Here is a 72,089-nt window from a genome sequence, read left to right as displayed (position 1 = left end):
ACTTCAACAGAAGAGCTGCAGAAATCCCAGAAACACATTGTAAGCACCACTTACACTGTTTGTCAGGGATTCCGCAGCTCTTCCATTGTAAATCCACCCCTTTACAATTACATTTAAAATCTGCTTACTTTTATATATTACTTATACACACACATCTTTTATTTGTACCAGTTACTGATACAAAAGTCTATAGATTTGTGACTAAAGCACCAATCACTTTCCAATTAATGTACCTTTTTAATTATGTTCTTGATCATATTTGTAGATGGTGTCATATTACATAATGATAATATTTAAATATTTCTTTGTCACTCATATACTGTATAACCTTTATTACATTATTGTAGAGTAAAGATTCAACACCCACTATGTTAGATTAAGCTTCAAATTTAATGTGGCCAGGGTCCTTTTAAGGATCCCGGCTTAAAACGCGCCATGAATGACGTCACCAGACTCGCTCCATTTCATTGGGCCGGGTAACGCGCTGGACGGGGCTTAATAGGCCCCATTAAGGTAAGTTCATTTTCTACAGTGGGATGGAGCCAGCAGTGGGGTCGCGACCCGCCACGGACACCGCCCGCACCAGACCCGCCCAGGTAAGGAAAATTCCGGCCTTTATCTCTTTAGCGCCTAAAGTATTCAGCCAAAATCGCTCCCTGAAAGTCTACAGCCAGTGTTGCAAGGCTGTAGCAAAAGCAGATAGAGCATTGGGCTGTATAGGACAATTAAAATCAAAACTAGAAGTACAATTCTTGCCATGTACAAGGCCCTGATGCAGCCACATCTAGAATACTGTGCCCAGTTTCGTTTTCCTCACATGGCAGGGCACATCGAAGCCCTGGAAAAAATCCAGAGGAAGGCCACTCAAATTATATCTAGTTTAAGAGCCCTTAGTTATCAGGAGAGGCTTAGGGAACTGTGGGTTTTTATTCTGAGAAAGAGTAGACTTTGAGGGGATATGATTTAACTTTAAAACAATGAATTGCAAGAGGATTTGAGTACAGGAGCAAGGATGTCTTACTACAGTTGTACAGGGCCTTGGTGAGACCACAGCTAGAGTACTGTGTACAGTTTTGGTCTCCTTACCTAAGAAAGGATATACTTGCCATAGAGGGAGTGCAGCGAAGGTTCACCAGACTGATTCCTGGGAGGGCAGGACTGTCGTATGAGGAGAGATTGGGTCGACTAGGCCTGTATTCACTAGAGTTTAGAAGAATGAGAGAGGATCTCATTGAAATATATAAAATTCTGACAGGGCTAGACAGGCTGGATGCAGGGAGGATGTTTCCCCTGGCTGCGGGGTCTAGAACAAGGGGTCAGTGTCTCAGGATACGGGGTAGGACATTTAGGACTGAGATGAGACATTTCTTCACTCAGAGGGTGGTGAACCTGTGGAATACTCTACCACAGAAGGCTGTGGAGGCCAAGTCACTGAATATATTTAAGAAGGAGATAGATAGTTTTCTAGACACAAAAGGCATCAAAGGGTATGGAGAGAGAGCGGGAATATGGTATTGAGATAGAGGATCAGCCATGATCATATTGAATGGAGGAGCAGGCTCGAAGGGCCGAATGGCCTACTCCTGCTCCTATTCTTTTTCTAATGAAGGAAATTAATTCTGTCCAACTGGACAGGTTATTTGAGCTGGATAGGCAGGGCAGGAGTAGAGGGCATCAGTATAAGTTATGAAAGCATAGAGTTAGGTTAAATGTCAAGCAGTAATTCTTTTCACATAGTTGTCAACCTCTGCAATAGGCTGCTAGCATATGCAGTGAGTTTGAATTTGCTACTTTTCTATATAGGTAGCATTACATAATGACAATATGGCTAACACAAGGATCATGGGTAAGTGAAATTAGCTTGAGTTAGTACATGCAGACAGTCACGTAGTTTAGTAGACTTCTGTTGATGTAAAACCAGCTAGAAGGGGAAAACATGTTTTTGAGCAAGTCAGCCAGAACAGGAAAGATAAGGTTAAGAATGAAGAAGCAGATGGGTAATAGAAAATACTGGACAAAGAAAGGAATGAATTCAGTCTGCAACCCTGAGAAAGCTCAGATAAGAATGAGGCCTTTGCAGTAGCTATGAGTGTACTTTCATGATGTGAAGAGGAGTCTGTTTGCCACAGCTGGCTGAAGGTAAAAAGAAGAATGAGTGTATAAAGTCGAGGGAGTAGATTAGTTATCTGGCACTTCGAGAGAATAGGACCTAGCTTCTAACCCAGACAAGGTGTCCCAAGTTGTGAGTACATACTTACTTATGGCTTGTAATTGAATAGATATCATAGCTTTCAGATCTATCTATGAATGCAATCCTTAGTTACATTCGGGTGGACTTTGGGATTAATAAAGTATACCACAAGCTAAGTGTCTTGTAAGTTTCTTGCATCAACTGGTGCGCTCAACAAAGAAGTAGTTCTTTTTACAGAAAGTTGTCAACCTTTGCAATAGGTTGCTGGTATATGCAGTAAGTATGAATTCACTACAGGCCTTCAAAGGTAGCTGGATGAGTTTCTGCAAGGGGAAAGCACTCAAGTTGTGGAAGGTAGGTAAGTGAATTGTACTAGTGATATCAATCACTGCAGATTCCTGGAGTTTGCTTGATTGCCTTTGGGAGTCAGAGAGGAATTTCCCAAGTCCTTCACAAAATTGGTCTACAGTGTTTTTCTCTTTATTGTGCCTCTCCCGGGAGATTGTATGACTGGGGGTGAGGGCTGGGGTGGGGTGCTAGGGTGGGATTGGTGGCACATGTGAAGATGGGACGGATCTGATGGACTGTTTGGTATTTTCCTGCCCTCTTTCATACGTTCGTACATAGTGCCTCATGTGTTTCTCAGCAACACCCTCCAGTACTTCACATCCAATGAAATACTTTGAAGTTCAGTGACCATTGCAATGCAGACAATTGTGGCAGCCATTTTGTAAACAGCAATAAACCAACAAACAGCAAAGAGGTGAACGAGCAGTTAGTCTGTTTCTGATCATGTTGATTGATTGAAGGAGGAATATTGGGTAGAACACCAAAGGAACTCTGTGCTCTTCTTTAAACAGTGCCATTAGGATCTTTTAACATCCACCTGATCCTGGAGGAACAGATAGATTGGGCCTTAATTTAACATCTCATCTGAAGGATGATACTTTTAACAATGCAATACTCTCTCGGCTCTCACTAGAATGCCAGTATAGATAATCAGCTCAATACTTGGAATCGGGTTTGAACCCAGGACCTCCTGATTCAAAGGTAAGAGACAGAAAAGTGTGAGTAGGTAGAATGAGGAGGGACAATACATGCTAAATGGTGCAATTTTAAAGGGGATGCAAGAAGAGTGCGACTTGGGGGTGCTTGAGCACAAAACTTTGAAGGTGGCAGGACAGGTTAACAAAGCAGTTAATAAAACATATGGGGGGAGAAATTCAGTATCGCCCCGTTTGGGGCGCGATTATCGGCCAGGCACAAAGTTTAGCTCCTGGCGCTAATTATCGCCTCCGACGGCAAACTTGGCTTTTATCGCCCCTGGAGGTGATTGGAGCGCTAAATCAGGCGCTTCACACCTGTCTTAAGGCGCAAAGGCCGAGGAATGAGGCGCTAACTCAGAGCGCGGGCACAGCGCAGGTGATGTCAGTTAGCGATGGAACACAGACACACTGGCGCCGGACAGTTCTTAAAGGGGAGGGTCGATCTTGCTCACCAGCCACACCCTGCTCATTGGAGCCTTAAATCTTTGCCTGGAGAGACCTGTGACTACATTTTCCAGCCAAGGATTATGGAGAGGGTGAGAGAACAAGCTCAGCACTTCAGTAAGTGGGCCTTGGAGGCTCTGGTTGGTGCGGTGGAGCGCAGAAGATCTATACTCTACCCTGAGAGTGGCAGGAGGCCTTTGCCGCGCGGCTACAGAAGAGTGTGGAGGGAGCTGGCTCAGCAAGTCTCCTCCAGGAGCACGGTGACCAGGACCCATACTCAATGTCACAACAAGCTCAACGACCTCACTCAGGTCGTCAGGGTGAGTGGCTTTTTTTCAATACCTCTCCATCCCTCCATCTCAAGGGGTTTTCTCTCTGAGATCGCAGAGGTTTCTCTCGCCAGAGGCCTCTCTCCCTTTTGCACAGTGAAACCTTGAGTGGTTCGACCCACTCGCCCCTTAGGTTCTAGACACTGGACTTAGGTGCAGGAACTACAATGCAGAGAATACTCTCATAGACCAAGTTTAATGAAACGAAATGATATTTTATTGCATAAGGAAAAACAAATCAAATGCAAGCAAATGAGGGGGTACATGGGAGGTAAAAACAAATCATAACAATACAGTACTAGCTAAAATAGATACAGGCATATTATACCTTACAACAGTCATCACGAAATGGGGAAACACACGGAACATCGAGGGACAACAACTCATGTAATTATACCCAAAATGACCACTCCCTTTAACCTATCTAGATCCGATTATGAAGAGCCAGAAACATGCTCACCAATCCAACTAGGAATTGCAAGGTTTTGAAACAGGTCTGCGTTTTGATCCTTTCAGGCGTCCTGTATCCTCGTGGTCGTTGGGCTGTGGGAGCAGCGGCTGCTCAGGCTGATGGTTCCTCTACTTCAGCAAGACGAGCGGACCCTCATCTTGTTCACAGCTCATTTTTTTCTGTGCTCCGGCCCACGATGCGGTGGGGTGTTTCGCCCTTCTTCTCCTGGACTTTCTCCTCGTTTTGCAGCGGCCCCGGGGTTTTTGGTCGATGATCTCCCGACGAATACCCCGGAGGCCGAACGCAAACTTGAACCACCTTCTCGACTCGGGAATGGCCGAGGCGTTCCCGCTACCGACCTCTCTCTGGCTACGAGGTTTTAGCATGCTTGTCTTCCAGAAGCATCTACAAGCTTCCTCCTAGATTCTCGATGGATCCCCAATGTCATCGGCTATCTGGGCACTCAATTCTTCAACCAGCAGCCCTGTCTTTTCCCGGGGTCCCCAATTATACTTCTCAATCGAGTCCTTATCTCCCGCCTAATCAAGGTTGGTCTTTGTTAAACTTTTGGCGGGCTTATGGCACAGCGGGGTAGTTATTATATTTAAACTGCTTTTGGGGTGGCCGGTGATGGCCATCTCTGGTCTGGGATGACCTGGTAATGTTTTAATGTTTTCTTGATGTCCTTAATGGGTCCTTGATGCGTTCTTTATGAATATGGAACTGTTCCCCTTTGTCTGGGCAAACATCTAGATGGCCTTTACCTACAGGCCGATCTGACTGGATCTGCAATAAATCTATCTTATGTATGTGTATGTGTCTGGTTTCGTTCTCTCAGAAACGGCTTCCAGAACTTACTGTGGGTTGAATCCACAAAGGCTGTCTGGGGACTGCAGGAACCATTTTAAAGTGTTCAATAAGTCAGTCACGGGGTCTGGCGGCCATTTTGTGTGTCCCTTTTCTGGGCTTCTTTTAAAACAGTCTTTTTTTAAATCTAGGCATCTTCTGCCAGAGGACCCTTATAGTACAATATTAATTTTGCGAATTCTACACTCTATGGCCAGAGGGTCTTAAAACCCCAATGCCCAACACTCATCCAACACCTATGGCCCTCTCATGAAACACACACCCACATTCCACACTTTGCATACAGTAAGGACTATTGAACTATGGGAGGCACATCAGGCAAGACCATGGTTGCAGACAGTAAGGGCTATTCAACTATGGGAGGCACATCAGGCAAGACCATGGCTGTATATTTACTCAGATGCCATCCTTTGTCTTGCAGGCCAAGCTATCTCATAATAGGAGACAGCAGCAACGGACGGGTGGAGGGCGGCCTCAGCTGCAACCCCTCAGCGATCTTGAGGCGCACGTCCACAGGATTGTGGCAAGCCAGGTGATCGGTCCTGTCGCCCCTGGAGATGCCGACCCCGTTCGGGACAGCAATGGTAAGGTCATCACCTTTTTCTCCTCTCTCATTCCACTTGTCCCTCACAACACCAGCCTTTGACACTTTCAATCCAACTTACTAAATCACTGCACTCCTTCCTCCCTTACTGCCCCCCTGTCCTCACGCTAAAGCCACTCTTGTACCTCCGTGCTTTCAGATGGTGATTCACCAGCTGAGGAGACGGGCCCTGAAGCTGGTAGTGGGAGCGAAGCTGCAGGCGAGGAGGAAGAGGAAGCCTCCCTCCCCCTCTCCCCTCCCCCTCTCCCCTCCCTCCCCTCTCCTCTCCCTCCCCCTCTCCTCTCCCTCCCCCTCCTCCTCTCCTCTCCCTCCCCCTCCCCCTGTCCTCTCCCTCCCCCTGTCCTCTCCCTCCACCTGTCTCTCGCTGATTTCCTCTCTCTCCCTCCCTCCCCCTCTCTCTCTCCCTCCTGCCCCCTCTCTCTCTCCTTCCCTCCCCCTCTCTCTCTCCCTTTCCTCCGAGCCTGGACGCGGTGAGCCGAAGCCCCCGTGTGCGGATCAGCGCCTCAGGGCCGGCCGGCGCGCGGCCGAGCGCGTGAGGCCCGGCCCGACTCTCAGGTCCCGCTCCGGGCCGCCGCCGATGTTCACGCGCTCGCTGTCTCCCGCCCCGCCAACCTTTACCAAGATGGCGGCGATGGCTGCGCTCGGCTCAGTCCTGCCGCGCCAGCCTTTACCAAGATGGCGGCGAGCATGGGCCGCTGGTTTGGAATCGGGCCCAGCGGGACGGGCGGTGCCTAGCTCGGGCGTGGCTGGCGAGGAGAGGCCGAGGCTTCGAGGCCTGAGGCCTGCAGGCAGCTGGTCCACCGCCGAGGGGGGGGAAAGCCTGAGTCCCCTTTGCAAAAGGATTTTTATTTCTTTTAAAACCAACTTTTTTTTTGCTGGAAATCTATATTTCAAAATAAACACACAGAAAGTGGGAAAAAAAATTAATAGTTAGGAATCAAGATGGCGGCCACTCACCTCAGCTCAGAAGGATTAGGCCCGCCCACACACACAATGGAATGCCCCCCGTGACGCACCGATTGGTCAACCATCAGGTTAATCCCCTGTATGATTGGTCAACCATCACGTCACTCAGTGCTAATGAGTGGAATTTTGCCGTTTTTTGAACCTTTTTTGTATACTGTCCGAACAATTTTTGTCTGACCAAAAAGTAAATATGCCTATTAGACTCCCCTAATGATAAGCTTTCTTTTGATACAACATATGGGTAGGTACGCTCTGTAACTTTTGATTGTATAGCTGGACAGACAGACAGACAAACAGACAGACAAACTCTTTTATATATATATAGATAACTTTTTTGTTGGGGTGGGAGGGAGTTGGATGGGCAGGGGGAAGGTGAGGCAACTCACATTTCCACATTGATTGCATTGAATCCCCATTGAAACACATCACCAATTCTAGCCCTGGTTAGAACAGTCCAACTTGATTGTTGCATCCGCTCTGAACTATGTATTTACATCCAGTGCCAAACACATTCAAGAGAATCAAAAGGCAGATTAACCAGAGCATGTTGACGTTGACTATCCGTGCGCCACCTATCTCGCTCTCAATTTTCAGAAACTTTTATTCTGCTCTTCTTTCCAGTGGTTTATAAATTAAAGCAATTAGATATGGCATTTTATTTTAATCATGGTTGACAGGCTGGTGGAGAAAGGCGATAATAATTTGTGACAGGCGAACCTTTAATTGTACTGGCTTTTTTCTTCGGTTTTCTGTGAAATGCAACACACTCGAGCAGCATAACAAAGTGCTGCTTTATTTGAAAGCTGGCACTAGCGGTACAAAGGTCTAAGGAGAGCAGCAATACTCAGCAATTTTGGAGAGAAGGGGTTGTGTAATTTAACTAACCTTTGAGTTTAAGCAGAGTTCAGCCGCTGCCATTAAACCAAAAGGTATTCACTGTGGTTTTGTGTTTGGCCCAGGATTTATTCCAATAGCGTGATAAAAGTTTGTTCGGTACAAAAAGTCTTTATGAATTATTTTTAAAAACTATGCTTTAATATCAATCAATGCTGAAGAAAGAGGTAGGAGGGAGGCAAGTCTTAAATGCTAGAACGATTTAGACTTAACAATTTAGACTTTGTATTCAAAAACGCAATTTCAAAATTTGCAGATGACACCTAATTGGGGGGGCATAGTCAATACTGAGGAGGAGTGCAACAAATTACAGGAGGACATTAATAAACTTGCAGAATGGGCAAATAATTGGCAAATAAAGATCAACACAGATAAATGTGAGGTATTACATTTTGGTAGGAAGAACAGGGAGGTCACATTACTTGGAGGGTGCGAGTCTATGTGGGGTAGAGGAACAAAGGGATCTCGGAGTACAAATACACAAATCACTAAAAGTTGCGACACAGGTTAGCAAGGCCATAAAAAGAGCAAACCAAGCACTAGGGTTTATTTCTAGAGGGATAGAATTGAAAAGTAGGGAAGTTATGCTAAACCTGTATCGAACCTTGGTTAGACCACACTTAGAGTACTGCATACAGTTCTCGTCACCATATTATCAAAAGGATATAGAGGCACTGGAGAGGGTGCAGAGAAGATTTACAAGGATGATACCAGAAATGCGAGGGTATACATATCAGGAAAGGATGAACAGGCTGGGTCCCTTTTCTCTTGAAAAAAGAAGGCTGAGGGGTGACCTAATAGAGGTCTTTAAAATTACGAAAGGTTTTGATAGAGTGGATACAGAGAGAATGTTTCCACTTGTGGGGAAGAGCATAACTAGAGGCCATCAATATAAGATAGTCACCAAGAAATCCAATAGGGAATTCAGAAGAAACTTCTTTACCTAGAGAGTGGTGAGAATGTGAAACTCACTACCACAGGGAGTGGTTGAAGCGAATAGTATAGATGCATTTAAGGGGAGGCTAGACAAGCATATGGGGGAGAAGGGAATAGAGGGTTATGCTGATAGATTTAGATGAGGAAAGACGGGAGGAGGCTCGAGTGGAGCATAAACGCCGGCATGGACTGGTTGGGCTGAATGGCCTGTTTCTGTGCTGTATATCCTATGTCATGGGTTCCCAACCTTTTCCTTTATGCGGACCACTACATCGTCATCAAAAGCTTTTGCGGACCACAACGTGTATCGAATATGATACATACGAGGTACACGTGATTATATTATTACATTATCATAATTTTTTTTTTTTCACGGACCACCTGCAGTACCCTCGCAGACCACTGGTGGTCCGCGGACCACAGGTTGTGAACCACTGTCCTATGTAATCCAATGTAGAACACAGGAGCATTACAGAAAAACCGAACGTCCCACAGTGCTGCAAGGGCGCACGCACTAACAGTGCATGCTGCACTCGCTGCTTGTGTCTTGCCAGCGTGCAGTCCCTGGTGAACACCTCCCTCCTGCTCTCCATCTTACTGCTCTGGCCCGGGGATCTGCCAGTCTGTCAAACATCTTCTATCACACATACAAAAAGAAAATACTGCAGATGCTGGAAATCTGAAATAAAAACAGAAAATGCTGGAGATACTCAGCAGGTCAGGCAGCATCTGTGAAGAGAGAAACAGAGTTAATGTTTCAGGTCGATGACCTTTCGTCAGAACTGGAAAAAAGCAGGAAATGGAACAGATTTTTAAGCAAGTGAAGAGGCTGGGAAATGGGGGAGGGGATGAAAGAACAAAAGGGAAGGTCTGTGATAGGCTAGAAGGCGGAAGAGGTTAAGAGACAGTAAGAGATATTCAATGTAAAAGGAGATGGTAATGGGACACGTTAAGAAACAAAGGATGGCTCTAGATGAAGTGTAAATTGTGCTGGCTTCTATCACACAATGGGACGCACGCTGCTCCTACCAGCCCACAGACCGAGAGCGGTTTAGGCACGGGGAATTCATCCAGCCCCCGCCCCCCCTCACCTGCTATTGGCTGATCCTCAGGACTCACCCCCTTGCTATTGGTTAGAGGCGCGCCAGTCACAGAAGGCTGGGTGTTGTTTGGCAGAGCGGGCTGTCGGTCAGGGTAGGTGAGCTCCGCCCCCTCTCCCTGATCGGATCCTTTTCTTGGCCGGGGCTGTTTTGCTGTGTTATTAAAGCCCTCGCTGTGAGCCTGAGCAGTGTGCGTGGACGGTTTCTGTTACTGCGCGGCACAGTGAAGCTTGCTGCGCGGCTGTGCATGCACAGCTTAGAGGGAACATAGGTGAGGTGCAAGGTATGTTGGTGTGAGTAAGGATGTGCAGGAGTCGGGTTGGGAAGGCAGAGTGATGGGGATGTGATGAGAGGCACAGCAGGATGAAGGTGAGTGTGGCTTTGGACTCACCTTTCCTGATTTAACAAGATCATTGAAGCATTTGCGGCACTGCACCCAGGTCCTCCTGATCACATCCCTGCTATTCACCTCCTCTGCTATTTGGAGCCAGGCTCCTTTGCTCTGCTGGGGAGGTCTCTTCCTCCCATCAGCAGGGAAGAACACCTCCCTGCGCTTACTACAGTTGTACAGGGCTTTGGTGAGACCACACCTGGAGTACTGTGTGCAGTTTTGGTCTCCTTATCTAAGAAAGGATATACTTGCCATAGAGGGAGTGCAGCGAAGGTTCACCAGACTGATTCCTGGGATGGCAGGACTGTTGTATGAGGAGAGATTGGGTCGACTAGGCCTGTATTCACTAGAGTTTAGAAGAATGAGGGGATCTCATTGAAACGTATAAAATTCTGACAGGGCTAGTCAGACTGGATGCAAGGCGGATGTTTCCCCTGGCTGAGGGGTCTAGAATGAGGGGTCACAGTCTCAGGATACGGGGTAGGACATTTAGGACTGAGATCTGGAGAAATTTCTTCACTCAGAGGGTGGTGAACCTGTGGAATACTCTACCACAGAAGGCTGTGGAGGCCAAGTCACTGAATATATTTAAGAAGGAGATAGATAGATTTCTGGACACAAAAGGCATCAAGGGATATGGGGAGAGAGCAGGAATATGGTATTGAGATAGAGGATCAGCCATGATCATATTGAATGGCGGAGCAGGCTTGAAGGGCCGAATGGCCTACTGCTCCTATTTTTCTATGTTTCTATGTTTCTATGCGTGCTCTGACTCTCTCCACAAGCATATGGAGGGAGTCATCGGAGAACCTGGGTGCAGCCCTCTGCCTCTGTGCAGTCATCTCTGGTGGTGTGTGCAGCAGTGGAATAGTGAACTGCACTGACTGCACACTCCGAGATGAACCTTCAGCCTTTAAATATCCTGGCTGAAAATGTGTCATCGATGACGCCACCAGACCCGCACCTTTTTAATTGGGCCGGGTAACGCGCAGGGCGGGCTTAATAGGCCCCATTAACGTGGAGCAGGATGGAGCCAGCAACGGGCTCGTGACCCGCCATGGCGACCACTCGCACCGGACCTGCCCAGGTAAAAAAAACTCCGGCCAATATCTCCAGTTCTTTGGTAGCTTTAGTCTAAATTTTACCAAAACTGTGCAGTGAAACTTGACTATTGTAACTCATGGTGCAACCCAAACGTTAAGAACATCTGCCAAATAAACTGTAATGTTCCTTTTAATCATCAAAGATTTTCTAATAAGTTCACAACGGGATCTGCATAATATGTTCATTCATTTAGAATCTCCTGTTTGGCTGGAGCTCAAACAGTGCATTATAATAATGTTCTATTTTTTGCACATTCAGGAACTCGTGGTTTACATCATTAAATATGAAACAATGGCCCAGAAATTCGGGTCTCCACGGGTGAGTACGCACGGGGTACTCACCCATAGGCCCAATGGAAGTGCTGGTTTCCCGCATGCACTGCGCATGCGCGGGAAACCGACACTTCCGTTTCCCTGAACGAAGGGGTTCAGAGGTTGAACGCGTGCGCGGGAGAGGCTGCGCATGCGCATCAAACTTAGTTTTTTTTTACAGGTTTTCCTGGGAGGGTAAGTCTGCAGAATTTACATATATAAAAAGCAGGCGTAAGGCCTGCTTTTTACAAGGTAAGTGGTGAATTAAAACATTTTTTCCACAGGTTTATTATTTTTAAATACTTTAAAGCAAGGTAAGTTTATTTTTAGCCCCGTTAGAAAATAAAACTATTTTTTTCAAAAATTTAAATTATTGTTTAAAATAGTTATTTCATGTAATTTATAGTTTATTTAAAAAATGTGATTTAAAAAAAAAATTATTTGAAGATTTAGTGATATTTTGGGGCCCGTAGTATTTATAAGTTTTGACAGCTCTTCCTGTCAATCTTATGAATTCACAGAATTCACAGAAACCCCACAGTGCAGATAGAGGCCATTTCGGCCCATCGAGCCTGCACCGACACATATCCCACCCTATCCCCGTAACCCCACGTATTTAATCCCCCTAGCACTAAGGGTCAATTTTATCATAGCCAATCAACCTAACCCGCACATCTTTGGACTGTGGGAGGAAACTGGAGCACCCGGAGGAAACCCACGCAAACACGGGGAGAATGTGCAAACTCCACACAGACAGTCACCCGAGGCCGGATTCGAACCCGGGTCCCTGGCGCTGTGAGGCAACAGAGCATTCCCTGATCCCAGGGGACGCATCGAACTAACTGCGCCCCTGGGATACGCAAGCACTGCGCGCCGGCAGCTGGACCAGGCCCCGGATCGGAATTCCACGGGGGCCCACAGCACAACAGCCGGCGCGCTAGGTAAGTGCAGGTCGAGGACTCACACCCACGGGAAGCCCTCGACCCGAATTTCTGGGCCAATAGTTTTTGGTTGTAGTTCTATATCTGAAAGCTATGTGAAGCAGGAAGCAGTGAATTATTTTAATATCAGCAGATCGTTTTGTTAAATGTTCTGTGTTTCTCCTGCCAATATTAACAATTGCTTCTTTCCTATTAATAATTGGATTTGAGGAGGAAGCGGCTCACTGGCAGGGGCTATTTGGCATGAAAATGGGAGACTGGGATAAGGAATGCAGAGAGGTTAAAAAGAGGAATTTTGTGTGCTATCCAAAATTCTAAGAACTGAGCAGTTCACTGAAAACTGGGAGCTAGAAATTTATTATCGCCCAGGAATGGGCAGTAACTTTAGAAAAGTTTGAGAATTAGCGCCAGGTGCTAATGCTTTAGAATGCACGCAAAATTCATTCTCACTGCTCAAAGAAATGATTGGGGCGCTAAATCAAGTCTTAAAGGCCTAGCTCAGTGGCATTACACTGAAAGGGTGGACCAATATTGAGTGCAGTCTAATCTCAACTCATCATTGCCACTGGCTTTTCCCAGTACTTAAAGAGGAGGTTCATCGATACTGCAGCACCTCATTCACAGCAATGCTGGCTGCACAGTTGCCTCAGCAAAGAGAAGCACAACAAGGAGAAGGAGCCGGAGGACTGAAGCAGGTGTGCTCATGGCAGATCCACCTCAGTCAGGTGGTCAGGGTGATTGAATGCTTCAACAAATGCTACATCCCACCATCTGTACCACAAGCTTCACACACTGCCCAAAGCACCACACCCCCAGCGCTCAGCCACCAACTATCTCTACCTACCAACACGCACACCCACATCTCATGCCTTGCACACAATGACAACTATTCAACTATGGTAGGTACAAGGGTCATTAGTTATTAGCATGAATGTGATATGTGTAATATGTTTATGTTGTGGCGACACGCCACCATTTGACATAATCCGCTCACGGCGGCACGGACAGTTTACGCAGGCGCACTGCCGGCAGCAGCCGCCCCCAGCCGGGGGCCCTTTCCTCCGGCAACTTGGTTCCCGCAGGGACAGGCTGCCGGGAGCACTTCCTGTCTGGGGAGTATTTAAGTGGTTGCGCGGGCTTTTCAAGCTCTCTCTTTGCCATGATGTGAATTAAAGCAGTTGTGTTCCACCAACTCTGGTCTCGACTCCCACGTTTGCCGTGGTATCTCAACACTGGTGACCCCGACGCTCAGGACGAATCCTAAGCTAGCATGGCGGATACAAACGCAGTCACGGTTAAACTACCGGACTTTTGGGAGAACCTGGCCGAGGCCTGGTTCGTTCAAGCCGAGTCCAGATTCCGGCTGAGAAGCATTACAGTCGACGCCACGAAGTACGACTACCTTGTCGCCTCTCTCACCTACGCCACAGTCCCCAAGGTTTGGGCAGCGCTGCAGGATCCACCAGTGGAAGGCAAGTACGAACATCTGAAGGCCACGCTTCTTAAAAAATTTCAGGCGTCCTCTTACCAGCGCAACTGCCAACTCCTCGACCTCCCAGGCCTTGGTGACGCTTCACCGTCGGACCTGCTTTCCCACATGCTGTCCCTCTCGGACGACAAAAACCCCGGCGCCCTCTTTCGCACGCTTTTCATTCGGCAGCTCCCCGCCAGCATCCGCCCGCTCATTGTGGAGTCTGGCTCCACGGACCTGAATGAGATAGCCGAAAAGGCCGACCGGCTGCTCTCCGCACAGACCGCCCGCGACGTCGCGCCCGACCTCACGGCAACGACCACGCGGTCTCCCCGGCCCACTAGGCCCGACCGCCCTTCCACTCCGGGTCACTGCTACTACCACACCCGTTTTGGCACTAGGGCCCAACGCTGCACGCCACCGTGCACTTTCAAACCCCTCCCCGCACCGGCCCCCACGATGGCCGCGGGGCAAAAGGGGCCCCTACTGTACATCACCGACGACAGCACCAACCGCCGATTCCTGTGCGACACAGGAGCCCAGCACAGCACCACCCCAGCCTCCGCCCTCGAAATCCAACGCGGCGCACGGGGTATCACGCTGGCCGCAGCCAATGGCTCTGACATCCGCACATACGGCACCCGCATGGTCACGCTCGACCTCGCAGGCTGCCGCTACCGCTGGGAGTTCCTCACAGCCAAGGTCCTCTGCCCACTCATCGGCGCCGACTTCCTACGCGCCCACAGCCTCCTTGTCGACATTCCGAGGCACCGCCTCGTCAACATCAACATTGTGGCCCCCATCCCTGGCGCATTCACCCCGGCCCGTTCGGCCGGCCTGATGACCTACTGCCTCGCCAGAGCCACGGACGACTACTCGGCACTTCTTGCCGAGTTTCCCGCCCTCACTAACCCGACCTTTTCGGCCAAAGCCGCCAAACACGGTGTGGAGCACTATATCCCCACCACCGGCCCCCCGGTCTCTGCCCACGCCCGCAGACTCAACCCGGCCAAGCTGGAAATCGCGCGGGCCGAGTTCACCACCATGGAGCAACTCGGCATCATCCACCGCTCCAGCAGCCCTTGGGCCTCGCCCCTCCACATCGCCCCTCAGCCGCTTTCGACGCCACCAAAAACGCGCTCGCCGACGCCACCCTGCTCGCGCACCTGCGGGCCGATGCCCGGGTCGCGCTCACCACCGACTCCTCCGACCATGCGGTCGGAGCCGTGTTCGAGCAGTGGGTCAATGGCGCGTGGCAGCCACTTGCCTTCTACAGCCGCCAACTGCGCCCCCCGGAGGTCAAATACTCTACTTTCGACCGCGAGCTCCTCGCGCTCCACCTGTCGGTCCGCCATTTCAGGTTCCTCCTGGAGGGCCACCCCTTTACCGTGTACGTGGACCACAAGCCGCTCACATACGCGATGGCCAAGCACACTGAACCCTGGTCCGCTAGGCAGCAACGCCAGCTCGCGGCCGTGTCCGAGTCTACCACGGACATCCAGCACGTCTCCGGTAGAGACTGCCTTTCCCATCCTGCCATCTGCGCGAATCACCTAGCGGTCGACTACGCGCAACTAGCAGCGGCCCAGCTCACGGACCCAGACCTCCTCTTGGCGGCTACCAGCCTGCCAGGGCTACGCCTAGCCAAGGTCGCGCATGGGCCCGAAGCCACGGCAGTCACTTGCGACGTCTCACTCGGCCAACCCAGGCCGGTCGTCCCTGTAACCTGGCGCCGCCACATCTTCGACGCGCTCCACGGGCTCTCCCATCCGGGTTCCCGCGCATCCGTCAAACTCCTCTCCCGGCGCTTCGTCTGGCGCGGCCTCAGCAAAGATGTTCGGACTTGGGCCACCTCCTGCCTCGCCTGCCAATGGGCTAAGGTACAGCTGCACACAAAAGCACCCCTGGGAGACTTTGAGGTACCCAGCCGCCGCTTCGACCACGTACACGTCGACATCGTCGGTCCTCTGCCGCCATCGCAAGGCCAAACTTATCTCCTCACGATGGTCGACCGCTACACACGCTGGCCTGAGGCAGTGCCGCTGACCTCCACCACCACAGCCGACATCGCCAGGGTGTTCATTAACACCTGGGTCGCGAGGTTCGGCGTACCGGCCGACATAACCTCCGACAGAGGCGCCCAGTTCACCTCCGAACTCTGGACGGCCACAGCACGCAACCTTGGGATGACGCTCCACCGAACCACGGCATACCACCCGCAGGCCAACGGGCTGTGTGAACGCTTCCACAGGTCACTCAAGGCCTCACTCCGCGCCGGCCTGCAGGACAGTACCTGGACTGACCGCCTACCGTGGGTGCTACTAGGCCTACGCACCGCGGTCAAGGAAGACCTCCAGTCCTCAGCAGCGGAGTTAGTCTACGGACAACCGCTGCGCGTACCAGGCGAATTCCTCCCGGAGGCTACCACGCCTTGGTCGGCCGAACAGCAGCAGCTCAACTCTTTCTCTTCCGCTCAACAGTTCGCCCCACTTCCGGTCAACCGACACGGCGAACTCGCACCTCATGTCCCACCAAACTTATAGCAGGCACGCTTCGTCTTCGTGCGACACGACGCGCACGGCGGACCCCTGCGACCCCCGTACGACGGACCGTACGAGGTACTACAAACCGGGGACAAGGTCTTCAAGCTGCGACTCGGCGACAGGGTCGAAACAGTCTCCATCGACCGACTCAAACCAGCACACACAGAACCAGGGGAACAGGTCCCCGTGGCCCGACCTCCAACTGGAGGCCGTCCCGCCAGCAAGCCAGCACAGCCGGCGGCGAACCGCCCGGCCCCACCAACTAGACCGGCGACCACTCAGAGCCGCTCCGGCAGAACCATTAGACCACCGTCACGACTCGTCCACTCCTCCTAAGCGGATTCTGGGGGGAGCTCTGTGGCGACACGCCACCATTGGACATAATCCGCTCACGGCGGCACGGACAGTTTACACAGGCGCACTGCCAGCAGCAGCCGCCCCCAGCCGGGGGCCCTTTCCTCCGGCAACTTGTTTCCCGCAGGGACAGGCTGCCGGGAGCACTTCCTGTCTGGGGAGTATTTAAGTGGTTGCGCGGGCTTTTCAAGCTCTCTCTTTGCCATGATGTGAATTAAAGCAGTTGTGTTCCACCAACTCTGGTCTCGACTCCCACGCTTGCCGCGGTATCTCAACAATGTATAAATTTATTAATGGGGTTTGCAATATTTTGTGGTCTCCCTCATTTCACCTTTATACCCAGGAGGACACTGTGATATGCCATGACACAGGGATGGTATGATGGGCATATGGTGATCAAAAGGGATCTGGGGTTTAAGTCATCCTGGTGTGAGGCTGGAGGTCTGTTTGGAGGAGGTGCAGAGTTCTGTGACCACCACCTTGGTGATGCGGAGCCATCTAATACACTGCTCCTCACTTAATTGAAGGTAGGAGTTGTGCTGTCGGAATACCCTGATGTCCCTCCTCATCCCTCTGGCCACATGGTCCCGTATTTCTCGCTGTCTATGCTCCCTCCTCCATAGATCCTGGAGGCCGAGGTAGCATTCTAGTACAGCTCCCATTAATGTTGCCAAGTGTAGCAGTTTGAATCTTTGAGCAATAAATGTAGCTACTTAGCACTTGCCAGAAGACTGCTGATACAAAAGAAGCTTGAAATTACTCATACAAACTGTTCCACTGGGTGAAACTGACAAGAAACCACTGAAACTAACCTACCCTGACAGCTGCGAGGATTAATACTGATTCCTTTAAATAACATTGCTGGAGCCAGCTCCCTGCATCTGCACACCAGCTCTCCCTGTCGTTGTCTGGTTGAGGCTCTAAGGTAAACGGTGACAATGAATTGTCCAGATCAGGCGCCACGCTCACTGACGTCACAATCTGCCTGGTGTTGAAGTCCCCGGCGGTACCTCGTACCGGCGACGCAATGGGGGGGGGGCGGATTTGCCGTGCGGTGCTGGATTTGCCTGTATCAGCGCCCCATTACTGCCATCTGCAGGTGCTAAAGGGAGGTGCTAAGCTACTGAATTCTTCCCTGTGTGTCTTGTATTGCTACATCTCCATAAGAGGCAACTCTGGCAAAATTGTGTGAATTTGGTACTAGAGAAAGAAAGAAAGACTTGCATTTCTATAGAGCCTTTCGTGATCACCGGACTTCCCAAAGCACTTTACAGCCAATGAAGTACTTTTTGAAGTATAGTCACTATTGTAATGTAGGAAACACAGCAGCCAATTTGCTCCCACAAACAGCAATGTGATAATGACCAGATAATCTGTTTTTTAGTGATGTTGATTGAGGGATAAATATTGGCCAGGACACTGGGGAGAACTCCCCTGCTCTTCTTCAAAATAGTGCCATGGGATCTTTTAGGTCCACCTGAGAGAGCAGACAGGGCCTCAGTTTAACATCTCATCCAAAAGACGGCACCTCCGACAGTGCAGCGCTCCCTCAGCACTGCTAGTAAGCATGACAGAATTTACTTGTACTTCTCGCAATCTAGTATACTGTATTCGCTGCTCATGATGCGGTCTCTTCTACATTGGGGAGACCAAACGCAGATTGGGTGACCGCTTTGCGGAACACCTCCGTTCAGTCCGTAAGGGTGACCCCGAGGTTCCGGTCGCCTGTCATTTTAATTCACCGCTCCATTCCCACTCGGACCTCACCATCCTTGGCCTCTTGTATTGTTCCACGGAAGCTCAACGTAAACTCGAGGAACAGCACCTCATCTTCTGATTAGGCACTTTACAGCCTTCCGGACTCAATATCGAGTTTAACAATTTCAGATCATAACCTCGGCCCCTATCACTTTTTTACTTGTAATTTTTCCACTCCTTTCCCCCCCCCCCCCTTTTGTTTCACTCTCCCACCTGGCAGCTATCTCTTGCCCTGCCAGTACACTTCACACCTAATCTCAGCCTATTACCATCTCGTCTGGCTTCGTTTACCTTTTATTGTCTCTTCTACTTCTTTTGTCTCTTTCACTTCTTTTGTCCGATCGCAGCCCTGCCTTCGATCTATTTTCTTTTCTTTCCAGTTTTGAAGAAGGGTTCAACCTGAAACGTCAATTCAAATTTCTCTCCACGGATGTTGCCTGACCTGCTAAGTTTTTCCAGCATTTTCTGTTGTTATTTCGGATTTCCAACATCTGCAGTATTTTGCTATCATGACAGAACAGAGAGTATGTGCCATTGGAGATGTGACAGAGAACATTGTGTGAGGGGGCAACTACTTTTATTGTTGCAAGATATGAGTTTGCAAGAATTTATAAATTTGCAATCTTTTACATAGGGTTATATTATATAGGATATACGGCACAGAAACAGGCCATTCGGCCCAACCAGTCCATGCTGGCATTTATGCTCCACACGAGCCTCCTCCCGTCTTTCCTTATCTAACTCTATCAGCATAACCCTCTATTCCCTTCTCCCTCATAGGCTTGTCTAGCCTCCCCTTAAATGCATCTATACTATTTGCTTCAACCACTCCCTGTGGCAGCGAGTTCCACATTCTCACCACTCTTTGGGTAAAGAAGTTTCTTCTGAATTCACTATTGGATTTTTTGGTGACTATCTTATATTGATGGCCTCTAGTTATGCTCTTCCCCACAAGTGGAAATGCTCTCTCTGTATCCACTCTATCAAAATGTTTCATAATTTTCAAGACCTCTATTAGGTCACCCCTCAGCCTTCTTTTTTCAAGAGAAAAGAGACCCAGCCTGTTCATCCTTTCCGGATATGTATACCCTCGCATTTCTGGTAATTTCCTTGTAAATCATCCCTGTACCCTCTCCAGTGTAACTTTGTAACTGAAAATACGTTGCAGTTATTAATTCATAACAGAGAGGAATTGCAATTGTGTGCTGCAACTTAGCAACACAGCTTGAAAAACCTGCACATTAATATTTGAGTTGAGTTTTATTTAATTAGTTACTCACTGGTACGGACAGTTAATGATTATAGGAGCATTAAAATTCCACATTTAGTACAAGAAGTGACAGACATAGAATCATGATTTCAGTTGCAATTTGGGGTTTTAACTCCTGCCTCTTGTTCCTGCATTAGGAAGCAGCTGCTCTACTCTCAGGTTTATCCCTAAAGAAAAGAAAACTCCAAGCATATTCCCTGCATTCCACAGTTCCAATTAAATATTTCATTTTATGTAGATGCATAGGAATTCCTATTTGAAACTCATGATTTTCCACATCATGAAGTGCAGGGGCTTCTCAAAGTCTTGTGCATTGAAACCTTGAAGTATTTATGAACATGTATTAATCCAAAAGCTTATCAAGCTCCATTTTGTTATTGCTTTGTGAGATAGAAATTGAACTAAACTATAGGGACATCAAACACTTCAAAAAGTGTCTGTGAAGCAATTCGGAACATTTTGAAGTCACAAAAGGTGCTATACAAATGCAAGTTTGTCTTTCTTTCTTACAGTTAAAACAGTAATTGGGCTCAGAAAATATAGATATCGGAAACTTCTGGTTTACCAAAAATAACCTCTCCTGTCCCAGCTGCCGTTAGTCAACATAACAACAGTTATGCAGCTGGCATTATTGTGTAGTTTATTTTGCTATGTGCTGATCTGAGTTGCAGGTTCTTCCAAACCGATGATCATGGGTGGCCATCAGATCCGCAATGGTGTGATCATAGCCATTTAACTTCAGTAACCTCTGTAGTACTTCAGCCTGTACAGTTTGTGTATCTTCAGTGCTGACCCTTGCTGGAATTTTTCAACATGTTTCTTCTTATTCAAAGTAAGAAGGTGACAAATGAAGTTAAAGAAACTGTTACTCATTTAGTAGAAAGTGTGGATTGTGTTTTCATTAATTAACACTGTGACAGTTTCTGGACTCACATAACTGGTATGCATTCAAAATAATCAGCACGTTTTACAGTGAAAAACTCTGAGGAGGTAAAGCAATTTGAGAAAAACTTTACACACAAAGAAAAATATGCATCCGGGGTCTAAAATTCTGATCAACTTTTGAATTAAACGGTGGAATATAAATCAAGGGATATAGTTCACACACGGTTGTGCTAGTATTTTTGGGGGGGAAAAAAACATAGTTCAGTATAGAAAAGCAAAATAAAGATTACAATTATTAAATATGAAATGGTTCATAATTCTGATGCAATACATGACCTAACCTAAATGAATTTGAACAGAGCTTGTGTTACTCTTAAACCCAAGACAGTAGACAAAGAAAAGGTGGAAGTGGCTCTAAATAGCAGAAAATGCATTAATTGTTCTTGCTGTTTGTGTAATTATTTTAATGACAATTTACACAAGATGGCGCCATAAACAAGTGTTTTTGAAGTGCATAACAGTGCTGAGACCAACAGCAGTATGTTCAGCCTGTATCCTTTAAAAAAAGGCGACAGTCGATTCTCCATGGTGTTGTCCTTGACTCGACAAGGACCTTTAGTGTAGCTTACCACAGTCCTGCTGCAGCCTAAATGGAACAGTGACCTGCCTCTTATTGTCATGCAACAAGTTGGCTGAAGCAATATGTCAAATGACTGACAAGATATAATACTACTTACAGTACCTTACTGATGCTGAGACATAGTGATCATAGATAAAATATCCCTGAAATTCCTCGACTTGGGAGGGTACTTCTGTGCCATACATCAAGCAGGGGAGCTGGAATTTGGGACAGGACCCATAGTGAAATTCTGACAGGCGTGCGGTCACTTCTTATGTCCAAGCTCGCCCGTGCTTATGTAAGAAAAGGAAGTGGGACTGGTACCGACCAGAAATCCCGCCAGATGCACCTCCTTTGCCCTCAGTGCAGTCACACGCTGGCGCAGAACGACTGACCACCTTTAGGAGAGTGACAAGTGCAAATAGGATGGTTTCCCTAAGAGAAATATGCTCTTCTGATAGTTTGGACAGAAAGACCCATTCCACCCCCCCCCCACCCACGGTGAAGCAGCAAGGTGGCATTCAATAATTCCAAGCCCCCACAGGCCAAACACCTAGGCAGCACCATGACTGATGGGGCATCTGCCCTCTCTGTGCTAATGGCCCCAGGATTTGAGAAGAGAGCCACGCGAGGGCCAATCGGCAGGCGGAAGATCTGCTACACTGCAGTGTGGTGGCTCAGCAGGCCGCTATGAATTTACAATATTACTTACCCACGACTTCACGAAAACTGCTTAAGATCTCAGTAACTTTATCCTTTCCTACCCAAAACCACTTATTCTCAGATATATTTATATTATACATTTTTTTTTGCTGCATCTTCCATGGTGAATTAGGCCGATACATAATTTCTTTCTTTATTCTTCCCTCTCTCCCCGCTGACCCAATACCGTTTTTCTTTTTCTCAGTCACAGATCTAAACCACAGTACTGCCTGCCCCCTTCATATTACATTCCATAGCTGGCTTGCAAACTGACACAGGAGTTTTTCCTCTTCTTGTTTTGGCCACTGTGCAGGGAGAATGTATTTTTAAAAAGTGGGATAAAAGGATCTTTTCTGGATGTCTCAATTGGTTAAGGTAATGTGCAACTGAACCTGGAGAATCTCAGCCATTAAAAAGAAAGACTTACATTTATATAGCACCTTTCACGACCATCGGACATCTCAAAGCACTTTACAGCCAATTAAGTACTTTTTTTTGAAGTGGAGCCACTGTTGTAATGTGTGAAACGCAGCAGCCAATTTGCATACACAGCAAGCTCCCACAAACAGCAATGTGATAATGACCAGATAATCTGTTTTTGTTATGTTGGTTGAGGGAGAAATATTGGCCAGGACACCAGGGATAACTCCCCTGCTCTTCTTCGAAATAGTGCCATGGGATCTTTTACGTCCACCTGAGAGAGTAAACGGGGCCTCGGTTTAACATCTCATCCGAAAGATGGCACCTCTGACAGTGCAGGACTCCCTCAGCACGGCACTGGAGAGTCAGCCTAGCTTTATGTGCACAAGTCCCTGGAGTGGCACTTAGAACCCACACCTTCTGACTCAGAGGCAAGTGTGCTACCGACTGAGCCACAGCTGACACTGGGGTGACACTGCATCAGGAAGATATTTCTCCTCTTTTTAATTGCCAATCAGGATGACTGTCATCAATCGAAATCAAATTAACAAAAGTGCCTCCTTTTGAAAGGGGCACAAACAATAAACTCCAAATTATGAATAAAAAAACAAAGGAAACTTATCAAATTAAATCATAATATTAGTTACAGTGTCGACAATGCCCTCCAGTCCCTGCGGTGCCCATCGGTCGCGGAAGGCCTCGAGCATGCCGGCAGACAATGCGTGCTCCTTCTCCAGGGCCACCCGGGCGCGAACGTGGCTGCGGAGGAGACGCGGGCAGCCAGAGTGAACAACCAGGCAAGCAGCTGTCGGCAGAAAAGTAAAGGTGAAAATTCCAGCTTTGAGACTGAAGCTGAACTCAAACCTCAGGGAAGGATAGTTTTGTGCAGAGAAAACGTCTTGCGGGCATTTCTGACAATAAAGTGACTCATTTTGTGGGTTGGTTTCAGATTTTTCCAGAATCTTGTAATTTATTTAACATGTTTGTCATTGTTATGTATTCCTATATACACTAACCTAAGGCTGAAATGGTTTGAAAACATTCTTTGATTAGTTTGTTTTGTGGTAATTATTGAATTGCTTGGCTTGAAAAAACAGATAGCTTTGATTGACTGGCTTTGTGGTGCTTGCTCATTGCTGATTGGTAGCTTTTTTCTCTGTCTTGTAAATGTGCTTTTTCATTGCTTTATATTTCTTCAATAGATTTTCAACCATTTAGTATCATTAACTTAACAGGTGGTTATTTCAGCCAGTCATGATTTCTTTTCTAATGGACAATATTGAGATATGACACCCTACGGATGTGTCCCATTATCCAAGGCTTTAATTCTTTCTGTGGAATCTGCACCTGTATTGTAATAACTGCTACCATCTACCAGATTCAAACTAATAATATAAAGAAATGCTGGTATTAGTCTCTTGAGTCTTTCATTTGAAGAGGAAATCACAATTAGCTTGCAACCATCCAGTCAGGATTTATATCCTAGGAAATGCCACTGGCGATCATTGCCGCTGTTTCTTTTCTGAACTGTGAAGGAGTTGTAACTAATTGAAACAGTGCAAATAATCCATTGTTGAGGTAATACAGAACCCTTCATTTTCGCAATTATTAGGTGTTAAAAATTATTACGTAGGATTACATATGCAGCACAGAAACAGGCCATTTGGCCCAGCTAGTCTGTGCTGCTGTTTATACTCCACATGAGTCTCCTTCCAATCTATCTGCCTCGTCTCAGTCTTTCACCAAATCTTTCTATTCCCTTTTCTCTCATGTACTCGTCTAGTTTTGAAAGCATCTAAGCTATTTGCCTCAGTCACTTCCTGTGGTAGCGAGTTCCACATTCTAACCCCTCTCCGAGTAAAGAAATTTCTCCTTATTTCCCGATTGGATTTATTAATAACTATCTTGTATTTATAGCCCCTAATTTTGGATTGTCCCACAAGTGGAAACATTCTCTCCACATCTACCCCGTCCAACCCATTCAGAATTTTAAAAACCTCTATCAGTTCACCTCTAAATCTTCCCTTTTCTAAAGGAAAAAGCCCCAACCTGGTCAATCTTTCCTGATGGCTATAATCTCTCAGTTCTGGTACCACCTTGGTAAATCTTTTCTGCACTTTCTCCAGTGTTTCTATGTATGGAGACCAGAACTGTGCACAGTACTGTGAGTGAGTTTCAAGCAAGCGAGAAAGAAAGAGCTTCCTCAGGACATACCAAAGTGCTTCACAACTAATCGATTACTTTTGAAGTGCAGTCAATGCTATTACGCAAGTAAATATGGCAATTTGCCACAGCAAGGTCCCATAAATAGTAAATGAAATGAATGACCAGTTAAATTGTTTTTGGTGGTATTGGTTGAGGGAGGAATGTTGGTCAAGAGACCAGGAGAATTCCCTATTCTTCTTTGAATAGTGACACATGATCTTTTGTGTCCCCTAAACCATCTGAATCAGTTTATTGTCCCTCCTGCAAGATGGCAACTCCCACAATGCAACATCTCCTCAGTACTGCACTTGAGTGTCAGCCTAGATTATTGCCCTGAATTTCCTCAGGGCTTCTCACGCTCCTCTACTGTAACTCTGGTAGGAATTTCACTTACATACAAAAACAGGATTTCCACCAAACCTATGATGGCAGAGCGGAAGAAGCCCCAAGGAAATTCCTACCGCGTGTGCTCAAGGCTTGAACCCACAACTGAGCCCAGCTGGTGCCCTAATAATATTTGAAAACTTAATTTCATTGCATTGTTGAACTTGTCTCCATCAAAATGAAGGCCAAAAATTTTTCGTATAAACTTGTCAAGTTGTGATAGGCAAACATCCAGATATCATGGTTTCAAGGTTTGTTTCACAGGTACAGGAACAGCTGCAAATCCACCAATTGCCTGCAGATGGTATTGTGAACTTGTAACAGTCAACATTCTCAGCACTGCCAGTCACTACAAGAGGGTACTTCAACCCTGGGGTTTTTTCTGTTTAAATTTTCTAGAATTTGCAGGTAAAAATACATGATTTCTAGTGCCATTGTGCACTGACTACATGAGGCTGGCAGGTAAGGGTCTTGATACAATATGTCTGTTGGCATGGCAGTATATATGCTGAGGAAATGCATAATTAAAAGTTAAAGCGACTTTATTTTATTTGTTCATGGGATGTGGGTGTCACTGGCAAGGCCAGCATTTATTGCCCATCCCTAATTGCCCTTGAGAAGGTGGTGGTGAGCCGCCTTCTTGAACTGCTGCAGTCCGTGTGGTGAAGGTACTCCCACAGTGCTGTTAGGGAGGGAGTTCCAGGATTTTGACCCAGCGACGATGAAGGAACGGCGATATACTTCCAAGTCAGGATGGTGTGTGACTTGGAGGAGAACTTGGAGGTGGTGGTGTTCCCATGCGCCTGCTGCCCTTGTCCTTCTAGGTGGAAGAGGTCGCAGGTTTGGGAGGTGTTGCTGAAGAATCCTTGGTGAGTTGCTGCAGTGCATCTTGTAGATGGTACACACTGCAGCTACGGTACGCTGGTGGTGGAGGGAGTGAATGTTTAAGGTGGTGGATGGGGTGCCAATCAAGCGGGCTGCTTTGTCTTGGATGGTGTCGAGCTTCTTGAGTGTTGTTGGAGCTGCACTCATCCAGGCAAGTGGAGAGTATTCCATCACACTCCTGACTTGTGCCTTGTAGATGGTAGAAAGGCTTAGGGGAGTCAAGAGGTGAGACACTCGCTACAGAATACCAAGCCTCTGACCTGCTCTTGTTGCCACAGTATTTATGTGGCTGGTCCAGTTAAGTTTCTGGTCAATGGTGACCCCCAAGGATATTGATGGTGGGGGATTCAGTAATGCCATTGAATGTCAAGGGGCGGTGGTTAGAGGCTCACTTGTTGGAGACTGTCATTGTCTGGCACTTGTGTGGCATGAATTTTACCTGCCACTTATCAGCCCAAGCCTGAATGTTCTGGACTTATGGACCATTTTATGTGCAGATAGCACCCTCTGGTGGTGGTTATGTGTTAGCAGTGTTTGTGTGGGAGGAGAGGTCATTTGACCTTTCTACCTTTCTTCCTGTGTGAGAGGTCATTTGACCTTTCTATCTTTCTTCCTGTGTGACCCAGGAAGTAGAATCCCAGGAAGTAGAATTTCAGGAAGAACCTAGCTTGAGTAATGGAGAATTCCATGAGGGATTCGCAATCCAATGTAATCTGATCTTCTCTGTTAGGCCAGGCGCAATATCTGTGAGTATCTTTGTCTATTAGCATGATAGCAACTTTGTCAGTGTAGTATTTTGATAACACTATGTTTATAAAAGGTTAATATTTGATAGTTACAGAAGTTAGTCCAAATGTTAGTTAGTTATACAATTAGTCTATTCTACTGTTGTAAATATGTTTATATCTTATGTAATATCGAATGTATAGTACTCAGTTTATGTACAAAACATACTTTGTCTTTGTTTACAGTTTCACAAATTTGTTCAAGTAAAGCTTCAAAACAGCAAACGGCTTCATGAGGAATTATTTTGAATAAGTATTTAACTTGCTGGATAACTAGATAGGAGCACGTCTAGCGAGGCCAGTACAGTGAAAAGATAGCAATACGGCTAGCTGTGAAGAGCGGAGCAGGAGTAACCCAGTGTAAGCCTTAACCTCGTAGAGCACACCTAACGCACATCAACATGTCAGAAGATAATAACGAAAATGCTTTGCAGTGAGGAGAAGACCTTAAATGGGCAGATGCAACTGTAGAAGGTGACAATCGGTCTATAAGCTCCGGTTACGTCAGATCGCAAGCTGGTTCATGGTCATCAGGTGGTTCTAGAGTAAGCGTGACCATCGCCAGAGCACGGGCTAAGCTAGTGGCAGCTCAAGCCAGAGCTGCGCATGCGAACAGTGAAATAGAAATAAAAGTAAGACAGGCCCGTCTCCAAGCTGAATCCCAAGCCGAACAGGCCCGACTCCAAGCCGAACAGGCCCGACTCCAAGGTGAGTTCCAAGCCGAACAGGCCCATCACCAAGTTGAACGCCAGGCTGAACAGGCCCGTCACCAAGTTGAACGCCAGGCAGAACAGGCCCGTCTCCAAGCCACATTAGACGCTCTGCAGCAACACAAAGAGATAGATGCTGCATTAGCCGAGACACAAGTATTCGAGGCAATTTTGGAGGGAGCTGATCCCGAGACAGCTTACAAACCTTTAATTCCAGTTTCGTGGCAGAGTCCACGACAGCGCACCATAGATTACGTGAGCGACCATGCTGACATACAGTTTACAGGAGAAAGGGATGAAGGCCCGCACATCTCTACAGATGCAAGCACTTCGTATAACATGCCCCAAGTTGCCAACCAAGGTCAAAGTAGACAGCGTGCCTCAAGCCGCAGAGTCTCTCCCAGCAGAACGGAAGACACGGTGCAGAGGAATAGAACGCTGAATAGAGAAAGCCAGCAGCAAATCCCCTCTCGTTTCCTTGAGACCCCCAACAGAGCCCCTAGCCAAGGCAACCCTGGCACAGGTCCCAGCACCTACGGCCTTGCCAAATACCTTGCACGCACCCAGCTGGTGACTACAGGGTTAACTAAGTTCGATGACAGGCCGGAGAATTATCGGGCTTGGAAGTCCTGCTTCCATGATGCCATATCGGGCTTAGACCTGTCAGCAGGAGAAGAGCTCGGCCTCCTTATCAAATGGCTCAGCCCAGAGTCCGCCGGACAGGCCTGCAGGATAAAAGCGGCCAATGTGGGACAGCTGCCAGAGAGGTTGAAGATGGCTTGGGCGAGGCTGGAAGAAAGCTACGGCTCACCTGAAGCCATTGAAAGGGCTCTCTTTGACAGGTTGGAGAACTTTCCGAGGTTGACGAGTAAGGAACCCCAGAAGCTCCGCGACCTTGGAGATCTGCTGTCGGAACTCGAAGCCGCAAAGCAGGACGGCTACCTACCCGGTCTATCGTACTTAGACACTTCCAGAGGGGTAAGTTCCATCATTGAGAAGCTTCCATTTAACCTGCAGGAGAAGTGGATAACGTTTGGATCAAAGTTCAAGCTAAAGCACAACATGGCGTTCCCACCATTCTCTGCGTTTGTCAAATTCATCCGTAAAGAAGCCAAAGCCAGGAACGACCCCAGCTTCAACCTCTTCTCCTCCCACACAGCACTTGCCAGAAGAGACAAGTTCGACAGACATGGAAAGACACCAATATCTGTCAACAAAATGCAAGTGTCTTCAACTGAGAACACAAAGGTTCAGAAGAAACCTGAGGATATGAGCAAACAATGCCCTATCCACAACAAGCCCCATCCATTAAAGAAGTGCAGAGGCTTCAGGGAGATGTCCCTGGAAGATCGGAAACAATATCTTAAAGAGAACTCTGTTTCAAGTGCTGCTCGTCCACGAGCCATCTCGCCAAGAACTGCAAGGTAGATGCAAAATGCACTGAATGTGAAAGTGATCGGCACGTTTCAGCACTACACCCAGGCCCAGCTCCTTGGAAGTCAGAGACGCCTCCTCCCGCTTCAGAGCACGGCGGGGAGAGAGAGGGAGCTGCTGGTCCGGAGATTACATCCAGGTGCACCGAGGTGTGTGGAGAAGGAGTGAGCGCAAGAGCATGCTCCAATATATGCCTCGTTAATGTGTACCCTGTAGGACGTCGCCAGGAATCTGAAAAGATGAAAGCACACTTCCTAGAATTTGTCAAGAAAATGCTTGTCAACGATTATGCAAAGATAGTTCCTCCACTCCAGGAAGGCCAAGAGTGTTGGTACCTCCCTTCCTTCGGAGTCTATCACCCCAAAAAGCCGGAACAGATCCGCGTGGTGTTTGACTCCAGTGCACCATATCAGGGAATCTCTCTCAATGACATACTCCTCACTGGGCCCGATCTTAACAACAGCCTCTTGGGAGTACTCATGAGATTCAGGAAAGAGCCCGTCGTCATCACTGCCGATATCCAGCACATGTTTCATTGCTTTGTGGTGAGAGAAGACCACAGAGACTTCCTCCGCTTCCTGTGGTATCGGGACAATGACCTAAATAGAGACATTGTGGACTACAGAATGCGTGACCATGTCTTCGGGAATAGCCCGTCCCCTGCTGTCGCCATATACGGACTGAGGAGGGCTGCCAAGGAAGAAGACGACGACTTTGGCAGTGATGTGAGAAGGTTCATTGAACGAGAGTTCTATGTCGACGACGCACTGAAGTCATTTCCGACCAAAGCAGAGGCCATCAGTACCCTCGGACGAGCTCAGGAACTACTTGCACTATCCAACCTCAGGCTGCACAAGATAGCCTCTAACAGACCAGCAGTGATGGAGGCATTCCCCCCTGAAGATCGTGCTAAGGACGTCAAGGACCTAGACCTCTTCACTGATGACCTCCCCCTACAGCGTAGCCTAGGAGTGTCTTGGAACATAGCAACAGACACGTTCACGTTCCAAGTCTTAGATGCCAGGAAACCCTTCACACGTAGAGGAGTGCTCTCTACAGTCAACAGCCTATACGACACTCTCGGCTTCTTAGCCCCTGTCACCATACAAGGCAGGCTGCTCCTCAGGGAACTCTCCACATGCGCTGAAGAGTGGGATTCACCTCTCCCCGAAAAGATGGAAGCAGAGTGTGACAGATGGAGAGACTCACTCCAAGACTTACAGGAGATCCAAATACCTCACTGCTATTCGTCTTTCTCTCCCTTAAATGCCCAATTCAAAGAGTTTTGCGTCTTTGCAGACGCATCCGCTAAGGCCATTGTAAGTGTGGCTTATCTGAAAGTCACCACTCAAGAAGGACAAAGCAAAATCGGCTTCGTCTTTGATAGAGGCAAGTTGGTGCCCCAGCCAGACCTCACCATACCCAGATTGGAACTGTGCGTAGCAAAACGCAACCTACCCCCTCACAGCAGTCTAATGAAGCTACATCCTATCATCAACACCGACGGACCATCTCCAAGGTGGTTCTTCTTTTGTCGCCAGAGGACTCCAGTGACGAGTAGAGTTCGGACTATGTGGAGTCATTAACGACCCCAGACGGGGAGTGTTCTGGACTTATGGACCATTTTATGTGCAGATAGCACTCTCTGGTGGTGGTTATGTGTTAGCAGTGTTTGTGTGGGAGGAGAGGTCATTTGACCTTTCTACCTTTCTTCCTGTGTGAGAGGTCATTTGACCTTTCTTCCTGTGTGACCCAGGAAGTAGAATCCCAGGAAGTAGAATTTCAGGAAGAACCTGGCTTGAGTAATGGAGAATTCCATGAGGGATTCGCAATCCAATGTAATCTGATCTTCTATATTAGGCCAGGCGCAATATCTGTGAGTATCTTTGTCTATTAGCATGATAGCAACTTTGTCAGTGTAGTATTTTGATAACACTATGTTTATAAAAGGTTAATATTTGATAGTTACAGAAGTTAGTCCAAATGTTAGTTAGTTATACAATTAGTCTATTCTACTGTTGTAAATATGTTTATATCTTATGTAATATCGAATGTATAGTACTCAGTTTATGTACAAAACATACTTTGTCTTTGTTTACAGTTTCACAAATTTGTTCAAGTAAAGCTTCAAAACAGCAAACGGCTTCACGAGGAATTATTTTGAATAAGTATTTAACTTGCTGGATAACTAGATAGGAGCACGTCTAGCGAGGCCAGTACACTGAATGTCATCCAGGTCTTGCTGCATGCAGGCATGGACTGCTTCATTATCTGAGGAGTTGCGAATGACACTGAACACTGTGCGGTCATCAGCGAACATCCCCATTTTTGCCCTTAAGATGCAGGGAAGGTCATTGATGAAGCAGCTGAAGATGGTTGGGCCTAGGACACTGCCCTGAGGAACTCCTGCAATGATGTCCTGGGGCTGTGATGCTTGACCTTCAACCACCACAACCATCTTCCTTTGTGCTAGGTATGACTCCAGCCAGTGGAGAGATTTCCCCTGGATTCCCATTGACTTCAGTTTTACTAGGGTTCCTTGATGCCACACTCGGTCAAATGCTGCCTTGATGTCAAGGGCAGTCACTCTCACCTCACCTCTGGAATTCAGCTCTTTTGTCCTTGTTTAGACCAAGGCTGTAATGAGGTCTGGAGCTGAGTGGTCCTGGCGGAATCCAAACTGGGCATCAGTGAGCAGGTTATTGGTGAGTAAGTGCTGCATGATAGCACTGTCAACGACACCTTTCATCACTCTGCTGTTTGGTCTTCATCTCCTGAATTCAATCGAAGTGGGGGAAGATAGAGGTTCCGCCTGCACTAATTATTGCTCCTGCTGATTAGGGTCCCTGTCCTTGCCTGGCCTCAGCTGCTGTTGTTGGCTTATTTTCCATCTTGCACTGGTCTATGGTCTCCTCTTGAGAGATGGTGTGAGTTTTGAGATACTGTATTGAGTTAGCGTTTAGGAAGTGCTCCAGACTAGCATTTAGTGAATTCTAGGTAGAGACTGAGCATTACTTGTTCCAGTTAAGATATACAATCAACGTGTGGTTTATTGTCCTATGGGACATATTCCCATTGGGGTCATGTCCTATCTCCACCTTAAACCCTGATACTAAACCACTGTGCATTTTAACAGTATTTTGCTTCAAAAATATTATACTTATGATCTGAAGCTTTACTCAGTTGTGGCCAGTTTGGGTCTGAATGATTAGATTGAGGCAGCCATGGATCTCTGACCCTGGCTTTGATGGCAAGACAGTCTACCAACATGAATGTCTACAACAGCTGAAAACAAATGGCTCATTGACCAACGCTGACTCAAATATTTCCTAATCACTAACACTTTAATTGAGGCCTTCATATTACACGCAATTGTTGAAACCTCAAAGCAATAAAAAAGGTCAATTCTGATGAAGGATTTACACCTGAAATATTGATCTGTTTTTTTTCTCTTTCAGATGCTGAATGTGCATTTCCAAGACCTTTGCAACTTCCAGGATTCACGGTTTTCACTTTACCTTCACAAAGCTAGTTTGCACTTGTTAGCACTCTAAAACAAAGTAAGCCTTGATTAAAGTTGAATGTATCATTGCAATCATCTCTAGTAGGTATCTACCCACAGAATCCTTTCATGCCATTGAATACTACTTTCATTTATGGTCAGTCAGACTGAGATTTAATGTGGTTAAATGTTCTCTGTATAATTAAATATAATAGAAGTAACTTTTAAAAACTTAATTCTGGGGATTTGGGCGTCGCTGGCAAGACTGGCATTTATTGCCCATCCCTAGTTGCCCTTTGAAAAGGTGGTACAGTTTGATACAACTGAGTCACTTGCTAGGCCACTTCAGAGGGCAGTTAAGAGTCAACCACATTGGTGTGGAACTGGAATCACATATCGGCCAGAGCGGGTAAAGACGGTGGGGGAAAAATTCAGTTGTTTGCACCTCCCGTTAGCGCCTTAAGAGGGCACTAATGAGGCGCAAAGCAACTAGCGCCCGGGCGCGGCGATGTTTGCGCCGCTCGCAAAATTAACTAGACACTTTGCGGCGGCGCTAAACACTGCCGCCACGATCTCTTGCGCCGGCAGATCGTGACATCAGTCGAGTGCGCAACGCCCCGGTAGCACTCTGGACAGGATATTGAGTGGCGCCCCCTGCCTTACCGCCTGCCGCTAGCAACGACAGGTTGAGAGGAGCGTTTTGCAGTCAGGAAGGGACTGGGGGAGCGCTATTTAAAGGCGACCGCTTCTTGCCTTTTTTTGTTGGTGACATTTGTGCACCACGCATTCTGAGAGAGAGAGACTTCTGGAGAGATTCAACGCTGTGTGAATGAGTTTTGGGTACTGAGCAGCACTTTGCAGGTTCATTTTGATTTGCCCTTCCTTGCTTCGCCAGCGTTCTGAGGTAGTGCCTTGCTCCTCGGACTTTGCGCCTTAAGACAGGTGTGAAGTGCCTGAATTAGCGCTCCAATCACCTCCAGGGGCGATAAAAGCCAAGTTTGCCGTCGGAGGCGATAATTAGCGCCAGGCGCTAAACTTTGCGCACGGCCGATAACTGCGCCCCAAACGGGGCGATACTGAATTTTTTCCCCGGTAGGTTTCCTTTCCTAAAGTGTGAGGTCACCTCATGGAGGTAGTCTTGCCCGACTTATAATTTCATCCACGCAGTGGTCAAGTACAGGCTTTTTTCTAAGCTTTATTATTGTTAGAAACTGACGCTGCTGCCAGCTCTTCACCAACATTAAACATTTTATTGGCATTTGAACATTGCTGAGTGGAGTAATACTCCTGTGCAGCGCCTTGGGATGTTTTTCTATGTTAAAGGCGCTATATAAATACAAGTTGTTGTTGTTGTTGGAGGGGTTCCCATGTGAAGAGCTCATCCCTCTCCGACTAAAGTTATGCAGAGGTGGCACTAGAATCTCTGCTGTTTGCTCACACTGTTCTAAAGCAAGGACTGGTGTCGACTGGGTCAGGAGCTATTTGAATAGCTGTTATTGACAAGGCTGTTATATAAGAATGGCAAAGCAAGATTCCTGTTCTGTGGAGTAAATGCATTGAATAAAATTCCCCCCTCCCACTTTTCCCTCTGATCCCCATATAACCTCAGCGCATCTATTTCACTTAGACTGCCTGGTAACAAGGACCCTGTAAAATATGCATACCAAAAAATAACTGAAAGGTATATAGACTCTGAGGGTACATAACATCAGGATTATCAGAAAAATTGAGTGTTATAGGGGTCAAGGGAATCATTTCTGGCACATTAATAAGCTAAAGCTGCAAACATAGCTAACCAGCATAGACCAAGGGTGAAATTCCCATCGCTTATCCATCTCAGACAATTTACCCATTAGAACACTCAGTTGCAGAGTTATCTGGAGCAAAGTAAGTCCAGATACTTCTTTAGATCCCATTAATGAGTCAGGCTGGGCGGCTAATGATCCACAGTGCCCTGGAGGACTGCGAATCTGCCTGGATTACGGAGTCTGGCATGAAGGATTGACTTGGTGCTAATCCTTCATTGCCAGGCATGTCATCTGGGAGCTGATCTGACTTCAACGAGACCCTGCTTATCTCTCTTTCCTTTGCCCCAGGAGGATTTGCTAAACAACTCTGCTGTGAACCCCAAAAATTGTGTGGCTAACATAAAGAATTCCTTCATTAAACTCCCTAACTGATAACATCCAGAAATGTTCTCCCTCTGCTACAGTCCATGTGAATTGTAAGCTTATCATAGTGGAGTTTGCTGGTGAATTATTTCTGATAGTTCTTTAAAATAATTCATATGGTAGCTGATCTCCTGTAGGTCTATTTATATGTAGTCTGGGGGGTCAGGAGCATTATTGTAATGTTTAGAAGCTTGTTCCTTGAAGGCCACTGCTCACATACACCCTGTGAAGGAATGTTCTAACTAGATACATCGGCAGATGAATCAGAGACTAATTATTGTTGTTAGATATTTATCTCGATAGAAAGCTGCTTGGCTCCTCCTTGTTATCTCAACATTCCGGATTACCTCAGTCAAAAAACAACCCATCAGGAATTAACTGCATTTCTTTCTCTCTTTGTACACTTTTTAAGAGAATGTTCAGCTGTAAATTATTTGTGCTCTAATTTTAACATTGTTGTGCCCAATTTATGGGCCTTAAACAGGTGCAAGGATGACCAATTTAGCAGGACAGAAGCCTGAGCCTGATCGTCATGGCTTCGGGCCACTGCTAAATTGATCTCGGCCATTTTTAGGCGACTCTGGCGGCAGCCTGAAATGAGCCTTCTGCGCTCAGTCAACAGTTGTGGGGAGTAAAGATCACAGCACTTATCAAGAAAGTCACCAATCCCAGCTTCCAATAGCTAAAATAGCTGAGCCCACACATGCCTTCTGCTCCATTCCCTGAGGTTTGATCCTTCAACTGGACCTTTGAATCATCCCTGAAAGATCTGGGAACTGCATTTTCCCACAGTGTCCTGAATTCAGGTCCCAGGATTTGCTGCAAGTTGCTACGAAGCATCGTGGAAGTTGTAGGCTTTTCTCAGATAAGGGCTGGTGCAGGTGTTGATGAACTCAGGACTTTTACACATACAGTGTATTCTGGACATCACCAAGATGCATGGCAGCCAGGAAACAGCCTGTCTTGTATGAGGGCGATAGATCCATCCTCCTTTCTCTCCTCCCTTAGCCTGTTCCTCCAAACTCTCATAGAGTCATAACGGCACAGAAGGAGGCCATTTGGCCCATCGAGTCCGTGCCAGCTCTCTGTAGAGAAATCCAGTCAGTCCCATTCCCCCGCTCTATCCCCGTAGCCCTGCAAGTTTATTTCCCTCAAGTGCCCATCCAGTCTCCCCTTGAAAACATTGAGTGTCTCCACTTCCGCCACTTCCATCGGCAGCTCCCCTCTCTCTTCTCTCAGTCTCCACACTGAATAATTACTTCTCTTAGGTGACTTCAATCTGCACCTTAATTCCCCTTGCTCTCTATCCTCTAATTTCTCTGTTCTCCTGTCCTCTCTTAACCTCACCCTTCAAATCCAATCCCCATTCACACCCCTTGCCCTCACCAACTCCAAGGCCTATATCCCCGATATGACATCTTTGACTACTTCCTTTTATCCCATACCATCCACATCTCCCTACCTACCTCCAACCCTGTCGCACTTACCTTTTGCCTCTGGAATGTACTGCACCCTAGCTCGCTTAGCAATGAACTCTCTCACTCCTAACTCCCTCTCCTCTGGTCCTCAACCCGTCATGACGCCACTGCCACTGCTGATCTGCTAAACAGCTCCCACACCTCTGCCTTTGACATCCTCATCCCACCAAGTTTCTTGCCATCCTCCTCCCCCATTGTTCATCTTGGTGCAGTTGCTGGCTTCATAACCGTAACTCTGAGGGCCACAGAAGCACACCTAGTGCATGACCAGACTTGTTGGCCACCACCACATTTGGCTGCACCGTGTTAAGCATTACCACGCTTCTCTCTCCACAGTCAAATACTCCTACTATTACTTTCAGTATCATCTTGCAAGCTAAGAACAACCCACAACCCCTTTTCTCCAAAAAGACCTTTAACCTCCATTTTTATTGCTTTTTAGTTTTTATTTGCCATCAAAAACCGGGAGATGACAAGGGAAAAAATAACAACTCAGAAAACCTGGGTAGATTACTGGCTCAGTACAAATCGGTATTTATTGTAAACATCACTAAACCACAAGAAAACAAGCAAGAGATTACCATGACAGAGTTAAGCTAAATGACAACCCACGATTATTTACATCGTTCACAGACGCCATTTCTCTGGGCCTCAGTGGCAGTTCCAGAGGTACTGTAATATAAGCTTTCACGATCACAAAATACAGTAATGCTAATTCAGCAGTAAAATACATTTTGCTGAATAGGCCATTGTAGTGTATGTACTTTGCAGAAGGAACTATATTCTGCAGCCCCTGTATACTGCAGTACCAGTAGTGACCACCCCTGTATATAAGCCTGTGTAGTAACATTTGCATAGTAGTTCCAGGTTGTCTCCATTCAGTAAAGACCTGTTATAACCAACTCCTGCAGTCCGTGTCTCAATTATACACGGACATAATAGCCATAAGCTGCAAAACGTTGATTACTAAAATTAATGTTTTAAGTAGCACATCAAAACCATAGTATCGTGAATCACTAATATTTTTAATGTCTGACTGAAGTATGAAATAGTTGACGCTAACAAATAACTTTTACGCATGTGTTACGAACAGTACATTATGATAATAATATGCAATTTATCCATTTTGTTATTAACACCTCTGCAGTCATGATCAAGGTTCTTCAACATGTGTCCTGATATTACGGATGCAACGTGCACGCATCTCTGGTAAGAAAACAATGGAACAATGTCATTTTTTTCCATCTCATATTCAGGAGGAAATCAATTTTTACCAATTCAGCACTCAAACAAATCCAGGAATTTATCAGTGGCAATGAGTAAAAAATGATTTGAAATGTCCCTATTTATAAAAAATAAATCCTCAAACGCATCCTTCTCCCTCCACTGTCACCTCTAGCACCAAGTGCAAAGATGTCAGGGGTTTATTTTGTCTTAAAGATTCAGACTAGCCTCATAGCTGCCTCATGTGCCACCTTCCTCTCATCTCACCTCACCACTGAGCAGTACCCAACCTTTATTCATCCTAATATTGATCCTCATTGCTTTGCACCGTCTCTCCCTCTTTCCCTGTGCCCTCACCAAGCTCTTTTGTAAGATCCACCTCCTGACCCTTGATCTTCGTCCCACCAAACTCCTGCACATGCAACTACCTTCCCCGGTCCCAATGCTGGCCAACATTGTTAATGGCTCAAAATAACAACAGAAAATGCTGAAAAAACTCAGCAGGCCAGGCAACATCCGTGGAGAGAGAAATAGAGTCAACGGGCCCGATTTTTGGCTTGTGTGGGAAATGGTCGGGTTTCCCCGAATGTGGGGTTTCTGACACACAAAAAAATGTCAGCCAGCTCCACGCAATTTTCCCTGAAGTGGCCAATTAATTTCCAGCATGTGGGCAGCCTTGCTAATTGTCCAATTCGTGTCAGAAAGCCCCACAGTATGATGTCATCATTCGTGGTGCTTTCAAAGTGTCCAGCAAGCTTCTCCACCTCTGCAGGCTTCTCAACCACCCTTGCACAATGGCAGAGGAGCCTGCACCAGCTGCTGCCAGCGGCAGAGGCCGAGCTGCAGCCAAATTCAACGAGACGTCATTGCAGACCTTGGTGGATGGGGTAAGGGCCCACAGGGAGGTCCTCTACCCTCGCTCAGGGAGGAAGAGGCCTCCCAAAGAGTCCACGGCTGCCTGGATGGAGGTGGCAGCAGAGGTAAACTCTCTGGGTGTCACCCGTCGCACCTGGCTGCAGTGCAGGAAGCGCTTCCATGACCTTCACCGCACAGGTAAAGCAACTATGAAGTTTCCATCACCCTCAACCTCATCCCCATTGCCTTTCCCCAACAGCACTCAGCTTCAGCAATCTCTTCTTCCACATCCCACTTCACAGTCACATCCATGCACCCTTACCCATTCCGTCTCTCTCTATGCTCACATTCACATAACTATTCCACCATCCAGTCTTGTAAATAGTTTTAATGGCATCATTTTCCTGCACATAAAAAATCTGGTGCCAGCTGCTGCAGTTATGGCGTCTATCATTTGGCGAATGGGGATGTCACATAGAGGCCTTAGGATAACATGCAGATGACTGCAAGCTGGTCAAAGTTGTTGGAAAGTGCAGGCATGGGCCACTGTCCATGGTCAGTTAAGAAGCAGTGAGGCTGCAGTGTTTGATGTACCAGGCTACGCAAATCTGCCCAGGATGAGTGCGTTCCTTGCATTCCGCCCAGCAATGTTCTCGCGCACTGGTGCCGCTGATTGGTGGGCCTCTGCAGGATGCTCGTTTCTGTCCTCCTCCTCCTCCTCCTCAGCATCATCCTCATCCAAGACGGTTCTGTGAGGAGCCTCTTGGTCCTGCGGAATCGGCAAGCCACGACGCTGTGCCATGTTGTGAAGCACACAACATACCACAACGATTTTGGAGACCCTGGCTGATGAGTACTGTAGGGCTCCACCTGATCTATCGAGGCATCTGAAGCGCATCTTCAGCAATCCGATGGTTTGCTCAATGATGCATCTGGTGGTAATGTGACTGGAGTTGTAGCGCTCCTCAGCTTCGCTGGCTGGTCTCCTCAACGGCGTCATTAGCCAAGAGTGCAGGGGATATCCCTTGTCTCCAAGTAGCCATCCTTGAAGTTCGTTTGGCGGACTGAATAGCGGAGGCACAGTAGACTGGCACAGTATGAAGGAGTCATGGCAGCTGCCAGGGAACCTGGCACATACATGCAAAATCACCTTCTTGTGGTCACACACCAGCTGAACGTTAAGGGAGTGGAAGCCCTTGCGGTTGACAAAAACTCCTGGATTGTGGTGGGGTGCCCTAAGGGCCACATGTGTGCAGTCAATGATGCCCTGCACCCTTGGAAAGTCTGCCAGCTGAGCGAATCCACGCGCTCGCACCCTCACACTTGCGCGATCCCTGGTGAAATGGATGTGATTGTGCGCGATGGCAAAGAGGGCATCAGTTACCTGCATGATGCATTTGTGTGTGGCAGCCTGGGAGATGCCGCTGATGTCTGCTGCTGATCCCTGGAAGGAGCCTGAGGCATAAAAGTTGAGTGCGGTGGTGACTTTGATGGCCACTGGCAAGTAGTGTGGACCTGTTGCTCTGGGCTCCAGGTCTTGCCGCAGCATTGCGCAGATGTCAGTCACAACCTCTCGTGAAAGTCAGAGCCGCCTCTGGCACTGCTGCTCAGTCATTTTGAGGTAGCTGACCCTGTGTCTGTACACCCTGTTTGGGGGGTATCTCCTGCGCTGACGGCCTTCCATGCACTGACCCCTTCTGGCCTGTGCTGCCTCAGGTGGGTGAGCCGCAGCCTGCCGCTCCTGCTGGTGCTGCTGGTGTTGCTGGTGATGCTGTTGCTGGAGTTGCTCCAGCCTCCTCTGCTGTTGGAGATCCTCTAATGCCAGGAAGGGAAGGTACCAAAGGCCTCCCATGCTTCTGGCAGATGCCTCCGTTGAGGAGACGCTGAGTTAGGGTGGTGAGAGGGGCTTCCCAGGAGCTCACACTGGAGAAGTGTGTGAGGCTCCAACTTTCTACAGCTGTGCCTAAGCCTTCAAAAAGTTCCCCCAAGCCTTCATCAACAAGGTCCTGCAGCCTGCAAATGCTGCCTGTTTACATCTCTTCAGTCCTCATTGATCTGCAGCTGCAAGCAAGCAAGCCAACTGTTTTCACACCAGGTCTCATCAGTGGGGTTCCCCGCAGGCGTGTTTCACGTGGGGAAAGCCCCAAAATCGCAATGGCCCCGGAAAATCTACTTAAACAAGGTAATAATTGGTGATTTGTGTTCCGACGGCCAGTCCTGCCAGCGGCTGGCGGGACTGAAGCGGGTCGCGGAGAAACGGCGGTCCGAAAGTCAGACGGGGCGGGGAATCAGGCGGGGGGGGGTCACGACCCGCTTTTTCGGCCCCCGGCCGCCTGGAAAGCCGCCCGACGGCTGGCAGAAAATTGGGGTCAATGTTTCAGGCCGAAACCCTTTGTCAAGACTGTTAATGGCTCTCTCTTTACAACGCTGTTAGGTTATTTGGTCTTTTCTAACACTGGAATATTTTGACTCTTGTATCTTTGGACACTGTCATGGGTGAGTTCCCATTTTTCAAGAAAGTGCATCCTTGCCTTGAGATCTAGGTAGGCTTTTGGCAATGCAGTCTAAGAACTAAGCTTTTGGAGATAATTAACTGAAAAGGCTTGGTGCCCATTCTTTTTTTCTTCTGAGAAGTGGCTTGGGATATTTTTAAACATGAAAGGCATTATTTAAATACAAGTTGTATTTCACAATGTCTGGTAATCTTTTTGGGTGGAAGAAATTATAATTCCTACTCTGTAATCCATCAGGGTGTCAACATTAGAATCATAGAATGATACCAGACAGAAGGAGGCCATTCGTCCCATCATGCCTGTACCGGCTCTTTGAAAGAGCTCTCCAATTAGCCCCATTCTCCTGCTCTCTCCCCATAGCCCTGCAAATTTTCTCCTTCAAGTATTTGTCCAATTGCCTTTTGAAAGTTATTATTGAATCTGCTTCCACCACCCTATCAGGCAGTGCATTCCAGATCATAACAACTCACTGTGTAAAAATAATTCCCCTCAACTCGCCTCTGGCTCTTTTGAGAAATACATTACATCTGTGTCCTCTGGTTACCGACCCTTCTGCCACTAGAAATAGTTTCTCCTTATTTACTCTATCAAAACGCTTCATAATTTTCAACATATCTATTAAATCGCCCCTGAACCTTCACTGCTCTAAAGAGAACAACCCTTGTTTCTCTAGTCTCTCCACGTAATTGAAGTCCTGCATCCCTGGTACAATTCCAGTAAATCTCCTCTGCACCCTCTCTAAGTCCTTCCCAAAGTGTAATACCCAGAATTGGCCACAATACTCCAGCTGGGGTCTAACCAATGTTTTGTAAAGGTTTAGCATAACTTTCTTGCTTTTGTAATCTATGCCACTATTTATAAGACCAAGGATCCCATATGCTTTTTTAACAGCCTTCTCAACTTGTCCCATCACCGTCAAAGATTTGTGTACATACATGCCCAGGTCTCTCTGTACAGCACCCCCTTTAAAACTGTACTATTTATTTTATTTTGCCTCTTCTCATTCTTCCTACCAAAATGAATCACTTCTCGGTGTTAAATTGCATCTGCCATGTGTCTGCCCATTTCACACAGCGGTCTAATTCCTCCTGAAGTCCATTACTATCCTCTTCACTGTTTACTACATTTCCGAGTTTCGTGTCAACTGCCAACTTTGAAATGGTGCTCTGCACACCCAAGTTCAGGTCATTAATATATATCAGAAAGAGCAGTGGTCGTAATATCGACCCCTGGGGGTCACCACTGTATACTTCCCTCCAGTCATCCACCACTATTCTCTGCTTTCTGTCTCTTAGCCAATTTCGTGTCCTTCCTGCCACTGTCCCTTTAATCCAATGGGCTTCAATTTTGCTAACATGTCTATTATGTGGTACTTTATCAAATGCCTTTTGAAAGTCCATATGCACAACATCAACTGCACAACTTCATCAACCCTCTCCGATACTTCATCAAAGAACTCAATCAAGTTAATCAAACATGATTTGCCTTTAACAAATCTGTGCTATTTATGAATCCATATTTTTCCAAGTGTTCCCTTTTATGTTACCCGCTAATCTACTCTCATACACTCACTTTGCCCCTCTCGTTTCCTTTTTCAGTTCTCCTCTATACTCTCTGTATTCAGCTTGATTCTCTACTGTATTATGAGCCTGACATTTATCATAAGCATCCTTTCTCTGTTTTATTTTAATCTTTATATCTTTAGTTATTCAGGGAGATCTAGCTTTGGATGCCTTTCCTTTCTCCCTTGTAAGATTGTGTCCACTCTGTACTCGGACTATCTCCTCCTTGAAGGCCTCCCACTGCTCATTTACTGTTTTATCTGCCAATCTTTGATTCCAATCCACCTGGGCTAGATTCCCTTTCGACTCACTGAAATGAACTCTCCTCCAGTTGAGTATTTTTACATTTGATTGTTCCTTGTCCTTTTCCACAATTACTCTCAACCTAATTTTATTTTGATCACTGTTTCCCAAATGCTCCCCCACTGATACATGTTCTACTTGCCCCACTTCATTCCCCAGAGCTAGATCCAGCACTGCTTCCTTCCTCGTTGGGCTGAAACACACTGATCAAGAAAGTTCTCTTGTACACATTTCAGGAATTCCTCCCCCTCTTTGCCTTTTACACTGTTATTTTCCCAGTCTATATTGGGATAGTTGAAGTTCCCCATTATCACTACTTTATAGTTCTTGCATCTTTCTGAATTGTGCCTGTAAATTTGCTCCTCTACCTCCTTCCCACTATTTGGTGGCCTCCGGTATACACCAAGCAGCATAATAGCTCCTCTATTGTTCCTTATTTCTAACCAAATCGTTTCTGTCTTTGAACCCTCAACTACATCATCCCTTTCCAGCGATATAATAGTTTCTTTGATCAATAATGCCACCCCCTCCTTTTGCTCCTTCCCTATCTTCCCTGAATACATTGTAGCCGGGAATATTAAGTTCCCAAACCTCCCCTTGTTTGAGCCAGGTCTCCATTATTGCCACTATATCATAACCCCATGTGACAATTTGTGCCTGCAGCTCACCAACCTTATTTACCATGCCCCAAGCATTTACACACATGCACTCCAAACTCATTCTAGTCTGCCTCGCATTTTCCCCTGTCTGATCCCTCCTATTTCTGAACTACACTTTATTCTAATGCTGTTTGTCTCTCCCAGCCCTCTGTGCACCTTGTATCTCCTCTCTAATGCTTCATCCTGGTGCTCTCCTCCTGACAAAACTAGTTTAAACCCTCTCCCACAGCACTAGTTAACCTCTCTGTGAGGACATTGGTCTCAGCTTTGTTGAGGTGCAACCTGTACAGCTTGTACAGGTCCCGTCTGCCCCAGAACTGGTTCCAATGCCCCAGGAATCTAAAGTCCTCCTTCCTGCACCATTTCTCCAGTCATGAATTAACCTGCTCTTCCCACTCCCACATCATCACCTCTCGTGTCCCCCAAGGATCTATCCTTGGCCTCCTCCTATTTCTCATCTACATCTTGCCCCTCAGCGACATCATCCAAAAATACAGCGTCAGTTTCCCCATGTACACTGACGACACCCAGCTCTACCTCACCCCCACCTCTCTCGACCCTGCTAATGTTTCTAAATTGTCAGACTGCTTCTCCGACATCCAGTACTGGATGAGCAGAAATTTCCTCCAACTAAATATTGGGAAGACCGAAGCCATTATCTTCGGTCCCCGCCACAAGCTCGTTCCTTAGTCACCGACTCCATCCCTCTCCCTAGCATCTGTCTGAGGTTGAATCAGACCATTCATAACTTTGGTATCATATTTGACCCCAAGCTGAGCCTCTGACCACATATCTGCGCCATCACTAAGACCGCCTATTTCCACATCCATAACATTGTCCAACTCTGCCCTTGCCTCAGCTTATCAGCTGCTGAAACCCTCATCTATGCCTTTGTTATCTCTAGTCTTGGCTATTCTAATGCACTGCTGGCTGGCCTCCCCTGGTCTACTCGCTATAAACTTGAGACCAGCCAAAACTCTGCTGCCCGTGTCCTAACTCGCACCAAGTCCTGCTCATCCATCACCCCTGTGCTCGCTGACCTACATTTGCTTCCAGTTAAGAAACGCCTCAATTTTAAAATTCTCATCCTTGTTTTCAAATGCCTCCATGGCCTCACCCCTCCCTAACTCTGTAATCTCCTCCAGTCCTACAACCCCCCGAGATATCAGTGCTCCTCCAATTCTGGCCTCTTGAGCATCCCTGATTTTATTTGCTGCACCATTGGTGGCCAGGCTTTCAGCTGACAAGGCCCTAAGCTCTGGAATTCCCTCCCTAAACCTCTCCACCTCTCTTTCCTCCTCTAAGACACTCCTTAAAACTACCTCTTCTTTTTATTCGTTTATGGGATGTGGGTGTCACTGGCAAGGCCAGCATTTATTGCCCATCCCTAATTGCCCTTGAGAAGGTGGTGGCAAACCGCCTTCTTGAACCGCTGCAGTCCGTGTAGTGAAGGCACTCCCACAGTGCTGTTAGGGAGGGAGCTCCAGGAGTTTGATCCAGCGACGATGAAGGATCGGCGATATACTTCTAAGTCAGGTTGGTGTGTGACTTGGAGGGAACTTGGAGGTGGTGGTGTTCCCGTGCTGCCGAAGAAGCCTTGGCGAGTTGCTGCAGTGCAAGCTCTTTGACCAATATCTCCTTATATGGCTCGATGTCAATTTTTTTTGATAATGCTCCTGTGAAGCCCCTTGGGATGTTTTACTACATTAAGGCCTAGAAATTCAGTATAGCCACTTTTGGGGCGGTAAAGTCGGGCGGCCGCTAAACTTTGCGCCCGGCGCAAAGTCGCGCCCCCTTCGCCGATATTCAGTCGCAACGCCCCAAGAGGTTGCTGCTGCGCTAAAACAGGTGATGCACGACTATCTTTAGGCGCTAAGCCGGCGGTGCTGAGCGATACCACCGAGGCCGGGCGCAGCGCAGGTGCGGCGAGTTTTTGATTGACGGCAGACACTCTGGCGCCGGTCAGCTCTTAAAGGGGGAGGGTCGATTTGTTTGCCTGCCACGCCCTGCACACTGCAGCCCTCAACCTAGGCCTGACCACTTCAGCTTCACCTGTACAACACCCAGGACTATGGAGAAGTCCAGGGAGAGAGCGCAGCGCTTCAGCGACGGTGACCTGAGGGTGCTGGTTGGCGGAGTGGAGCGCAGGCGCCATGTTTTGTACCCAGAAGGTGGCAAGAGGCCGCTGCCCAGCACCTACCGGAAAGCCTGGAGGGAGGTGTCCAACAGGGTCTCTTCCAACAGCGTGGTTGCCAGGACTGCTGTGCAATGCCGGAAGAAGTTCAACGACCTCACTCGGGTTGTCAGGGTGAGTACCCTTTCCAGTGTCCTCCTCATCCTTGCATGTGCACCTCAAATTATGGGCAAAGGGACCTCAAAGCCCTAATGGCCAGCCCTCATCCAGCAGCTATGGGACTGGCATGAAAATCACTTGCACATTCAGCACTTTACACACTGTCCAAGCTATTCGACCATGGGAGGCAGTGCAGACAAGATCAGGGCTACACACTGTCCAAGCTATTCGACCATGGGAGGCAGTGCAGACAAGATCAGGGCTACACACTGTCCAAGCTATTCGACCATGGGAGGCAGTGCAGACAAGATCAGGGCTACACACTGTCCAAGCTATTCGACCATGGGAGGCAGTGCAGACCAGATCAGGGCTATACACTGTCCAAGCTATTCGACCATGGGAGGCAGTGCAGACAAGATCAGGGCTACACACTGTACTTAGAGGCCGTACTTTCTCTTGCAGGCCAAGGTTGCGCACAACCGGCGCAACCAAACTGAGACCGGGGGAGGCCGTCCTGACATCAAAGAGCTCTCCGACCTCGACCAGCGTGTGGAGCGCATTATGGGAGGCCGGCTGATTGGCCCCGTCGCCACTGGAGATGCCGACCCTGTTCTGGGCACCAATGGTAAGGGCATCACCTTTTTGACCACTCTCGTTCCACTTGCGCATCAGATCAGCATCCTTTGCCACTGTCCGACCAATGCGGTGAATGGCACCACTCATGCCTCCCTCGCTGCCGCCCTGTCCTCACTCTAAAGCTACTCTTGTGCCTTCCTGCTTTCAGATGGTGAATCGCCAGGTGAGGAGGCGGGCCCTCAAGCTGCCACTGTCAGCCCTTCGGAAGACGAGGAGGAGGAAGAGGAAGCCAGCCCATCAGTGCCACCCTCAGCCACGCCAGCCCATGCCGATGTCGGGGACACGTCTTCCCTGGAGGGGAGCCGGGGGGAAGGGTCGGAGGAGAGTGAAGCTCCGGGGCCCAGCGGCCTGCAGCAACGCGGGAGGGGTGGGGAAGCTCGGCGGACTTCTCCCCAGAGGGTGAGTGCGGCCTCCAGTCCTGCGACGGTCAGCGCAGAGGAGGTGCGCCTCCTAGAGGAAATGGCCGTCCAGGCTGAGCGCAGGCACACTGAGCTCATGGCTGCAGTGGCACGGATGCCTGACTCCATAGAGTCACTGGCAAGGAGTGTGCAGGAATTCGGGTCAGCACAGGCCAGGAGTCTGTAACAATTCAGTGCAGCACAGGCCAGGAGTCTGGAACAATTCAATGCAGCACAGGCCAGGAGTCTGCAGGACATCGCGGCAGCACAGGCCACGAGTCTGCAGGACTTCACGGCAGCACAGTCGGCTTCTAGCCAAGTGCTCAGTCGTGCTGTCCATTCACTGGCTGGTGTATTGCGGACACAGACCAGGGCCACACGGGCACTAACTGCTGCCACCCTCGCTGGATCAGCCAGGCCTCGCCAGGGCACGCGCCGCGCAGCACCAGCCCAGCAATCTGTCCTTCAGCTGGTTGCTGCGCATGCTGCACTGCTGGCCCGTGCGAGTGCCAATGTGTCAGGCGACCAGCGAGCACCTGCGATCTGCCAGGTTGCCACCATTCCTGCAGCCGACACTGCCACTCCGCCATTGCAGCTGCCACGAGCTGCTGGACAGACTGCTGCCGCCCAGCCACAGTTGGAGCAGTCAGCAGCTGGCCCCTCCAAGGCCAGAGCTGGTGCAGGCCGACCCCCAAGGGCATCTGCCGTCTCGCCATTTGCCCCTCAGCAGCCTTCCCCCAGCCTTGCTGCAGCCACTGGGCTCCCATTGAGGAGGAACAGCAGGGCGGGCAGGGGCCAGGCAAGGATGCGCAAGGAATCGCCCTCGCAGGGCAAAAAGTAGAGGTATGCACAAATGCCTGGTGCTTGTTGGAAGGCCGACACTTGTGCAGTTGTTTGGGTGTAAGGCCGAGACTGGTGTCTATCTGTTTTTGTGTACGGCCAAGACTGGTGTCTATCTGTTTTTGTGTAAGGCCGAGACTGGTGTCTATCTTTATTTGTGTAAGGCCGAGACTGGTGTCTATCTTTATTTGTGTAAGGCCGAGACTGGTGTATATCTTTATTTGTGTAAGGTCGAGACTGGTGTCTTTCTTTCTTTTTGTAAGGCCGAGACTGGTATTTTTGTGTTTTTGGAGGGGGCTTCTCCACATGAGCATGTAATACATAGATACATAGAAGATAGGAGCAGGAGTAGGCCATTCGGCCCTTCGTGCCTGCTCCGCCATTTAATGAGATCATGGCTGATCCTTTAATTCAGTATCCCGTCCCCGCCTTCTCTCCGTAACCCTTAACCCCTTTTGCCCGTAGAAATATATCTAATTCCCTCTTAAATATATTTAATGAGCTGGCGTACACTGCCCTCTGTGGCAATGAGTTCCACAGGTTCACCACTCTCTGAGTGAAGAAATTCCCCCTCATCTCTGTCCTAAATGGTTTAGCCCTTATCCTTAAATTATGTCCTCTAGTTCTGTTTTCACCCGCCAAGGGAAACATTCCTTCTGCATCCAGTCTGTCTAGACCTGTCAGAATTTTATATACTTCTATGAGGTCCCCTCTCAATCTTCTAAACTCCAGTGTGTACATCCCTAAACTACATAGTCTCTCCTCATAGGTCATTCCCGCCATTCCTGGTATCAGCCTGGTGAATCGCCGCTGCACCCCCTCCATGGCAAGAACATCCTTCCTCAGATGAGGCGACCAAAACTGTACACAGTACTCGAGGTGTGGTCTCACCAGTGCCCTGTACAGCTGCAGCAAGGTATCCCTGTTCCTGTATTCTAACCCTTTTGCTATGAAGGCCAGCATACCGTTTGCCTTCTTGACCGCCTGTTGCACCTGCATGCTCGCCTTCAGTGACTGGTGTACAAGAACACCCAGGTCTCTCTGTACTTCCCCCTCTCCCAATCTATTGCCATTTAAATAATAATTTGCCCTCCCGTTCCTGCACCCAAGGTGGATAACTTCGCACTTGTCCACATTATAGTGCATCTGCCATTTATCCGCCCAATCGCCCAGTCTGTCCAAATCGCTCTGGAGCTTCCTGGTCTCTTCCTCTGAGCCCACCCCACCTCCTAGTTTAGTGTCGTCTGCAAATTTGGAAATGCTGCATCCGACTCCCTGATCCAGGTCATTAATGTAAATTGTGAACAGCTGGGGGCCCAGGACAGATCCCTGTGGTACCCCACTTGTTACTGCCTGCCATTCAGAAAATGAGCCGTTTATTCCAACTCTCTGTTTTCTATCTGACAGCCAGTTCCCTATCCACGCCAAAACTTTCCCCTTTATCCCATGAGCCTCAATTTTCCATGCTAATCTTTTATGTGGGACCTTATCGAAGGCCTTTTGGAAGTCCAGGTACACCACATCTACTGGCTCTCCCCCATCTATTCTACCAGTTACTCCCTCAAAAAATTCCAATAGATTAGTCAAGCACGATTTACCCTTTGTAAATCCATGTTGACTCTGTCCTATCCTGTCCCCATTTGCTAAGTGCTCCGCTATTTCATCCTTAATGATGGACTCCAGCATTTTGCCCACAACTGATGTAAGGCTTACAGGTCTGTAATTACCTGCTTTTTCCCTACCCCCCTTTTTGAATAGTGGGGTAACGTTAGCTACCCTCCAATCCATCGGCACTGTTCCCGAGTCTAATGAATTCTGAAAAATCATCCTTAGTGCATCCGCTATCTCTAGGGCCACCTCCTTCAGTACCCTAGGATGCATGTTATCAGGCCCTGGGGATTTGTCCACCTTCAATCCCTTTAGCTTCCTTAACACCATATCCTTAGAGATATTGATTTGCGTCAGTTCCTCCTTTGCCAATGTCCCTATTTTTCCCGATATCCCAGGGAGGTTTTTTGTGTCTTCCTTCGTAAAGACTGACCCAAAGTATGCATTTAGTTGATCTGCCATTTCCTTATTTCCCATTATATATTCCCCCGTATCTGACTGCAATGGACCAACTTTGGTTTTCACCAGTCTTTTCCTTTTGATATATTTATAAAAGCTTTTGGAGTTAGTTTTTATATTTTCCGCCAGCTTGTTTTCGTAAGCTATTTTGCCCCTCTTGATCATGCCCTTTGCCCTCCTTTGCTCTATCTTAAACTGTTCCCAATCTTCCGCTCTGGCGCTTTTTTTGGCTATTTTATACGCCCTATCTTTGGATTTTATGCTGTCTCTAATTTCCCCTGTTATCCACGGTTGAGTCACCTTTTTAGATTTCCTTTTATGCCAGATTGGTATAAACAATTTTTGCAATTTTGTCATTCTATCTTTAAATGTTTGCCATTGTTTATCTACCTCCAGTCCTCTCAGGAACGTTGTCCAATCAGACCTACTCAGTTCCCGTCTCATGGCATCATAATTCCCCTTGTTTAAATTCAGGACCTTAGTCTCTGAGTCAATTTCTTCGCTCTCCATTTCGAGTGAGAAATCGATCATGTTATGATCGCTCTGACCCAAGGGTCCCCGTACAACAAGATTACTGATTAGTCCCTTCTCATTGCACAGTACCCAGTCCAATATAGCCTGTTCCCGAGTTGGTTCCTCGACATATTGATCCAGATAACCATCCCTTAAACACTCAAGGAATTCCTCCTCCTCATTATTTTTACTGATTAGGCTAGTCCAATCTATATGTAAGTTAAAGTCACCTATGATGACAGCTGTGCTCTTATTGCACGCTTCTCTAATTTCCCTCGTGATGCCCTCCCTAACCTCTATTTTACTATTTGGAGGCCTATATACCACTCCTATTAATGTTTTTCGCCCCTCGCTATTTCTTAGCTCCACCCATATAGATTCTGTATTAACTGAGTTAATATCCTTCCTTTCAATTGCATTTATCCCCTCTTTTACTAGCAATGCTACCCCTCCTCCCTTTCTTTTTTGTCGATCCTTCCTAAATACTGAATACCCCTGTATGTTAAGCTCCCAGCCCTGCTCACCCTGTAATGTGGAAAGGACAGAGGTTTTCAATAAATTTCTGTTGTTAAATTGCAGTGTGCATGGTTTTTTGGTTAAGTCCTGGTTGGCCTGCTCGGCTGAGGGCTTGTGGAGCGGCTACATTCATCTGCTGACATTGGCACAAGCCAGTCCCTGAGAGGTGGCCTAGAACCGACGTTCAATAAGCCGGCGACGGGCGGCCCTTGCACTTTGTGCCTCCCTCCTGTGCTGGTCCTCCTCCTCCTCCTCCTGCTCCTCCTCCTCAGGTGGTCCTCCAATGTGTGGTGGCAGTGGCTGAGTCCTGAGGATAGCCAGGTTGTGCAGCATGCAGCAAACGACCACGAAATGGGATACTCGCTCCGGCGAATACTGCAGTGCTCCCCCGGAATGATCGAGACAGCGGAACCGTTGCTTCAGGACGCCGATTGTTTGTTCGATGATGTTCCTGGTCGATTGATGGCTCTCGTTGTATCGCTCTTCAGCAGGGGTGCTGGGCGCACGGAGCGGGGTCATCAGCCAGGTACACAAAGGATAGCCTTTGTCCCCGATAAGCCATCCTCGTGGTGAGGCTGGGCCTGGAACATGTCTGCCACAGAAGTCTGTCGGAGGATGAAGGCATCGTGGCTGCTGCCTGGAAAGCGGGCATTGACAGCTAGGATGAGCTGCCTGTGGTCACAGACCAGCTGTACGTTGAGCGAATGGTAGCCCTTCCGGTTGCGGTAATCCTCGGCATTCTCCAGAGGTGCCCGCAAAGCCACATGCGTACAGTCAATGGCGCCCTGCACCATGGGGAAGCCCGCGAATGCTGCAAAGCCCATTGCACGCTGTTGCTGCTTGTCAAGGGCCATGGAGAAGGAGATGAACTGACGTCTCCTTTTGAAAAGGGCATTGGTCACCTGGCGGATGCAGCAATGCACGGCGAACTGGGAGATGTTGGCAATGTCGCCAGTAGCGGCTTGGAAGGAGCCGGTGGCATAAAAGTTGAGAGCCACCGTCACCTTCACTGCCACCGACAAAGACGTCCTGCACCTCAGCTGTGGCTGCAGATCACCGGCAAGCAGCTGGCAGATCTCTGTGACCACGTCCCTTCTGAATCGCCGCCTCCGAACACACTGCTCCTCAGACATGTTGAAATAGGAGAACTGCTGGCGGTATACCCTGGGTGGGTAAGGCCTCCTTTGCCAATGCCTGTTGCCCCCTCTCCGTCTAGCCAGGGCTGCCAGTCTCTCATGGCGTCTCTGAGCCCTTTGGATGTAATTGAGAAAGCCAGCGTTTACACCCATTGCAGCCCCCATAATATGCTGGCAAACAATGAGATGTCAATGAAGGCAAAAACTTTTTGAAAGCTGTGGCCTGAAGCCAGAAGTACCTGTCCGAGTGTTGGGCCAAAACAGAAAGCTATCTACCTTGGTCTCTCTCCAAAGATCCGTTTCGCAAGAAGGTGTGCTGCGAAATGGCAGCCTTTTATAGTGCAGGAGGAGTGCCCTTTAATTTGCGCCCCCCGCACCCCGCATCGGCTGAGCACCGTTCCACTTCACAGTAGCTAGGGGCGCCAGGCGCACAATGGGGCGGCGCGACTGAAGTTCCGGTTGGGGGCGCACAAAGGGCGTTGCACGAGGAAATGATGTCATGATTTGCGCGCGCAGCTGAGCGCGCGCAAAGACTTTGCGCCGCCGCTAAATCTCTAGTGAAGTTGGGGCGAGGCGCAGTTCGCGCTTCGCCCGGGCGCAAGCCGCCTCGCGCCCGGAATCTACTCCTCCTAAGGCGCTAACGGCTGGCGCAACCAACTGAATTTCTAGGCCTAAAGGCGTTATATAAATACAAGTTGCTGTTGCTTTTGTTGTTATTTATCTTACTGCTCCTATACTCACTAGCACGTGGCATTGTAATGGAAAACCTTATCATAGCTAATAATTGGTAACAGTAGTAGTCATGGTGCTTGAATTCAAGTTTGATGGTGACGATGTTCAATATACAGTTCAAGGCCTGCCATGTTTAAAAAAGTGAAAAATTCTCTTGTTGCTACGGAATCAGAGTCAGTGTGGTATCATTATCCTGTGGCCACTACCTTTGGTTCCCAGCGTTGTCGTGAACTGTAATCCCAGAACAGTGGCAAAGCATCTGGTATCACATCTATCTCTGTTAATCAAGGCTCAGCTGTACCTTCCCCTAATGCCCCCCCCACCCCACCTCCACCTCACCTCCCCCCCCCCCCCACACCCCACCTCCCCCGCCCACCCACCATCAATATGCTTCCAGACTCCTTCTGGTAAGTACTTCTCCCAGTGCTCCCAGACTCATGACAACCTGAGTGCTCCCAAACCCAGTCCTGAGTTCTCACAGAATCTAGCTTTCCTAGAATACTTTATGATTTCAGAACTCCTAAGTGTTCCCAGATCTGAGGGCCTCAAGCACTTTCATTCTGCTTCTGAGTGCTCTGATCCTCCCAAGTCCTTCCAAGATGCTCCCAAGAGCTCGTTGACACCAAGTTGTCCAAGACTTGCAGCTTCTCCCAAGTGCCCCAGGATTGTAATGCCTTCACCCCTGAGCGCATCTGCATCCACACACCGCCGAGTTTCGTCTGGTGTAGCATGAGGTACTTTTGAATTTGAAGCCAGGCACTTTATTAAGGTATAGGGAGCTTTAACTATATTGTACAATGCTATGCTTGACCTGGGAGTAAGTAATGCTGACAGTGAATGTAAGAGGATTTTGTTCCCAGCACTTGCATCCCTCAACTTGATGAGTGCAGAATATTTTCATCAAAAAATATAAATTTCTACTAATGTCTGGTTAAATACTTAAATTACTGAAAGTTATATGATTATACTTTAGATTTCCCTGCAGTGAAAATCACTACCCTGTGGGACAGTGAGAGTCACTCCCCCGTGGGGTGGGACAGTGATACTCGCTCCCCCGCAGGACAGTGACACTCCAGGAACGAAGAAACGAATTGCATTTAAATAGTATCTATCATATCCTCATGGCATCCCAAAGTATTTCCTAGCCAATGAATTGCTTTTAGACATGTAGTCACTATTGTTTTGAAGGTAAATGCAGCAGCTAATTTGTGCAAACCAGTTTATCTGAGTTTAGAAGTGTTGATTGAGGCATGAATGTTGGCCACTGGGAGAACTCCCTTGCTTCCAAACAGTCAGATGGAGCATTAGTTTAACATAGCAATTGAAAGACAGCACCTCCAAAAATGCGGCACTCCCTCAGTACTGCACCAAATTGTAATATTATGTTAAGTTCCAGAGCAGGGCTTGAACACACAAACTTCTGACTCAGAGGTGAGAGTGCTACCACTGGGTCAAGTTGACACTGGCAAATAATCTGTCTCAATTAATATCCCCATGTGGGGGGCGGGGGGAACATGCTGGGTGGATTATGTGCACGTGTGTGTGTGCGTGCGTGTGCTTTTAAGAAGTGAATCCTGTATTGCTCTAGTGAGGTTCTTGGCATCCTGACTGCTCTGGCTGCTCTTCCCTCTTGTGGTTTAATGTGTTGATGTGTTTGGGGCTAGGCACACTAAACAATCTCCTGGAGAGTAGGCACAGTTTCAGGTGGCATTCCTGTAAACCTACATCACACCGCTGGCACGTTCATGCAGGGCGTGATTTTGCATAATACTGTGTACAATTTTCAGGATTGTGCATCATTTATTCACAAAGGAACAAGTACACAATCATTTGTTGATTATATCTTTCTCACAGACAGAACAACAAATCCTGACCTTGATTTCTCATTTGGTGTGATGATCAGGCACAGTAGATTAGAGGGGAAAGAAAGAGAGTTGTGGTATTTATCTTCATTTAGAGAGACACGGATTAATCAAGGACAGTCAGCACGGATTTGTTAAGGGAAGGTCGTGTCTGACAAACTTGATTGAATTTTTTGAGGAGGGTAGATGAGGGTAGCGTGTTTGATGTAGTGTATATGGACTTTAGCAAGGCTTTTGATAAGGTTCCACATGGCAGACTGATCACGATGTTACAAGCCCATGGGATCCAGGGTGAAGTGTCAAGTTGGATTCAAAACTGGCTCGGAGGCAGGAAGCAGAGGGTAATGGTTGATGGGTGTTTTTGTGACTGGAAGGCTGTTTCCAGTGGGGTTCCGCAAGGCTCAGTACGAGGTCCCTTGCTTTTTGTGGTATATATCAACGATCTAGACTTGAATATAGGGGGGTATGATTAAGAAGTTTGCAGATGATACTAAAATCGGCTGTGTGGTTGATACTGAAGAAGGAAGCTGTAGACTGCAGGAAGATATCAATAAATTGGTCAGGTGGGCAGAACAGTGGCAAATGGAATTCAATCCGGAGAAGTGCGAGGTAATGTATTTGGGGAGGGCTAACGAGGAAACGGAATACACATTAAATGGTAGGACACTGAGTAGTGTAGAGGAACAAAGGGACCTTGGAGTGCATGTCCACAGATCCCTGAAGGTAGCAGGCCAGGTAGATAAGGTGGTTAAGAAGACATACGGAATGCTTGCCTTTATTAGCCGTGGCATAGAATACAAGAGCATGGGGGTTATGTTTCAACTGTATAAAACACTAGTTAGGCCTCAGCTGTGTGCAGTTCTGGCCACCACATTACAGGAAAGATGTGATTGCACAGGAGAGGGTACAGAGGAGATTTACAAGGATGTTGCTGGGAGTAGAGAATCTTAGCTATGAGGAAAGACTGGATAGGCTGGGTTTGTTTTCCTTGGAACAGAGGAGGCTGAGGGGGGACCTTATTGAGGTGTATAAAATTATGAGGGGCCTAGATAAAGTGGATAGAAATGACCTATTTCCCTTAGCAGAGGGGTCAAAAACCAGGGGGCACAGATTTAAAGTAATTGGTGGAATGTTTAGAGGGGATATGAGGGGAAATGTCTTCACCCGGAGGGTTGTGGGGGTCTGGAACTCACTGCCTGAAAGCGTGGTAGAGGCAGAAACCCTAACCACATTTAAAAAGTACTTGGATGTACACTTGGGATGCTCTAACCTGCAGGGCTACGGACCAAGAGCTGGGAAGTGGGATTAGGCTGGATAGCTCTTTGTTGGCCAGCACGGACATGGTGGGCCAAAATGGCCTCCTTCCATGCTGTAACTTTCTGTGATTCTATGATTCTATTTAATACCAGAACTGTTTTATCTGTGAAAAGTCAGAGGCTTTTATGATCACTGCAAAATTTATAAAGAAAAGCTTTTACAGTATTAGGATATGTCAAGCAAGCACAGTTAAATATTGGACTGCAAAATAATGAATGTAGATTGCAACATTATTACAAGTCTCGTTATGTTATAATTCATAGTTAGATTTTAAACAGTGATTTTATGAAGACTAAGTTGCTTTGGTGCCAATACCACTACAGGAGGTAGATATTATTTAAGTGCAAGGCTGCAGCTTTGATTTTGAATGCTTATGTGTAAGCTAGGTGTTTGTTGGACAAAAGCTACAATCAAATGCTCCATACGTATAACTCTGTGAAATTGAACCCTATGGAAACTGTGTAGTACTGCATTAAAAAATCCCCAATCACTTGCCACCCAGGATAAATCTAACCTGGCCATTACTGCACTATCAGTCTCTTCCCAAACCATCAGCAAAGTGATGGAAGGAGTCGGAAATAGTACCGTTAAGCAATACCTACTCACCAATAACCTGCTCACTGAGGCTCAGTTCAGGTTCCGCTAGAATCATTTGACTCCAGACCAAAGCACAGCATTGAACCAGGTATGGACACAAGCTGAATGCCAAAGGATAGTTGAGATTATCTGTTCTTGAAATAAAGGCAGGATGTAACCATGTATGGTACCAAGGAGCCCGAGCAAAACTGAGGTCAGTTGGGTTAAGGGGATAACCCACCAGTGCTGAAATCATACCTGACTTAAAGGAAGATGGCTGTGGTTGTTGGAGGCCAATCATCACAGCTCCAGTACATCGCTGCAGGAGTTCCTGAGATCAGAATCCTTGGCCCAACCACCTTCAGCTGCCTTATCAATGACCTTCCCTTCATTGTAAGATCAGGAGTGGGACTGCTCACAGACGATTCTACACTGTTCCTCTCCATTCACAACTCCTCTAATAATGCCAGCCTAAAGCAGGACTGGATCACATCCAGGCTTGGGATGACGTGGCAAGTATCATTTACAGAACATAAGCGCCAAGGAAAGGTCCTTATATCTTTGCTGATCTTCAACAGCACCATTGTCACTGAGACCCCCCATCATCAACATTCAGTGACCTGAAACTTACCTGGACTAACCAGATCAACACTGTGGCTACGAGTAGGGCAGAGGCAGAGTACTCTGCAATGAGTGGATTACCTCCTGAAGCCTCAAACCCTCGCCACCATCTACAACACTCAAGTGTGATGGAATACTCACTACTCATCTGGATAGGGGCTGCGGCAACAGCACTCAAAAAGATCAAGACCATCCAGGACAAAGCAGCCTACTTGATCAGCGCCCTGCCACTGGACTCAATCACCAGGAATTTCTTCAGATGCTGCAACTGCTAAGTTCTGCCAAAATGTACACCAATCTTGCTATCGGTAACTTGTGCCGAAATTTCCTGAGAAGTCTCATTCGCATTTGCAAACGTGTAAAACAAGCAGAAATCTATGTAAACAATCCGGGCCCAAGGAAAGCACGGAACTTACATCATATTTCTTCTTTCATGTATGAAAATTAAAAGTCTGATGACATCAAACGATCCTTTATGCACATTCGGCACACATGTTTAAGAAACTGCAACCCTGGAAGTCTTTTGATTTTTAATTACATTTTTGGTATAACTGATTCTGATGCCATATTAAAAGATCCATAAGATACAGTGTAGGTCCCAATGAGCAGATATTTTTTTTAAATGCTTAAAAAGTCACAAATGCCAGAAATGTGATTTTGGGTCCTGTTGTGCCTAAAATTTTAGGTGTAAATTTACGCCTGTTCGGAACTGATGTATATGCAGGAAACTCTCATTCTCTGATCTTTTACATTGGGCCAGAGCTATGTTAATGACTGGCGGAGGGTTTCGGCAGAGGTTTAACAGAATCGATGCAAAACACAGAGCAAATTCGGGGACAGCGTAAAAACAGGTCTAAGTCACTTGCGACTGAATTTCCTCGATCACTTACGCTGATAAGCGGCGTTATGCCATAATTATGTTGTTCTTTTGGTGAGCATTTTCAGGAAATTCTGCACCAGTATGCACCCCTCCACCACTGGCGCACTGTGGCTGCAGTATGTACAATCTACAGGAAGCACTGCAACAACTCATTAAGGTTACTTCAACGGCACCTCCTTCCCCTACGGTCTTTGTCACCAAGAAGGACAAGAGCGACAGAGTCATGGAAGCACCATCGCTTCCAAGTTCCCCTCCAACTCACACACCATCCTGACTTGGACATATACCGCTTTTTCATCTTTGGGTCAATATCTTGGAATACCCTACCTAACGCTATTATGGCAGCACCATCAACACATGGACTGCAGTGGTTCAAGAAGAAGGCCCACCACCACCTTTTCAAAGCAACAAATGATGGGCAATAAATGCCAGCCTTGCCAGTGGCGTCCACATCCTGAGAATGAAATTTGAAAAAAATTACTTCGTCACATGTTCTTTGTTATTCCTGCCCCTTCTGAACTCTGTCATTTCATAGAATCATAGAATAGTACAACACAAAAGAAGGCCATTCGGCCTATCAAGTCTGCGCTGACTCTTTCGAAGAACAATCCAGTTGATCCCACTCCCCGGCGCTTTCCCCATATTCCTGCAAATTTTTCAAATATATATCCAATGCCTTTTTGAAAGCTACCATTGAATCTGTTTTGACCACCCTATCAGGCAGTGCATTCCAAATCCTAACCACTCGTTGAGTAAAACAGATTTTCCTTGTGTCGCCTCTGGTTCTCTTTCCAATCACCCAAATCTGTGCCCTCTTGTTATCGATCCTTCAGCCATTGGAAACAGTTTCTCTTTATTTACTCTATCTAAACCCTTCGTGATTGTAAACACCTCTATTAAATCTCCTCTGAGCCTTCTCTGTTCTAAGGAGGACAACCCCACCTTCTCCAGTCTATCCACATATCAGTAATCCGTCATTCCTGGAACCATTCTAGTAAATCTCTTCTGTACCCTTTTCAAAGCCTTCACGGCCTTCCTAAAGTGTGGTGCCCAGAACTGAACACAATACTCCAGCTGGGGCCGAACTAGTGTTTTATATAGGTTTAGCATAACTTCCTGGCTTTTATACTCTAATGGGGGAGAAATTGGGTGAGTAGCGCCACCTGTTAGCGCCTAAAGAGGCAGTCAGTGGCTGTAGCGCCACTGGCTGCGTCTCCCGCGATATTCAGTAGGGGCGCTAATGGTGGCGTTAGGCATTTGTGCTGCGCCGCCACCGATGACGTCATCGGTGTGCGCAGCGCCCCATTCGTGCCCCGTTCGCGATATTTGGTAGCGAACGCCGCAGTTGCGCTGCTCGCTACCCGCGCCCGGTTCACGGGGCCTTACTGTGCTGGCAGCGGCGCAAGTTAAGGTGGAGGTGCGGGGCGGCCGCCTGCCAGCACCTCCGTCCCCGACCTCCTAACCACCCCACCGCGGCATTGCCGGCTGTTTCCCGAGAGCCCGGCACTTCTCCTTGGTGCCGGGCTCATTTGCCGGCACTCGTGAGCGGGGATCGCGCTGTTGCAGGCACCTCCCCCTTAACAGTGGGAGGAAGGCCTGCAGTACCGCAGCGTGCCGTGCCGCATCATGTGGCGCTGCGGCACGTTGCGCTGCGATATTCAGTTTCAGCGCCCTAAGAGGGATGCGGAGCGCCTCGAGCCTCACCCTGTGTCCCTCGAGCAGCAATGAAACTGAATATCTGACGATCGCTAAAGCCTCGAACGCTGCGCTAAATCCTGCGCTCAGGCGACTTTTGCGCCACTTTGGCGCCCCAACCCAATTTCTAGGCCTATGCCTCTATTTATATAGCCCAGGATCCCATAGGCTTTATTAACTGCTTTGTTAACCTGTCTTGTCACCTTCAAAGATTTGTGCACAAACACCCCCAAGTTATTTGTGTCCTCCTTTGTGAAGACAGAACCAAAGTATGTATTTAGTTGATCTGCCATTTCCTTGTTTCCCATTATAAATTCCCCTGATTCTGACTGTAAGGGACCTACGCTTGACTTCACTAATCTTTTTCTCTTCACATATCAATTCTGTCAGGTCTGGACAGACTAGATGCAGGAAGGATGTTTCTGATGGCCGGGGAGTCCAGAACCAGGGGTCATAGTCTAAGGATAAGAGGTAAGCCATTTAGGACTGAAATGAGGAGGAATTTCTTCACCCAGAGAGTGGTGAACCTGTGGAATTCTCTGCCACAGAGGGCGGTGGAGGCCAGTTCATTAAATATATTCAAGAAAGAGTTGGATATATTTCTTGAGGCTAAAGGGATCAAGGGATATGGGGAAAAGGCAGGGACAGGGTACTGAATTTGGATGATCAGCCATGATCACATTGAATGGCGGAGCAGGCTCGAAGGGCCGAATGGCCTACTCCTGCTCCTATCTTCTATGTTTCTATGTTTCTCTGTTCTTGCACCCCCTTTAAAATTGTACCATTTAGCTTGTATTTGTGTCTTTTCATTTTTCCTACCAAAATATATCACCTCACACTTTTCTGCGTTGAATTTCATCTGCCTTGTGTCCGCCCATTGCACCAGCCTGCCTCTGTCCTCTTGAAGTCTGTTACTATTTTCTTCACTGTTTGCTACACTTCCAAGTTTCGTGTCATCTGCAAATTTTGAAATTGTACCCTGTACTCGCAAGTCTGTGTTGTCTTGCAACAACAGCAACTACAACTTGTATTTATATAGTGCCTTTAACGTAGTAAAACTTCCCAAGGCACTTCACAGGAGTGTTATCAAACAAAATTTGACGCCGAGCCACATAAGGAGATATTAGGGCAGATGGGTCAATGAGGTGGGTTTTAAGGAGCATCTTAAAGGAGGAAAGAGAGGTAGAGAGGTGGAGAGGTTTAGGGAGGGAATTCCAGAGCTTAGTGCCTCAGCAGCTGAAGCCACAATCGCCAATTGTGGAGTGATTAAAAGCAAGGATGCTCAAGAGGCCAGAATTAGAGGAGCGCAGATATCTCGGAGGGTTGCAGGGCTGGAGATTACAGAGATAGGGAGGGGTTTGAAAACAACGATGATAATTTTAAAATTGACACGTTGCTTAACTGGGGGCCAATATAGGTCAGAGAGCTCAGGGGTGATGGGTGAACGGAACTTGGTGCGAATTAGGACACAGGAAGCAGAGTTTTGGATGACTTCAAGTTTACAGAGGGTGGAACGTGGGAGGCCAACTGGGTGTGTGTTGGAATAGTTAAGTCTAGAGGCGCGGATATTTGGTCGGAAGCTCATCTCGGGGTCAAATATGACACCAAGGTTATGAACAATCTGGTTCAGCCTCAGATATTTGCCAGGGAGAGGGATGGAGCCGGTGGCTAGGGAATGGAATTTGTGCTATGGACGAAAAACAATCGCTTCCGCGTACTGAACTCTGGGGAACACCACCGTATACCTCCCTCCAGTCTGAAAAACAGCCATTCACTACAATTCTCAATTTTCTATCCCTTAGCCAATTTTGTATTCATGCTGCTACTACCCCTTTTAGCCCACTGGGCTTCTATTTTGCTAACAAGCCTATTATGTGGTACTTTATCAAATACCTTTTGAAAGTCCATATACACAACATCAACTGCACTGCCCTCATCCACCCTCTCTGCTATCTCATCAAAAAATTCAATCAAGTTAGTCAAACATGATCTGCCCTAAACAAATTCATGCTGGCTCTCCTTTATTAGTCCATAATATACTTGTCCACTTGTCCAAGTGGCTGATAATTTTCTCCCGGATTATTGTTTCTAACAGCTTCCCCACTACCAACATTAAACTGACTGGCCTGTAATTGCCGGGTTTATCCTTCTCCCTTTTTTTGAACAAGGGTGTAACATTTGCAAGCCTCCAGTCCTCTACAATTTCTACCCTTACTTCCCTCAGCATCCCATTTGGACCGGGTGACATATCCACTTTAAGTACTGACAGCCTTTTTTAGTACCCCCTCTTTATCTATTTTTATCTCATTCAGTATCCTGACAATCAGTTCTGATGGAAGGTCATCGCCCTGAAACGCCAGAAACGTCTCTCCACAGATGCTGCCTGACCTGCTGAGTTTGCCAGCATTTTTCTGTTTTTATCCCGATAACCTCCTAGTTTACCATAGCTCTGGCAACGTCCTCTTCCTTGGAAAACATCGATGCAAAGTACTCATACTTCAGCCATGTCTTCTGCCTCCACCAATAGATCTCCATTTTGGTCCCTATTCGGCCCCACCACTCTGCTGTCAACCCTTTTACTGTTAAACCCTCTTCTGTCAGTGCTGGGTGGGCAGAAAACATGGACTTAAAGAAGGAAGATGGCGTATATTTCGCACTTTCCTCAGGCCCAGTTGGTGATGCTGATTTCTGCTTGTTTTACGCTGTTTCTTTTACATTCCAGCATATACTAATGTCATTCTCAGAAAATGTTGGTGTAAGTTGCAGTTGGCAAGATCGGTGTAGAAGCCAGCAGTGTAATTGGTGTAATATTGGTGTAAGTCGGATAGAGGAAATTTCCGCCCCTTGTGTTAACCAACTCCTTTCATCTCTGCTAATCTTTGAAGCAAAGCTTTTTAGGAATCAACAGAGAGGCACCCAAGGGGAGTCATTGGAGCAGTGGAGAGGTTGCAAAAGGGGAAAGAAAAAGCAGCTGAAAGCTGGGAAAGGAAAGAAACAGCAGAAAGGCTACAAAAGAGAAATAATCTTGGCACTGTTGCAGAATAGCAGAGCTAATCTATCTTTCGACATTAAGTAAGAATCTCCTTAAATGGGATAGTGTACATGCGTACTTTACTTTTATAATAGTATCATAGAATTTGAACTGATTGTACCTGGTGACTTTCAATCATATTCATTTTTCTGTATGTTTTAGTCAATGATAGAATAAAGCAGCTTATGAACCGAACCAAACAAAGCACCTGGTGTTAACTGGGTCTGCCTTCAGAGAGATTAAAGGAGTACACGTCCTTAAGGCACACAGGCCTACTCCTGTTCCTATGCAAATAGAAGTTGAACTGATTGTACCATGTGATGTTCATCGTACTCAGTGTTGTATGTTTTACCCACCATGGAATAAAGCAGTTTATGAACCAAACCAAACGATGCCTCATCCAGTGCTAACTCAGTCTGCCTGCAATGAGATTAAAGGAGTAAATGCTCTTAAGCCATGGAGATCTGGTCCAGATCACAAGGGAGGGTTTCACTGTTACCCTCTCAAGTCCCACTACCACACTAGCAGATACAGGGCAGTGGAAGTCAATCGCAGTAAAAAGGCTTAAGAGAGCGACTGACATCATGGCATTTGAGTAGACACATCTGGCAGATCTGAATTGGTAACATGTACATATGCTTCTATTGCATTCTATAATAAAAAATGTGTTTATATAGATGAATGTAGAATGGAATAATTGACCTGATGTGACCTGAGTTACACTTTTTGAATGTATTTATGAATAACTGAATTTATGCCATCCAAAGTGTTTCTTGATGGGGCAGGACCAGTCCGTGTATTCTTACTTGCACTGTGTACTCTGTTACTCTGCTTTTCACCCATAGTTTCTCACCCAACAGAAAGACATCTCAAAGTGAGGAATGAATGTTGGCAGTGCAAGCAATAGCTATGTTATTGATCGTGATCTTTATCGTAAAAGGTTAAATATCTTCACAATGAATGGACTAGGCGAGTATTCAGTTCACATTTAGGCTTTCTTGCACCAACCAATTTGAGGGAACATTGTAATTTATAAAGCAACCCCCAGGGCATTACAGAAAGAAAGAAAGACTTGCATTCATATAGTGCTTTTCACGACCAACGGACGTTTCAAGCACTTTACAGCCAATGAAGTACCTTTTGAAGTGTAGTCACTGTTGTAATGTAGGAAATGCAGCAGCCAATTTTGCACACAGCAAGCTCCCACAAACAGCAATGTGATAATGAGCAGATAATCTGTTTTTGTGATGTCAATTGAGGGATAAATATTGACCAGGACACCTATGGATGGCATAAATTCAGGGATTCATAAATCTCCCCAGCTCTTCTTCAAAATAGTGGCCATGGGGACCTATCATGTCCACCTGAAAGGGTAGAAAGGGCCTCGGTTTAATATCTCATCCAAACGATGGTCCTTGAACCCACAACTTTCTGACTCAAAGGCAAGGGTGCTACCAACTGAGCCATAGCTGACACTACAGCTTTGAAAGAAAATCGGTAAGAGGCATGCACGCAAAGATTTTTTTCCCCTTCTCCCCTGAAGGTAACACTTTGTTATGGAATTGACAAAGGGTGAAATAAAGTATTGGTCCAAATAAAAATGACAGCCAGAAGCTGGAATTCAGGGACAAGGAAACAGCAGATATTTAAGAGTTAATTGATAGCTGTGTTTACCCAGGAGTTGAGGGAAAGTTACTGGTGACAAATCAGGTTCCCAGGAGCAGCAGCAGAGGAGATAGACAGTATGCAATGAACGAAGGACATGGTTCTGAAAAGTATAGATGCTCTTAAGATAAACAAGGCACCTGATGCAGATAACTATCATCCATGAGTCTTAAAGCAAATGGTGAGTGATATTTGTGACATTTTAGCTCACATCTTTGAATGTTTGCTAAATTCAGGAGGGATTCCTGAGGATTAGAAAGTGGTTAACATTACCTAATTATTAAAAAGGGTCAAAAGCAGGCAATATTAAATTGAACCTTAAAACATTTTATAAACATGTAAAGTGTAAGCGTTTAGTTAGGGAAAAAGTTGGGCCTATTAAGGACCCAAAGGGAAATCTTCATGTAGACGCAGAGGACATGGCTGAAGTATTAAATGAGCACTTTACATCTGTCTTCATAAAGGAAGCGGATGATGTGAAGGTGACACTAAAAGAGGAGAGTGAAGTTATGGACTGGATGGTAATAGATAGAGAAGACGTACTAAAAAGATTAGTATTACTGAAAGTTGGTAAGTCACCTGGTCCGGATGGAATGCATCCTAGGGTGCTGAAAGAAGCAAAGGTAGAAATAGCAGAGGCATTGGTCACAATCTTTCAATCCTCATTGGATACAGGAGTAATACTGGAGGACTGGAAGGTTGCTAATGTTATACCACTATTCAAGAAAGGGGAGAGGGATAAACCAGGAAACTATAGGCCAGTCAGCCTAACATCGGTGGTGGGAAGTTATTGGAAACCATTATCAGGGGCAAAATAAACTTTCATTTGGAAAGGTATGGGTTAATCAAGGAGAGCCAGCATGGATTTGTTAAAAGCAAATTTTGTCTGACTAACCTGATTGAATTCTTTGATGAGGTAAAAGAGAAGGTTGATCAAAGTAATGCAGTAGATGTATATATGGACTTTCGGAAGGCATTCGACAAAGTGCCACACAGGAGGTTTATTAAGAAGATGGAAGCCCATGGAATTAAGAGGGAAGTGGCGGAATGGATACACAATTGGCTCAGTGACAGGAAGCAAAGGATGGTGATAGATGGATATTTTTCAGACGGGGAGGTAGTGGTGTTCCCCAAGGGTCAGATTTGGGTCCATTACTCATTGCAATAGTCTCAGAAACATAGAAACATAGAAGATAGGAGCAGGAGTAGGCCATTCAGCCCCTCGAGCCTGTTCCGCCATTTAATGAGATCATGGCTGATCATCCAAATTCAGTACCCTGGCCCTGCTTTCTCCCCATATCCCTTGATCCCTTTAGCCTTAAGAAATATATCTAACTCCTTCTTGAATATATTTAATGAATTGGCCTCAACTGCCTTGTGTGGTAGAGAATTCCACAGGTTCACCACTCTCTGGGTGAAGAAATTCCTCCTCATCTCAGTCCTAAATGGCTTACCCCTTATCCTTAGACTGTGACCCCTGGTTCTGGATACCCCCGCCATCGGGAACATCCTTCCTGCATCTAGTCTGTCTAGTCCTGTTAGAATTTTATAAGTTTCAATGAGATCCCCTCTCATTCTTCTAAACTCTAGCAACTATAAGCCTAATCGACCCAATCTCTCCTCATACGTCATTCCTGCCATCCCAGGTATCATTCTGGTGAATCTTCGCTGCACTCTCTCCATGGCAAGAACATCCTTCCTCAGATAAAGTGACCAAAACTGCACACAATACTCAAGGTGTGGTCTCACCAAGGCCCTGTACAACTGCAGCAAGACATCCTTGCTCCTGTACTCGAACCCTCTCGCTACGAAGGCCAACATACCATTTGCCTTCTTAACTGCCTGCTGCACTCCCATGCTTACCTTCAGCGACTGGTGCACAAGGATACCCAGGTCTCGTTGCACTTCCCCTTTTCCCAATCTATTGCCGTTCAGATAATAATCTGTCTTCCTGTTTTTGCCACCGAAGTGGATAACCTCGCATTTATCCACATTATACTGCATTTGCCATGCATCTGCCCAATCACCCAACCTGTCCAAATCATACTGGAGTTTCTCTGCACCCTCCTTACAGCACACACGCCCACCCAGCTTTGTGTCATCTGCAAACATGGAGATATTACATCAAGTTTCCTCGTCTAGATCATTTATATATATTGTGATTAGCTAGGGTCCTAGCACCGATCCCTGCGGTACCCCACTAGTCAATGCCTGCCACTTGGAAAAAGACCTGTTTATTCCAACTCTTTGCTTCCTGTCTGCCAACCAGTTCTCTATCCAAGACAGTTCCTTACCCCCAATCCCATGTGCTTTAACTTTGCACGCTAATCTCTTATGTGGGACCTTGTCGAAAGCCTTCTGAAAGTCCAAATACACCACATCCACTGGTTCTCCCTTATCTATTCTACCAGTTACATCCTCAAAAAATTCCAGTAGATTAGTCAAGCATGATTTACCTTTTGTAAATCCATGTTGACTTTGTCCAATCCTGTCACTGTTTTCCAAGTGCTCTGCTATTACATCTTTTATAATGGACTCTAGCATTTTCCCCACTACCGATGTCAGACTTACCGGTCTATAATTCCCCGTTTTCTCTCTACCACTTTTTTTAAATAATGGGGTTACATTAGCTACCCTCCAATCCATTGGAACTGTTCCAGAGTCTATAGAATTTTGGAAGATGACCAGCAATGCATCTACTATTTCTAGGGCCACTTCCTTAAGTACCCTAGGATGTGGATTATCAGGCCCTGGGGATTTATCGGCCTTCAATCCCATCAATTTCCCTAACACCATTTCCCTACAAATACTGATTTCATTCAATTCCTCCCTCTCATATGTTCCCCGACATCCCTGGGAGGTTATTTCTGTCCTCCTTTGTGAAGACAGAACCAAGTGTAGGGAGCAGCATTATAAAGTTTGCAGACGATACGACACTTGGCAAAGTAGTAGATCGTGATGAGGATAGTTATAGGCATCAGGGTGACATTGACAGATGGTAAAATGGGCAGAAACATGGCAGATGGAGTTGAATGCAGAGAAGTATGAAGTGATGCACTTTAGGAGGACTAATATGGAAAGACTGCACACTAGAAATGGCATGATTTTGAAAAGTGTAGATGAGCAGAGAGACCTCGATGTCCATTTACACAAATCCTTAAAGGTGGCAAGACAAGTTGTAAGATGGTTTAAAAAGCGTATGGGTTACTTGGGATTATAAATAGAGGAACAGAATATAAAAGCAAAGAGATCATGCTAGAACTTTATTGTGGACAAACACTTCAGGAAAGATGGAAAGGCCTTAGAAAGGGTGCAGAGGAGGTTTACCAGGATGTTACCAGAGAAGAGGGACTTCAGTTATGAAAAGAGGTTGGAAAGGTTAAGACAATCCTCCTTGGAACAGAGAAGGTTAAGATGTTACCTAATAGAGGTTTTCAAGATGATAAAGAGGTTTTGATAGAACAGATGGAGAAAAATGATTCCCTCTGGCGAGTGGGACAATAATGAGAGATCATAGATTCAAAATCATTGGCAAATGAGCTAGAGGGGAGCTGAGGAGAAATTTTTTTCACTCAGAGAGTTGTCGGGATCTGCAACGCTCTACCTGAAAAGGTGGTGGAAGCTGATCCCATAAATAATTTTAAAAGGGAGTTGGACAGGTACTAAAGATAAGGGGTAAGCCATTTAGGACTGAGATGAGGAGGAATTTCTTCACCCAGAGAGTGGTGAACCTGTGGAATTCTCTACCACAGAAGGCAGTTGAGGCCAAGTCATTAAATATATTCAAGAAGGAGTTGGATATATTTCTTAAGGCTAAAGGGATCAAGGGATATGGGGAGAAAGCAGGGACAGGGTACTGAATTTCAAAATCAAATCAAATCAAATCAAATCAACTTTTATTGTCATTGTTAGTGCACAAGTGCAGTACAACAAAATGTAGGCTTGCGGCTCCCGAGAGTGTACAATTTGGATTAGGACACTTAAACATTTCAACATACATTTGTACATATATATTAGCATAAATATGACCATAATATGATCAGCCATGATCTCATTGAATGGCGGAGCAGGCTCGAGGGGCCGAATGGCCTACTCCTGCTCCTATCTTCTATGTTTACTTGAGGATGAGGAACTTACAGGGTTACGGACAAAAAGCGGCGACATTCAACTAAGCACAAATGCTCTTTCAAAGAGCCAGCACAGACACATTGGGCCGAATGGCCTCCTTCTGTGCTTTAACTTTCTATGATTCTATGAAAAACACAGTTGAAATAGAGTTGATATTTTATACAAAAAGAAAATACTGCAGATGCTGGAAATCTGAAAAGAAACTGAAAATGCTGGAAATACTCAGCAGGTCAGGCAGCATCTGTGAAGAGAGAAACAGAGTTAATGTTTCAGGTCGATGACCTTTCGTCAGAACTGGAATAAAGCAGGATTGGAACAGATTTTTAAGCAAGTGTAGTGGCTGGGAAATGGGGGAGGGGATGAAAGAACAAAAGGGAAGGCCTGTGATAGGCTGGAAGGCAGGAGAGATTAAGAGACATTGAGAGACATTGGCCCAGTAATTCCTGTCACAACGCGTGAGTACGGACGGGGTACTCACGCGTGTGACCGGAGGAATTGCCGGTTTTCAGCATGCGCTGAAAACCGGCATTTCCTGTCCTCTGACCCAAGGGGTTAAGAGGCAGAACGCGTGCGACTGCACAGGCAGCGCGTGCGCAATGAAATTCCTTTTTTTTTTCAGAGTTGCCCGAGTGTAAAGGCCTCCGGTTTTTACGCGTGGAAAAACCAGACGTAAGTACTTAGTTTTACAGGTAAGTGGTCTTTTAGTACAATTTAGAAAAAAAATTTCCACAGGTTTATTATTTTTAAAGAATTTACAGTAAGGTAAGTTTAGTTTTAGACCCTATTTTTTAAAAATTTATTTTTTTCAAAAATTTGATTAATTGTTTAAAATATTTTTTTAAACTTATTTATAGTTAATATAATCAGTGGGATGTTTTTAAAAATTTTATTTAAAGTTTAAGTAGTGTTTTGGCAGCCCATACTTTTCATGAGTTTGACAGTTCTTACTCTCAAACTCATGAATGAAGTTTCCCCTCCCCTGATTGGCTGCACAGTGCTCACCTGATCCCAGCCAGCACATTGCACTAACTACGCCGCTGGATCAGGTAAGCACATCGCGCTGACATCTGAACCGGGCCAGTGACAGGAAATGCAAGCAGGCCCGGGCTTCAGATGTCGGCGCGCCGCACACTGACCGCGCATGCGCCGGCCGCGAGAGCCCGCTCCCGGCGCCGGCCGCCGCTCAGCATTCCCGCTCTGGCAACGGCACGGGACCTCAGGTAGGCAGGGGGAGGGGCCGGAGAGAGGGACAGAGGGGAGCGGGGGAGGGAGGGACACAGACAGGGGAGGGGGAGGGGGAGGGGAGCGGGGGGAGGGAGGGGAGCGGGGGTGGGGAGGGGAGCGGGTGGGCGAGGGGAGGGAGGGAGGGAGACAGGGGAGGGAGGGATAGGACATCGAGAGGACATGACAGGGAGAGGGGGGACACACAGGGGCAGGGAGACCAAGCGCCCCAAAATTGCCCTCGCGCCCCAAAATTGCCCTCGCGCCCCAAAATTGCCCTCGCGCCCCAAAATTGCCCTCGCAACGCGGGGCTCCCCAGCTAGTATATATATATATGATCTGAAATTGTTGAACTCTATGTTGAGTCCAGAAGGCTGTAAAGTGCCTAATCGGAAGATGAGGTGCTGTTCCTCGAGCTTACGCTGAGCTTCTGTGGAACAATGCAAGAGGCCGAGGACGGTGAGGTCTGAGTGGGAGTGGAGCGGTGAATTAAAGTGACAGGCGACCGGAAGCTCGGGGGCCCCCTTACGGACTGAATGGAGGTGTTCCGCAAAGCAGTCACCCAAACTGAAGTTTACACTTGGACTTTCTAAAAGCTTTTGACTAGGTTCCGCATCTGTGATTAATGACTAACGTAATGAGTCATGGTATAGGAGGTGAAGTATGGTACTGGGTAGAAACAAAACAGCCATAATTGAAACTTTCCATACTGGAAGGAGGTTACAAGCAAGGTTCCCTAGCGACCAGTCTTGATAATTTTAATATACTAGTCAATCTCCTGTGATGTTCAACATGGGGAGGCGAGACAAAGTGCAGTAAATTCAAGCAGGATTAGTGGTAGGGACATAACAGAACCCAAACAGGGTAGGGGAGGAGGGAGGTGAAAGGGGAGTGCAGAGAGGGAGCGAAGGGGTTTCCTTACCCACATTGGTGGGTAAGAAAATTTGATTAATGGTTGCCTTTGTAACTAATTTATTCAAAGCAGAGTTCATCGTACCAGACACACATGCCTGGAATTTCCATGGGGAGCTTGGTGGAACCCCTGTGGAAATGGCATAAACGGCAAAAAAATTGTAATTTGCACTGTTTCTTCAGTGTTTATACGAATCTTCCGCTGAAGTTACGGCAGTGGATTAGGATAACTCGATGGAAATTCCACCCCACCTTAGTATTTAATGTGTGCACATTTTTTAAAAATTCGCATATGGGATCTGGGCGTCGCTGGCGAGTTGCTGCAGTGCATCTTGTAGATGGTGCACACTGCAGCCACGGTATGCCGGTGGTGGAGGGAGTGAATGTTGAAGGTGGTGGATGGGGTGCACATCCCTGCCTTAAAATTCAAGTGAACGTAATTAGTGCAAATGCAGCTGTTCCTGCTTTGGAACTGAGCGCTAACCATTTACCTTCTCGTTATTTTGGCTCCATAAAACCATAAACTGTATTTATTATTGCACAAACACCTTTGATTCAATATTGAATCACTAAATGCTGGTATGCAAGATATTTAACAGCTGTGGAACTACCCAGTGCTTAAATACAACATAAAATACAAGTAATTAAGCTTGAACCAACAAACCCTTTTGAACACAAATACTTTTTCAGGTTTGAAGTTGCTCATCTCTACCAAATAATAGCTCTAAAAGTGAATTTCTATGAATTTCGCATAAAGAATATTGTAAAGCAGAGTTGAACAAGTACTTAGGACAACACATGACTCTAATATGCAGCTTAAATGCACCAGTAATGATTGAAGCCATCCATTGAGACCAGTATAGTGATAATTGTACAATGCTTGAAAGTGCTACTTATCCCATTTAACAAGTATGACGGTAATAGTGCTGTTGGATCAAAAGCACTTGCAAGACTAAGTTCACGTTAAGTTGATCTGATAGTGGATGTGGTGATAAGGGAAGCAAGCGATTATATTTGGCACAGATCAACGCAACAGTTTGGCATGAGGTAACTAGGCAGTTACGTACAATCTCTCATAAGATGTAGGGTTAAAAAGACATTCAAAAATGACTTAACAACATCAAGAAAGTTGAAGAAATCCTGTTTGACGTAAGCCCTATGAATGCACTGAGGGATTGTTAACTCTGGTTAATGAGACAATGGTTGGACTATCCTCTGTTCTTTTATTTGAGAGATTAGAGATCCAGCAATTCCACTAAATGTCACTCTTATTTATTTATCTACTGTTAACTAATGGTGTGCATTATAAGTAGTATAAAATGGACAAAAATATTTGCCTGAATTTATGTGTAATAATTCGGTACATATCTTAGGAATTAACATGGTTGAATGCAGACTATTGTAATATTATTGAGCTACCTCAGGAAGAAGGTAATTGCATTTATTTTCTAGCTTTAGAGAGCATGGACCTCCTAGATAAGAGGTCAGCCGTATCAGACATCTCCACAACCAACACTACTACTACTAGCACCAACACAGTACCTGCAGGATCCAATTCAGCATTGGCGGGACCACCACTAGGTTGTGGGAGGTGGGAGAGCCCTTCCCCATGTCAAGAAGGTGTGTCTGGGGCATTCCCCGACTACTCTGGGAATTCCATCCATCATGCCCCCATCGTACCCAACGGAATTTTCACTAGCTAAGAGCCAGTTAGAGATACTAAGGCCTCAAGACTGTCCAGGACATCGGTAATCAATCCTGGAGCGATTGGTCATCTTTAAAT

At 46.9% G+C, this 72,089-nt stretch overlaps 1 long non-coding RNA gene across 1 annotated transcript; it reads left to right on the top strand.

The window, feature by feature from the left end:
- The first annotated feature begins 32,258 nt into the window (after window positions 1-32,258).
- On the top strand, window positions 32,259-59,930 carry LOC147112291 (uncharacterized). The gene is made up of 3 exons (XR_015079649.1): window positions 32,259-32,560; window positions 37,299-37,360; window positions 59,740-59,930. It is a non-coding gene; the product is annotated as an uncharacterized LOC147112291 (long non-coding RNA).
- Window positions 59,931-72,089: the final 12,159 nt, after the last annotated feature.

The sequence above is a fragment of the Somniosus microcephalus genome, chromosome 9 (genome assembly GCF_052327205.1).
Source record: "Somniosus microcephalus isolate GS21.2 chromosome 9, FLI_Smic_1.0, whole genome shotgun sequence".
NCBI lineage: Eukaryota > Metazoa > Chordata > Chondrichthyes > Squaliformes > Somniosidae > Somniosus > Somniosus microcephalus.
Note: the sequence above shows the minus strand (reverse complement) of the source record. Positions and strands in the feature narration are given on the sequence as shown.